The 72,089-nt window shown below is 40.8% G+C and overlaps 2 protein-coding genes across 2 annotated transcripts in view; both read left to right on the forward strand.

The window, feature by feature from the left end:
* The window catches only part of DPPA4 (developmental pluripotency associated 4), a 7,011-nt gene extending 2,687 nt beyond the window's left edge, over window positions 1-4,324 (forward strand). Inside the window, exons 6-7 of the mRNA XM_044382629.1 lie at window positions 1,236-1,431; window positions 4,294-4,324. Coding sequence (XP_044238564.1) covers window positions 1,236-1,431; window positions 4,294-4,324 — 227 coding nt within the window. The remainder of the gene's footprint in view (window positions 1-1,235; window positions 1,432-4,293) is intronic.
* A 19,286-nt stretch (window positions 4,325-23,610) lies between these two features.
* On the forward strand, window positions 23,611-32,722 carry DPPA2 (developmental pluripotency associated 2). The gene is made up of 7 exons (XM_044382598.3): window positions 23,611-23,643; window positions 25,725-25,872; window positions 28,089-28,249; window positions 28,342-28,395; window positions 29,323-29,584; window positions 30,499-30,694; window positions 32,614-32,722. Exons 1-7 carry the CDS (start codon window positions 23,611-23,613, stop codon window positions 32,720-32,722), a joined length of 963 nt encoding a protein of 320 aa, XP_044238533.2.
* The last annotated feature ends 39,367 nt before the right edge of the window (window positions 32,723-72,089 follow it).

Below are 72,089 nucleotides of genomic sequence, written 5' to 3' on the forward strand. Positions count from 1 at the left end.
GAAGCAGGCTTCCCACTGGTCAGGGAGCCTGATGTGGGGCTTAACCTGAGGATCCTGGGGATCATGACCTGAGCTGAAGGCAGACACTTAAACGACTGAGCCACCCAAGTACCCCATGGGGACCGCACTTTGAAAACCACTGCTGCAAATTATTGATGGCATCAGAAGGGAATGACAGTCTGTTTGGCTTTCTCTCTTTCCCCTTCTTTAAGGAATTAAGAGCAGTCTCTGAAATCGACTGCCTCAGCTTAAGCCCCTGGATCTTCTAGCATCTGTTAAGTGAGTGACATTAACAAGTTGTTTAATATAGTTCCCAATTTCCTCTTCATAAAATAGGCTAATAATTATACCTACCTCATAATGTTCTAAGAATTATAGGATGTAAAATTAAGAGAGAGACCATAAACTGGTTAGCTTAGTACAGTGCCTGTTGAGGCCCCTAAACCTATTTCATGAAGGCCTTCCCAGACCACTCTGGTTTAGCGTTTCTGTTGAAGGAAGCCAGAATATGTTGCCCCAAATTATACCTGTCCTAGATTGTTTTAAAATTTATAATAAAAATTGTTTTGAGCTGATAGCAATTAAAGAGCAGCAAACCCAGAAAAGGTCCTCTTTTTACTGCCTCAAGGCAGGTTATAAATTCTCTCTTTGCTAGAGACAGTCCACTGAGAGGTGGCACCAGAGAAGCCTTACTTCTAAGTTCCTTCCCATAGATTGAGTTTTCCTGCTGTCTGCCACCCCCAGGAGCTTAAAACTGCTTCCCTTTTTCCTCTCTGACTCCTTCCTCATTTCTCTACAAATTCATTGTCCTTTGTAAAAGCCAGGATTCTGAGCCGCCATTTTGAGTCCATTTTCGTTGCTGGTTTCTTCCAAGTGATGTGTGCCATGCACATTAATAAACTGATTTTCTCTTTTTGATCTTTTTGTGAAGGAGTCCCTGCTGCAGACCTAGGATGGGCAGAGGTAAAGTTTTGCCTCCTTCACACTCTCATTTACCCTCCTGGAGCTATACCACTTTCACCTACACCTTTTCCTGTTTAAAGTTTTAACAGGAACTGTTCTGTATGGTTTTCTAAAAGGAGCAGACAGAATAGGTTAAGCTAGGATTCCAGGGCTCATATCTTGGAGCTGGCACTTGAGAAAAGTAGTAGAAACAAAGACCATGATATATTCTTGACCAAAAGAACATTAGAATTTGGCCATGCTGTGTTCCTACTTACCTCTCTCTCCTCCAGGTGTCAGGTGGTGTGTGGTCCATGGGAGAAGTCTGCCTGCAGACACAGAAGGTTGGGTTCACCTGCAATTTCATGCAGGACAAGCCTGGGTGCCTGAAAAACGGGGGAGAGTATGTGCTCTGTTCTTGCTACCGGCCTGTAATTTTCCACCCCCACACCTGGAAGACAACATGCTGTGCCCCAAATGTGTTCGGAGGTAACTACCTGGTGCTTTTCTGCAAACTAAAACTGGGCACCTGCTTTTTAGTTAGGGGAGAAAGGAGATGCATGTTAGTCTTAAATAACCCTGTATTTCTTGCACAAGTTGTCAGTAAAGAGTTCCAAGAAAATTACTACTGAGATAAGTGTATTCCTAGGAAAAAGAGCATTTATAGGTCAGGGCTTAATGCTTCTACCTAGAGACCCACCCATAATCACAGAGAAACAATACTGATTAATTACTATATTATAGGTATAAGCACTTCACAGAAATAATGACTAGCAAAACAACAGCAACGAAACACTTTAAGTAGACTACAGTCTAATGGGGATACTGGTATGTAAACAGCTGTAATATCACGTGATGACTAACATCAAAGAAGGGGTTTTTTAACTTCAAGGAAGAATTGTCTAGATGGGAAGAAGGAGAAAGCTCCTTTTTCAGTATAGGGATGAACGCCTAAGCTGAGAGAACTTAGGACAAAGTAGAACTTTTAAGTATTTTAGTGTGCAAGAATATGGTTTAAAAAAAACGAGTCTGCTTCCTCCTTACAAAATGGGCATAAAAATGCCTATCTGAAGTATTGTAAAGATTAGATGAGTTAATAAATGTAAAGTTCTTAGCGCCGTGTCAGACATAGGCAAGCATTCAAAAAAAATGTGGGTATTAACTACTCCAGCAAGTGGGATTCCTTTCAGCGAAGTCATAAAGACGGAAATATACAACGTATGCAAAAAAACAGTTTTGGCCCAGATTGAGCATTATAGATTTTAAGTAATATCATTAGTTTGGGGTCTGATTATCATAAGCTTTGAAGGTTTAGAATTTACCCAGTAACGCATGGTGTTCTTTCAAAAGACGTCATTAGTTCTATGAGGTGATCAATGCAATATCTCTGTAATCACCAAACAACCCACTCTAGAAGCACAATTATGAAGAGAAACAAAAGATTTTTCTCTATAATTTAAATTCTAAGCCAATTGAAATCAACATATTAAATGACTGGCTGGTGCAGAATAGGCCTGGGGGGAAGGGACCTGAAAAATTCGTTGTTCTCTGTGTAAACTAGACTGGCCAATTCATTAAGATTTCTGATTCGAAATAGGATGGGAAGTATTTTTATTAAAATAAGCTACTACTATTAACAAACAGGGGTGAAGCGGGGTGAGTAGTGTTCTTTTTCACAGCCACAGCATTGGCTCAGGGAAGGAGACAGTCCTCCACCAAAGTCCCGCTTCTACCAGCAACCATTTCCATAACTTTACACCTGCCACTTCACTTTTCTGGGCCTCAGTTTCCACATCTCTAATGTGAGGAGCCACTTGGATAGGGAGGTGTACAGAAGTCGCCAAAGTATTAAAATTAAGCCACCAAGAAGTTTATATGCCTGTAAAGAAACTTTTATTCCAAAAGGCTGTTGTATTTAGGGGTTTTGTTTGTTTCCATTGTATTTACTTTTATAGAGAATCTACTAAGGAGACTTAAGTGCAGGGTTTTTTTTTCCCCAAAATCACATTTTATTGATCATATTATAGGACTATAATACAGTGAAAAATATAAACAACAAAAATTATTCTTAAAATTTATTTTTATTAAGTTCAACTAACATATAATGTATTGCTGGTTTTAGAGGTAGAGGTCAGTGATTCATCAGTCTTACATAATACCCAGTGCTCATTACATCACGTGCCCTCCTTAATGCCCATCACCCAGTTTTAAAGAGAAGGATAGGTATGCAGAATTTTGCCATTTCAGAGATTAGAGTGAAGGACGAGGAATCTGGTCAGGCAGCTCTCCTGTGTGATGGGCTCTGAAGGGTTGGAAGCAAGTAATTGTGCTGAGGCTTCCACTGCTGAAGAGGGAAGGGTGTGAGATCTGTTAGAAAAATGTTGTGGGAAAGTTGTTTTTAATAGGTTTTAAGGGCCTAGCGTCTTCTAAAGGTGCCAAGATAGACTCTAGCTTTAAGTAATAGCAAATGAAGCTGAAGAAGGTACGAATGATATACCTGCTTGGATAATGTGAGATTCAAAGCCGTAAAGGATACAGGTGACTTTGAGGCTTGAATACGGGGAGCAGACAAGTAGGAAGGGTGACTGGAGGTGTTTTCCAAAAGCACAAATGGAGAAGTTCAGCAACAGGGATGCTCAAAGGAAATTTCCGTTTGCGTTGTATTGGAGAGGGTGAGCGCAGATATGCGTCTGGGCTTAGTTTGTGAGGGGGGGCCTACAGGGAGGGAGGATGGAAAGAGGACTGTCCCTCTGCGTGGAGGGGCACAGTGCAGCCCAGACTTGCCGCCCAAGGATCCCTCTCCCCAGCTCTCAGTTGTGCTGGAACCATCCTCCCTTGACCTGCAGGGGGGCCCGGTCTTAGTGTGCAGGTTACTGAACACCCAAGCCTGAAGTGGGTGGGACCCTCAGGCTAGACTACCCCCCACCCCAGAGGAGTGGCAGTCCCTGGGCCCTGGCACAGTTACTGTCTGCCGCAGGAGAAAGTATGTGAGTGTGCACTTGTTTTTCCCCCTTCTGTCCTACTTCTGCCAACAATTGTCACTGCCAAGCAAGTTGAATAAATTTGAGGTCACTCTGGAGAGTCCTTTAATGACCTACGGAGGCCACTGAGCAAATGGTAAAAGATCCACTCGAGGGCCTCTCCTGCCCATGGGCTGCACAGGACAGGAACATAGTACACAGACGTAACGTGGCTAATAGTCACTCCTTGATGACATGGTTACATGCTTTCCACCCACTATCCTAAAGTTAAGGACAGTTCCACCAGTGGGTTTCCTGGCTGTTTCAAGGATGTAGCTTCATGTTTCTTTTTGAATCTCATCTTTTTAAAACCGTTTTATTTGCTTTATAGGAATAAGGTGTTAATGAAAAGCCTCCAGTGAGCTTCAGTACCAGGAAAAGGGGTACAGCTGTGATTATAATTAATGGTAGAAAGGGAGCTACAATCCACTCAGCGCCGCTGAGGGCAGGACTGTGGGCTGCTCCACACCCTCCCTCTGCCGGCCTCCAGGGCACATGGGCTGCTGCGTTGCAGATGTTACCCTCCGACCCCCACCCTGGCCTGCCTGCGGCGCTGTGGGCTGGGATACACAGGCTCCTATGGGTTACATTGGAAAATCATTTCAAAATATTATTTGCTTCTACTTAATAAGATGAAAACGTCATTCGTACTACCAAACGTTGACTCTTCTGAAGTGGAAGAGACCTTAACAGTTCTTTTAAAGTAGGAGCCTGAGCCGAGCCTCGCCTGCCCTGGCCAAGGGGTGGAGTCGAAAACAAAGGTGTGCTTCTGTGCTGGATTTCTCTTCTCGCAAGAGTCTAACTCCCCCAGATCCTGACACCCTCTCAGGGGCATGACTTTGGACTTGTTGAATATTTTAAACCAAACGGAAAGCTGTTACTCTTTCCCACTTGCCAAAACATACTCTTAATGTAACAAAACGTTTTTTGACATTTTCTTAATAACCTGAGACCTCTGTGGTGTGTGTCCAGGATAAAAACAGAGAACACTTCGCCGGTATTACTTCCCCGTGTAACTATTATGTATGTTTCTACTGCTTAAAAATATTTAAGGGGACTTCTGAATCATAAATTCATAATGTATTGGATTTCAAATGTGTATATAAAATCATCTATTGTATATATGAAACCATATGCATTGCAGGCAAATTATTAATATTCTTAACTTGGTATGAAGCCAAAAATCACGATTTTCTATTTGGCATGATTTTTTTTTTTTAAGCCACTCGAATGAGGTAGGATTAACATTTTTTTAAAAAGCACTGTACATTTAATGTATATAATTTGATAAGTTTGGTTCATTTAAAATTTTTTTGCATCCTTCCTGTCCTGTGTTCTTAAAAAAGATGTTTTTTTCATTTGTGTTTTATGGCAGTTTCCTAATTGTTTTATTGTTGTGGATTTTTGGATTATGAGATTTTCCCCCCTCCAAAATGTACTGGAAGTAGTAGAGTTGGAAAGTTTGTAACCATCATGATGCGGACAGATTTGGGCAAGAATCCTTAATAAATGTTAAAAACTAGAGAGCAGTGTTCATTGATGAGCAGGATACTTCTGGGTCTTGCAGTGTCTCCACACGGATTGCTCACTAATGGTCAGAATTTACTTACTATTAAATAAATAATACATTTTATTCCCTATATCTTAATATTTTTAGTTTTTTAAAGATTTTATTTATTTGAGAGAGAGAGCGACAGCACAAGCAGGGAGGAGAGGGAGAAGCAGTCTCTCTCTGCTCAGCAGGGAGCCCAGCCAGCGTGGGGCTTGATCCCAGGACCCCAGGATCATGATCTGAGCCAAAGGCAGACGCTTAACTGACTGAGCCACCCAGGTATCCACACATATTATTAATTTTAATTTTGTTTCCTTTTCAAACTTTTTCCTTATTTTCAGTGGATTACCCAAGTTTCTGTTCTTTTGCATTCCCAGTCTGCTTATAGATAGCTTCCCGTTCCTAACACACAAAAGTAAACTTAGTTATCTATAAAAATCAGTTTTATTTCCAATACTCCATTCCTCGGACAAATTCTGTGGCAAAGGGTCCTTGAAGTATGGTATTGATGTTCGGGAGGTGATGGGGAGAGAAAATTTCATTTCCCACCTGGAAGCTAAAGTCACGGTCATGCAGATGTCTGCCCAAAAGCCTGCTGTGAGCAAGGTATGTGGTAACCATCTGGAGCTAGCTCTCCAAAGGGACGTGTAAGGCTCCCAAGACTTGGTGCTGAAGTAACTGAGCTTCCGAGTCAGGTTCTGCCAAGACATGGCTGGCTAAGGCAAATGGATCTGCGTGAGGAAAGCCTGTGAACTCCCTGCCAGGAAGGACAATTAGGAATGGTTACATCTCCAAGTATCCCAGCCCCAAGGAGCAGATGTGGCAGGAGAATGATGGGGAAATTTTTAAAATACTAATTCACTGAATTGGAATTAACTTACCTGAAAGTGCCTCAAGTAAATCTACCTTTTGCAAGATAGGGCTTATAGAAGAAATGGGTCATGTCCACCTTGATCAAGTATTCAGACTTACCGCCAGGAATGACACAAACAGAAATGCGGTTTCTGATGGGAAATATCACTGATGATATTCTTGCCAGAAAGATTTAATGTGAATCTACTCAGAGGAGCAGGCAATCCTGATGATACCTATTGTCTCGGCATAAAGCGAGCCTACCTTGTCTGGGCGGCAGTTACTAAGGCTAATCCATATGTAAAAATCCACAGAACCATGTGCTTAATACGTGTATTTTTTACCATATGTAAACTATCTTAAATTTTTTCTTTAAAGATTTTATTTACTTATTTGAGAGAGAGCAGAAGCATGGGGAGCAGCAGAGGGAGAGGGAGAAGCAGACTCCCCGCTAAGCAGGGAGCCCGATACAGGGCTCAATCCCATGGACCCTGGATCATGACCCCAGCCGAAGGCAGCTGCTGAACCAACAACTACCCAGGTGCCCCTATATATCATTTTTAAAAACTGCCCTGGTTTGAATAAGTTACAGTTCTGCTACATAAAAGCATGTTAGGTGGAATAATGGGAAATCTGAATATAGAGTGGAGATCAGATGATACTACAGCCATGTTAATGTCTTGCTTGTGAAACTACAGAATTTGCATTTAACAATTGGTTAATGAGGGACAAACAGGTGTTGTACCAACTTTTATATCTGGAATTTTTAAATAACATTTCAAAATACTCAGTCGTATATAGGAAAAGATCCTTTTGAAATACAAGTCAAATCATGACACTCCTTTGCTCAAAACCCTCCTATGGGTCCTGTTTCATTCAGAGTTAAAACCAAAGTCCTTGTAACCTCCAAAGCCTTACCTTAATATCTCCTACCCCACGCCTTTCACCTTCAACCTCATCTCCAGGACCCTGCCTTTGTTCCCTGACCTTGTCACTGGCTGGAATGACCTTTCCCCAGAAGCTAGTATGGTAAACCTTTTAAGTCACTTGGTCAAAAAAGCATACCCTGAACCCCTCTTTAAAATCACAAGCTGGGGGTGCCTGGGTGGCTCAGTCGTTTAAGTGTCTGCCTTTGGCTCAGGTCATGATCCCAGGGTCCTGGGATAGAGTCCCACATCAGGCTCCCTGCTCGGCTAGGAGCCCACGTCTCTCCCTGTGCCTGCGGCTCCTCCTGCTTATGCTCTCTCTGTCAAATAAGTAAATAAAATCTTAAAAAAAATAAAATCACAAGCTGTTTTTCAATCCCTACAAGTACCATTTCTCCCTCCTCACCCTGCTCTAGTTCTCTATTTTTCTGTAACATGTGTCTCCTCTAACATAATATGTAAATTGTTAATTATTGTCTCCTACTAATAGTATAAAGGGATTTCTGTTAGGTTTGGGCACTTAGGTATCACAACTTCCTAGAACAGAGTCTCACACATGGTTGGTGCTCGATAAACGTTCAGTGAATGATAAATGGAAAGGTTTGAAGTGAACCGTAAAAGGAAATGGACTGCAGGTTACTTAGGAATCAATATAAAAAAACTGGTCTCTGTCCTCTAATGTATTACTACATACTCGCTATCTAATTTTACTCAGTGTTCTCTGGGACAATAATTTGAGTCCCCTCTTGGAAAGAAAAATGTTCTCTGTTGTGTTTAACACCAAAATTCTGTTTTCTATTCCCACTATGTCATTCCCTCTAAAGTAATATTTTAGAAGGTCTCTAGCAAATTCTAAACTTCTTAGCAGGAAGTTGTCTTTTTTTCCAAAACCCCATCTTCTTGTTTTAGAATGTGAAGTCCAACAGTATTAAAAACAGCAGTCATCAGGGGCGCCTGGGTGGCACAGCGGTTAAGCGTCTGCCTTCGGCTCTGGGCGTGATCCCGGCGTTCTGGGATCAAGCCCCACATCAGGCTCCTCCACTGGGAGCCTGCTTCTTCCTCTCCCACTCCCCCTGCTTGTGTTCCCTCTCTTGCTGGCTCTCTCTCTCTGTCAAATAAATAAAATATTTTAAAAATATATAAAATAAAATTCAAAAATAAAAACAGCAGTCATCACCCAATATTTCAATCATTACCTGAAGGATAAGAACATAATTGAAATTGCAATATGTTTTGAAGGATAAGAAAGCAGAAAGAACTTCAGTCCTGGGAGGGAACAGGGAGTAGGGGGAGATACTAGCTTACAAAAATGACATAACTGGGTCCTGAAGGCACTTTTCATTAGAAGGATTAACCTTGGTTATCTTGTTTCTGGCTATGGCGTCGCTATATTGGAAGTTTTGGGAGGAAGTAAATTATTCCAAAAGTGTTATTAATCTCTTCTGAGTCCATTACTTAAGGGAATATTTCTTTAAGAAAGAGTTTTGAGTTGACATCAAATTGAAGGGCAAATAAGCATTAAATTGAAAATGAGAAGAAAGGAATCCAGCCAGTGAGAAGGGCCTGTGAGGATCCTGAGGTGAGGAGCAAAGAAACTGGAGGGCCATTATGTTGGGAGTTCAGAGCTGGGAGCATACATACCAGTTGAAACGGGAAAGGAATGGAGGCCCAGGCAACATAAGATCTTTGTTTTGTCTTTATCTTAAAAAACACAAGCCTTGGGACCCCTCGCTGGCTCAGTCAGTGGAGCATGTGACTCTTGATCTTAGGGTTGTGAGTTTGAGCCCCACATTGGGTGTAGAGATTACTTAAAAATAAAATCTTAAAAAAAAAAGAACCAAAAGACCCAAGGGCCTTTAGAAGTTCAAGGGGCTGGGCTGAAATGTCATATTTGCATTTTGAAAAGATTATTTGCCTCTAATGTAGAGAAAGGACCAGAAGGCAGAGGATGTGTTACAGAGGAGACCAGTTAAGTCTTTCTAACAAGAGATTTTGGCAGATTTGACTCTGGTGGGTGGTAGAGATAGATGGAGGTAAGCTTGACAGGACTCATTATTGACTGGGTATTGAAAGTAGGCTAATGCAGAAAGAACAGAAAAGTGATTCTAAAACTGGTGTCTATCAACAAATTACCACATTCTTTGTTCATTTTTTTATTCCATTCCTCCATCATCTCTTGTATTAAAAGCCATTTGGAAAGCAAGAGTACCAGAAGACAATCCATGTATCCTAAGTAAGATGACCCCCCTTATCCAACCTGACCAAAGGGTGGGAAGGGTAGGAACTGACTGGAAGGGGCACAAAGAACTTTTCTATGATGATGGATTTTCTGTCTGGATTGAGGAATCAGCTATCATTCTTCAAACTTACCAGACTGTACACTTAAGGTCTGTACATTTCACTATAAATTCAACCTGAGTTTATTTTTTTAAAAGATTGTATTTATTCAGATGCCTGAGTGGTAGTTGGTTAAGCGTCTGCCTTTGGCTCAGGTCATGATCCTAGGACCCTGGAATGGAGTCCCGCATTGGGCTCCTTGCTCAGCAGGGAGCCTGCTTCTCCTTCTGCCTGCTGCTCCCCCTGCTTCTGCTCACTCTCTCTGACAAATAAATAAAATCTTAAAAGATTTGAGATAGAGAGAGCAAAAGCAGTGGGGAGGGGCAGAGGGAGAGTTCGGAGAAGCAGACTCCCCACTGAGCAGGGACAATGGGGCTCAATCCCAGGATGCCAGAGATCATGACCTGAGCCAAAGGCAGACTTTAACTGACTGAGCCATTCAGGTGCCCCAATTCTGCCTGAATTAAAAAAAAAAAAAAAAGTTTACTTTGGAGATCAAAAAGGAAATGGTGTCTGTCATATGACTCTACTCCTAGGATTCTGTACAGAGACCTCAGAGCCATGATAGATGACAAAGAGGAGGACCCCAATATATCAAGGGGATTTATAACACTGAGGGGTGTTATAAAGGAGGTTCATAGAGACTGGATAAGAGTTCCTAGGTATTGAACACACGCAGCTCTTAATGCTGGAAAACAAAGGTCAGAACTTTCCACATTCTGCTCTTTCCTCAAAGCCCTTCTTAAATCTTACTTCTTTGATAACCTCCTTTGATATGTTCCAACTCTAAAAACTACCTTTTTTTATCCATACTGGGTTGGAAATTGCTACATTTCTTATTGTTAAGAACACAAGAACCCCAGACATTTGGGGTAGTTAGATATAAGTTCAACTTCCCATCTTTTTTTTTTTTTTTTTAACTTTTTTTGGTGGGCAGCAAAGCAAAGTTTATTGGTGGTAGTACTAAGCTCCCAAAGAGGGAGGGGACCCGAGATGGTTGCCCTCAACTTCCCATCCTTGAAGCTCAGTTTTGCAGGGTTGCTAGATTAAAAAAAATCATGCATGTAAAACAATTACAGTATAAGGCAAGTGATAGATATTCAGCCAAGAGTAATTGCTGTAATTCCTATTATGTTTTGTCTCTATCTTTGTTTCCTGAGCTGAGGTGATCTGTAATTACCAGACACTTATTAGCCATTTCAATAGCTGTGTGGCTTAGGGAATTTATTTAATCTCTTTAGCTTTCTCAGGTTTATTGAAGCATAATTTACATACTGTGAAATTCATCCATTTTAATGTATAGTCTTAGAAGTTTTGGCAAACGCATGTAGTCATGTAACTACCAACACAAGATACAGAGCTTTAATCACTCCAGAAAATTCCTTCTGGTCTCTATGTAGTCAACTTCTACCCCCTCCCAGCTCCTGAAAATCAATGATCTATTTTCTGTTCTTATTATTTTGTCTTTTCTAGGATGTCTTGTAAATAGAATGAGTCTGGGTTCTTTAATTTAGTATAGTACATTTGAGAAGACTCATGCTTTTGTATGTATCATTAGTTTGTTTCTTCCTATGATGAACAGTAGTATTCCATTATACAGACACACCACAGTTCGTTTATCCATTCACCAATTAAAAGATATTTGGTTATTTCTAGGTTTTGGCAATTACAAATGAAGTCCGCTATTAACTTTCCTATGTAGCTTTCATGGGAACACTCAAGTTTCACTCATTTGGGGTAAATATCCAAGCAGGGGGCTTAGTCATATGCTAAGTGTATGTTTAGCTTTATCAGAAACTGCCAGGGGTTCCTGGATGACACTATTGGTTGGGTGGTTGGGTGTCTGATTCTTGATTTGGCTCAGATCATGATCTCTGAGTCGTGAAATTGAGCCCTGAGACAGACTCCATGCAAAACGAGGAGTCTGCTGGAGATTCTCCCTCCTTCTACCCATCACCACCCCCCCCATTCTCTAAGACAAATAAATAAATCTATACAAAAAAAAAAAAAAGTTCCACAGTTTTCCAGAATGGTTGTAACATACTGTATTCTCACCAGAAATGTATGATACCCAGTTGCCTTCTTTCCTCATTGACACTTGGTATGATCAGTCTTTTAAATTTTCGCCATTATAATAGGGGAATATTGACCTTACTGTGGTATTAATTTACCCTCCACATAGCTCCTCGGTGGAGTGGTTGTTAAAGTACTTTGCCCACTTTTTATTGAATCATTTGTTTTCTTATTATTCAGGTTGAGGAATTCATAATACATAAATTAAGAATCAGCATGTCACCTTTCACAACAAAAATTCAACAAGGATTTTTTTTTCCCCACAGGGATTTTTTTTTTTTTATGATTTTATTTATTTATTTGACAGAGCAAGAGAGCACAAGCAGGGGGAGCAGTAGAAGGAGAGGGAAAAGCAGCTCCCTTCCCAGCAGGGAGCCCAATGCAGGGCTCGATCCCAGGACCCTGGGCTCATGACCCAAGCCGAAGGCAGATGCTTAACCATCTGAGCCACCCAGGTGTCCCCTACAGGGATTTTTGATGGGTTTTCTGGGCCAGTGAATAATGGCAAGAGTGGCATATTGTAGGCTCAACAGAACAGAAGAACTCTAGGAAAATGATATTTGGTATTATGTTTCAATGTGTCAGGGATAGTTGTTTTTCTTACATTTAGATATGTTCCTCTGTAAGAAAATACCTAGATTTGTGGCACCTGGCTGGCTCAGCCGGTAGAGACTGTGACTCTTGATCTCGGGTTTGTGAGTTCACATGCCATGTTGAGTGTGGACCCTACTTTGAAGAGAAAAGAAAAAGTCTAAACTTAAGTAGAATGCCACAGTGTGTTAGGGGTTCTGCAAAGTGAAGGAAGGCGGTAATGCAGCTGGGTTGTATGTAGTGTGGTGGGCGTTGGGATGGGTTGTATGCAGTGTGGTGGGCGTTGGGATGGGTTGTATGCAGTGTGGTGGGCGTTGGGATGGGTTGTATGCGGTGTGGTGGGCGTTGGGATGGGTTGTATGCGGTGTGGTGGGCGTTGGGATGGGTTGTATGCGGTGTGGTGGGCGTTGGGATGGGTTGTATGCGGTGTGGTGGGCGTTGGGATGGGTTGTATGCGGTGTGGTGGGCGTTGGGATGGGTTGTATGCGGTGTGGTGGGTGTTGGGATGGGTTGTATGTGGTGTGGTGGGTGTTGGGAAATGAAGGCAATTGTAAACTGAGTATTTCTGTGCTAAATTCTAAGCCTCCATTGTCTTAGATAGTTCATATAACATGGCTACAATCCGATGTAATGAGCTGACCTGTGGGTAGAGGCTGCAAAAACAAAAAAGATGGCAGATATGTATGTTGGGTAAAGTGTTAATGCTCTGCAAAGATTAAGGGAATGGGGAGTGTAAGATCTAGGTTTGACTTCTGGCTGTGCTATTTTAGTTGCTAGCTGATTTTGAGTATCTGTTACCTACATGACAAAAATCATAATATTTATCTCAAAGGATTGTAAAGATTTAATGAGAAATTACATGTAATACATTTCATAAACTGTGGTCTATGCAAGCATGATGTATGACTAGTTCATTAAAATTTTTCTTAGCTTCTGTCCTTTAATATCAAGTTGCCCCAAATGGAATACTTCCCTGGCTAACCAGTGAGCCTCCCATGGATGGGCTCTCTTGGGGTACTTTATGTAGCTGGTGCCAAAAAAGAACTTGAGTACTGATAGCAGGCTTAGTAAATTGGGAATTTGTGCTGCTCGGAACAAAGATGGGAATGTGAGTCCTTTTATTAACTTAGACTGTTTATACATGCATATTAAAGAAAAAGTCATTTGTTGGGAAGGCAGTAATAGCATAAAGTCATAATTCTTTTTGTTTTTTTAAAGATTTTATTTATTTATTAGACAGAGAGAGAGAGCACAGCAGGGGGAGTAGCAGGCAGAGGGAGAGGGAGAAGCAGGCTCCCCACTGAGCAGGGAGCCCCACACAGGGCTCCATCCCAGAATGCTGGGATCATGACCTGAGCCAAAGGCAGATACTTACATGACTAAGCCACCCAGGCGCCCCAAGTCATAATTCTTATAATGAATTATTTTGCCTAATTTTGTATAAAGCAAGGCCAGAGAATGCAGAAGGATAGAGAGCGGGAGGACATTATTCTTGGTCTCAACTCCCACACATGACTCTCTCCATGGTTCACCCTGCTTCCACCTGTTTTGAACTATGGAGATAAATAACATTCATTTTTTTTTTAATGGAATAGCACCACATTTTGGGACACTGATCACAAGACCTGCTTGCAGAATATGTTCACCTCGGCAGAAGTAGTCCAGAAATTGTCATATTCGAGAAGAGGCTTGATATTGCCCAGTTCAGCAATGCCTCAGCATAGACCCAATGGAAGGAAGAAGGCTCAAGTGACCACAACTGTTGACATGGCTAAAAGGATTGTGATAAATAACCCAGACCAAGAGGCTGCACGATTACTATGTTCAAGGAAGAGAGTAAGATCAGAGAACCCTATAGCAGTAGTCCTCACTACTGTTACTACCACTTCCCAGTCCTGGACCCAAAAAGTCTCTGGTAAGACTGACGATAATAGTTCGTGCTTGGGGCACCTGGCTGGCTCAGTCAGTAGAGCACACAACTCTTACTCTCAGGGTTGTAAGTTTGAGCCCCACGTGGGGTGTAGCTATTACTTAAAAATAAAATCTTAAAAAAAAAAGTTAGTGCTGATCAGGAAGAGGGAAGTAGCTCAAGTTTAAGCTTCAAATAGAAAGGAAGTGGTGGATTAAGCCACTCACCATTTAACAGTCCATAGTTTGGAAACCAATTTCCCATAAGGCACGTCTCCTTTTGCCATAGCTCACTTGTTACTGGCAAATGTCAACATTTTTCCTAAATTGATTTCTAAGCCAAGTAATTTGGCTCTGTTCTTTACCCATCTTTGAGTGTAATTATAATTTCAGAGGGAAATATAAAGTGTTGATGTGCTCAGCAGAGGAGTGCCACAACCTGAGTAAACCCAATTTCTCTTCCCTTTCTTCAAGACATTCAGGCAAAGAAAGTATCCCATTATGATGTGATCATGCAAAGTGCCTTTCAGCTCTGTACTTCAGGGAGAATAATTGGCTAGTGGACCCAACTTTAGTTTCACCACCATGGAATTCATGCCTACGCTCAAACTCCTACCTGCTATTCCTAGCCACCAAGTGTAGCAAAAACTCTAAGGCGGGCTCAGTCTTGTGGCTTAGACTTAAGGACTCCTTGTCAGCCTTGAGAAAACTTTCTTGCAACTGCACTACAGTTCACAACTTTTCCTCCCAAACTCCCTTCCCTCTTCTTCACAGGGGTCAACGTCATCATGCTCTGACAGCTCTCCTAGCCTCCTGGCTCCCTTCTCCTTTTCCCCACAGTTGTTTCCTGCAGCAAGCCTCTTGCCTACCTAATCTTATCTTGGCATCTGCTTCTTGGAGGACATGAACAAAAACATATGGTGCCGAGTGAAAATTGATAAGCTGGATGCTGGAACTGGCTCATTCACTGCTGGTGAACATAAAAGGACCAATTCTGAGTGCTGTGTAAGGGATGGTTAGTCCCTCACACACAGCGGTAGTTCAATTGCTGGAGATTTTAGTGGAGGTGACCTGGAAAGAATGTTCTGGTAGAGGAGAATGCCCTTGCAAATGCAATAATTCAGTCATTTGGCAAATACAGATGTTAGGGGGTCTACAAATACAGTGGAGTTGGCTGGTTATTGGTAAGTTGTATTATGCTCATCAATGGGATAATGAAGAACTGAGGGCCAGTAACAAGCATTGAAAGACTAAGCATGAGATGTAAAAGCCAAAGAGGTTCTTGTAGTTACAGAGTTCCATAGCTCATGTTGTTAGTTAGAAGAATGGACAGAGCTGAGCAGCAAACAGAAGCTCTAATAGCTAAAATTGCAGGACTACAGAGACTTAATATTTTAGCAAAGGGAGTTCTGTTGTGCTAAAGTCAGCAAACTGGTTGAGAAAATCTTGGACCCTGACACATTGGGTGGAGACACTGAAATGAATGCCACTGAGTGTCAACCCTGCAGACCCCTAAGAATTCTCAGAACTGCAGAAGTGGTCCACGATTCCCCGGTAACCAGGAGCACCATGTCTGTGCTGGAGGATGGCTCACAGATTTCCTTCCTCTCAAAGGTAACAGGTTAACAGGTGTCCCCCACCCCTCAAAAATTCCTCCAAACCCTGCTCCCAGCTACAGACCAGTAATTGAGAGTTAAATTCTAGCACAACCCAGCTAAGGAAGTGATGGGCCTTGCAAGGGAGGGAAGAGAATATACACCAAAGGATCTGCAGACATTAGCCAGCATGTACTGGCAGAAGTTAGAGGACTAATTCTTGGATTCAATTTTGAGAGCAATCAATCCAAAGGACTGGAACACAGCACTACATAAGCAAAAATTCATTGTCATGGGGAACACCTTCTTGCACAGGATTTAACATCCTAGCAAGGACCCCAGAAGATGGGACAAATTCATTGCTAGATAATTCTTAGAGGCCCGGAGACAGTGACAGCCAGCACTGAGCAAAGTATGAATGCCCACACTGCCCTGGTAGAGGGTAGAGGAGGGAATAAAGGGGAATACAGACGTACAGAGATGGATATGTTACTTGAGGCCAGACACTCACCAGAGGATGTTCCTCAGGAGGACCCAGAGGACGTAGCATTCACCAAGGCAATAAGAAACATGCTGGAGAGGGGGCAAGAGCATTGCCGAGAAGATCAGTGGGCCTCTGCAGAGATGGCTGATAGTAGGTGAGGCAGCTATAGATCTGGGCTTGCTGATGTCATTCTGGGGATGGTGGGCTCTGAAATAAATGAGCTAGATGGTGTCACTTAACCAGCAGAAACCAGGAGGCCACAGTAACCAGGAAGCTTGGAGGGCAGCTCAGGGGACCTGGCTCTTAGGTGGCTGTGGAGATGGTTAACCGAGCCTGGAGCAAAGGAGGTGGGCAGCCAACAAGGATGCTGCTGCTTCTCCTTCTTCTTCTCCTCCTTCTCCTCCTTTATTTTTCTTTCTTCTTCTTCTTCTTTTTTTTTTAAATTTTATTTATTTATTTGGCAGAGATAGAGACAGCCAGCAAGAGAGGGAACACAAGCAGGGGGAGTGGGAGAGGAAGAAGCAGGCTCATAGCAGAGGAGTCTGATGTGGGGCTCGATCCCATAACGCCGGGATCACGCCCTGAGCCGAAGGCAGACACCCAACCGCTGTGCCACCCAGGCGCCCCTCTTTCTTCTTCTTTAATATGGAAGTATATAATTACTTGTATTTTTATTTTCCCAGTTTTACTGAGATATAATTGACATATAACATTCTACAAGTTTAGAGTGTACAATATATTAATTTGATATAGGTATATATTGTAAAAAAAGATGCTTCCTAACATCTATAATCAAAAGTCAAGAATAGGGGAGCCAAAAGGTGAGGGCAATCATGCTAGTAAAAAGTCACCATGTCTTGCTCGGCTACCAGACCTGAACTGATTTTCAGATCCAGAACCTAGTAGGTGAGGAGATGGCTGGTTTCCTGGGAGGAACGACCCTATACCACTATGACAAGTATTTCTTATAATGATTCCCCAGGTTTCCCCCCCAAAGGGATCTACAGCTATTTAACCATGTTACACTGGAAAAGAGATATGAGACATTTTGAGAATTATTGGACACAGGATCTAAATCAATATTGATACTCAAATCATCATCATGACCCCCTTCCCCCCCTTTGTTATATTGTAGGTTTAAAGGAAGCAGGTTACAACTGGAGTCCTGGCTAAAGACTAACTCAAGGAGACTCACTGATTTTGTGAACACACCCAGGGATCATTTCTCCAAGTCTCTGAATGTGTGATTGGAACTGATACACTTGACATTTGAATTAACCCTCACGGGATGCCTGGGTGGCTCAGCTGATCAGGCGCCTGCCTTTGGCTCAGGTCATGATCCCGGGGTCCTGGGATGGAGCCCCACATTGGACTCCCTGCTCAGCAGGGAGCCTGCTTCCCCCTCTCCCTCTGCCTCTCTCTCTTTCTCAAATATGTAAATAAAATCTTAAAAAAAAAAAAATGAAGTAACTCTCACACTGGGTCCTTGGCTTATGGGGTAAGAGCTATTATAGTGGGAAGGCCAAGTCACAACTTCTGGAACTGCTTCCTATCACACCCCGATACGCATAAATCCCAAATTCTCTAGTTATGAAACTTACCTTGAGGTAGCATATGTAGGGGCTCAGGGCAAGCTGCCTGAAAATGTACCCCAATGGCATATTGATTATTTTGGATTGAAGGTACTCAGGAAACAACCAGGGCAAGGGCGCTCAGACCCTCCCTTCTTCCCACAAAAGCAGGGAATAAATCTCCCGTATGGGAAATACTCTCCCTTTACTGAGTAAAAAGACATTGTTACCACCAGACATGGAAACTTTAAAGTCAAGAAAGCTATAGAAGTAATCCTTCTTGCTTTTTTACTAATCTCCTACCTCAGCCGGAATTCCAATTAGAATTCCTTACTAATTAAAGGTCTCAAACACTTGTTTTCTTTATCCTGTCGATTCCTCACAGATTTATTGTCCCTTTCCTAAAATGTATAAAAACTGCCTACCTTGGTCATTTCTTTGGGTCTCTGTGTACACATAATCACATTTTGTTTTTTTTTTCTCCTGTTAACCTGTCTCATGGAAATTTGATCCTAGTCCAGCTGGAAGACATCGAGGAAGAATTTCTGCCTCCCCTACACATATAATCAGTATTTTATAGCCTCAAGAATGCGTAGGCCAGGGGTGCCTGGGTGGTGCAGCTGGTTAAGTGTCAGACTTCGGTTTCAGCTCAGGTCATGATCTCCCCATTGTGGAATCAAGCCCCGCGTTGGCCTTTGTGCTCCATGCTCTATACTCAGTGAGGAGTCTGCTCGAGTTTCTCTCTCCCTCTCCCCACTGTGTAAACATACACACTCTCTCTCTCTAAAGTAAATAAGTAAGTAAATAAATAAATAAATCTTAAAAAAAAAAGAATGGGTTGGCTAAGTGATAATATGACCAATTAGAGATTTCAATAACTAGTTAGAGAGGCTTTAGACAAAAATGGCAACGGCAGTAGAGTTACAAGAGAAACAAAATTAAGCAAGAAGTGTATGTGACTGACTCCATAGGACTTTGATGATTTGGAGTTTAAGGAGAATTGTTATTTTTCTGCCTTTAAATCACTTGGGGGGGGGTGATAATATATCTCAAAGGAGAAGAAATACAGTTGACCCTTGAACAACATAAGGTTGGGGGCACTGCCCCCTGCACTGTCAAAAATCCGTGTATAAATTTTGACTCCCCCCAAACTTGACTACTAATAGCCTACTATTGACTGGAAGCCTTACTGGTGACATAAACAGCCAACTAACATATTTTTTTGTGTTATATGTTTTATATACTATATTATTACAATACAGGAAGCTAGGGAAAAGAAAACGATATTAAGAAAATCATAAGGAAGAGGGGGTGCCGGGGTGGCTTAGTCGGTTGAGCATCTGATTCTTGATCTCAACTCAGGTTTTGACCTCAGGGTCATGAGTTCAAGCTCCACATTGGGCTCCAGGATGGGTAGGGAGCCTACAGAAAGAAAGAAAGAAAGAAAGAAAGAAAGAAAGAAAGAAAGAAAGAAAGATCATAAGAAAGAGAAAATATATTTACAGTACTGTACTGTCTTAAAAAAGATCCCTGTATAAGTGGATCCATGCAGTTCAAACCCACGATGTTCAAGGGCCTACGGAAGGAGGTTGAAAGCTGGTGGAGAAGACAATGAGTTTATTTTTTTAATATGTTTGCAGTGCATAATAGGATACGCCAAGACTTGGGTCAGTAACAGGCAAAAAGGCTGAGTTAGAAATACATATGTAGGAGTCATCAGCACGTAGGTGGTAGTTGAAATTAAAGAAATAGACACGGCTGCTCTAGGAAAGCATAAGCCATGGTCAGGAGTATGAACCCTATGGGACACCAACATTTTAGGAGTTAAATAGTGACAAGAAAGGGAGAAACCATTAGATGAATGGAAAGGAACTTGAGTAAGAAGATATTCAGAAAGTTGAATTGTGAAAGGGGGCAATAATAGTAGTTAAAAAGAATGTGTCAAAGGAGATGGGTATAAACATACATGCATGTTTCATTTAAGTGGGGGCACATTTAAAACATTTGTGTGCTGGAAGGAAAGAACCTGCAAAGAGGGAAAGGTAGAAAACTCTGGAAAGAATAAGTACCTGATGAAGACATAGGAGCGGGGAGCCTGGGCTTACTTTACTTAAGTCTCCATCCTTCCTCATCCACCATCGTCGGAGAGTAGGGCAATTGCTTAGTTCCTACACTTGCTATACCCAAATCTGCAACTATAGCTAGAGAACCTACAGCCAAATCAGTTCTCTGTCCAATCATTGAAAGTTGCCCTAAAAGAAGAAAGAAAGAAAGAAAGAAAGAAAGAAAGAAAGAAAGAAAGAAAGAAAGAAAGAAAGAAAGAAAAGAAAAAGAAAGTTGCTCCCCACCTCATTTCCCCAAGACTGTCGAGCTCTGTTCAACCACATCCTCTGAATTATATAGTATTGTAGAGGACAGATGACAGGTCTAGATTCTGAATTTAGATTCTCCTAATAGTGATTGTTATCCATGATCCCAAAGAGATGTTAAAAAAAAAAAAAAAGGCAAAAATGCCCGTTCATTCTCAGTTAGAAGGTGAGGATTGTAACTATGGATCTAAAGTAGAAATGTAAGGGCAACTGGGTGGCTCAATGGGTTAAGTGTCCAACTCTTGATTTCAGCTCAGGTCATAATCTCAGGGTCGTGGGATTAATCCCTGCATCGGCCTAGTGCAGAATCTGCTTGTCCCACTCCCTCTACTCCTCCTCCTCCCTCTCTCTCTCTAAAATAAATAAATAAAATCTTAAAAAAATAAAGTAGAAATGTATTAATAATCCTTTTAGGTGGGGATTTCTTGAAATGAAGGATGTTGCTAAGGTGGGATCATCTTTTAGTGCTCGGTCCCAGAACCCCAGAATCATGACCCGAGCCGAAGGCAGACGCTTAATGACTGAGCCACCCAGACGCCCCAACAATTTTTTTCTTAAAAAAAAAAAAAAAAAAAATCTATCCTATAGCCTATGTTGTATTTTGTAGATTAGCATTCTTTCAGTGGCTGCTTTTGAGCTTTTAGGTATGTACTGAGCCCCAAATTTAAGTTGGTACCATATGAGAGTCACTTGTTGCACGTAATTAAGAGCTTTCTTTGAACCAGGCACTGTGCTGAGCACCAAGAGAAAGATGAGTCTGAGAACTTCAGAGTGTCACAGTCTGGGAGGACAGAGTCACATCAGTCTGCGATCAGCGTTCACATCGTATCTGTTAGGAGCAGCACAGAGAGGGACTTCACTCAAAAGGGAATCACAGGGATAAGGGGGAAGGTGGAAACTAAGGCAATCTGTACAGCTAGCGCTGATTGAGCCCCTATTCCCAGCCAGACACAGGGCAAGGTTCTGTGTAGACCAAGACCTACACATATCTGGCCATTGTTCTCTGGAGCCTGCTGTCTAAGGGAGGAGATGAAATTAAACAAGTAAAATCCTAACTATATACAGAATAACTCATTCAAATGTACTCTATGAAGGAAAAGAGTGAGGAAATAACAGGAACAAAATTTTAAGCGTGACTCCAAGAAATTGGCATTTAAGCTTAAAGAACCTGATAGAGGTGCTAATGATCCCTACAATGCAATAGCATTACAATATGAAAACGTATCAAATTAAACGTGGTACACTTTAAATTTATACTATGGTGTATATCAAAAACACTTCAATGAAAAAAAATAAGTTTAAAGAGTGAGGAGCCAGATGAGTGAAGAGGGAGGGAAAAGTGTTTCAAAAAAACAAACACCAAACGCCATCCCTGAATCTCTCCAAACCAATTTATAATAAATGCAGAGGATAGGGATGCCTGGGTGACTCAATTGGTTAAGCGTCTGCCTTCGGCTCAGGTCCGTGATCCCAGACCATGTCGGGCTCCTTGCTCAGCTGGAAGCCTGCTTCTCCCTCTCCTTCTGCCTGCTGCTCCCCACGCTTGTGCTCTCTCTCTCTCACACTGACAAATACATAAATAAAATCTTTAAAACAAAAATGCAGAGGACAGAAGAACAGGCTGAATGGAGCAACAAATGAAATTAACAAAATCCAGACAGAAGACTACAGGAAATTCATACAATTCTTTAAACAATAGCAAGAACAGTAACAAAAATTCTGAGAAAAATAAAAGATGGAAGGAGAATTTACAATTAGTATTTCCTTCAAAATAACCCAGGGGAGAGGGACTAGGGGGTGGTTTTGATGAAATCAGATTGGCTGGATGTCAACAGTTGTTGAAACTGGATGATGAATACATGAGGTTTCATGATATTGTCTGCTTTTGCACGTGTTTGAATTTTCCCATAATATAACATTTTCGAAGAGGAGGGAGGAAAATGCAAGAAAATAGATAAAATAAAATGTTAAGAGAAAAAAGTGGTAATAAAATGCTCTTTCCACTGGAAGTCCTGCCCTAGCCAGACACTGGTATCAGCTCAGACTACCAGGTCGGCTACCATCTAAAACAGCCGGAAAAAGCCCACTGGGTGGGGTCACACCCAAGTGGGTATAGACAGTACTTTCTCGGCTGAATCCCCATGGGCTGATTTAGTTTCCATGCTGGAAGGGAGGAGCCAGGATTCCAACCATTATCTACCTAATCCAAATGCATTTGGTCACACCCTGATCTAGTCAAGGTTTCTAGATTTTAGGTGCAAAAGAATTACCCTAAGGGCTTGTTGAATTCTGAGTCCTGCCCTCAGGGATCCAATTCTGGAGGTCTAGGGTAAAGCCAGTTTTTCAGTAAACTGAAGCTGAGCACTTGCAGACCACATGTTGAATATAGTATATACTAAATTAAACAGATCTGGGGTCCCTGGGTCCTGAGACGGAGGGGCCAGACCATTTTCCTAGAGACAGAGAAAGCCTGCAGTGAGACCAATGGATGCTGGTGCTGCCATACTCTTTGTATTTTCCTTTAGTAGCCCTGGCTCTTTAGAGGGACCTATGAAAACATCTGTGACTTCTCTAGCCTCATCTTTCCAGCAGTTCCCAAGTGCCTGCCTCTCTGTATTCATTAGTCCACAGTCTGCCTTAGTGTTCTGGCTTTTGCTGCTCCTATCCTGAACAGCCAAACCCTTCCCTTTATAGCCAGCTCACCCTTAAGGCAGATTTAGTATTTGTGTTTGGAACTAAATCCAGGAATTCAAACCTAATACCCCAGTGAATGACACGCCCATGAGCATAAATCAGTTATGAAATACCTCTGATTCTTTTTTTAAAATTCCCTCCTTAGTAACATCATTCAATCCATCACCAATATTGTCCTAGAAATGTTTAAAAAATATATTTTTATTCCGTTGCAACGTGTTAGCAGGAATTCATCACTTCAGGTTTCTCGCGTCTCACCTTAAAGAAATAAAGACAAAAATCTTTTGTTGTTGTTATTATTATTATTATTTTAAGTAAACTCTACGTCCAGCATGGGCTCAAACTCAGAGACCACGAGATGAAGAGTCTCAGGCTCTATCCACAGGACCAGCCAGGCACCCCTAAAAATCTTTATTTTAAAATCTATTAAAATGTATTAGGAGTGATATTAATTACGCAATAACTCCACTGTCACGTAATAGACAAGACGGGGTGTGAAGCTGATGACATTATCACACCGCCAGGTAGTGTGGGAGGGGAAGAAGAGGAGGAAGGAAAACGGCTCTTCGGCTCTTCGGCAACCGGAAGTAGACAGAGACATTTGCTTATAAAAGGAGAAATCAGGCTGGAAGCCCGCCGGTGAAAAGAAGCGAAGGGCCGATGGCGTAGTTTGCCTTCCTCTGAAAGTTCCTGGAAATGGCGTACTCAGCTTACGAGAACAATGAGCAGGTAAGTTTAGTTCCGACGGAATGCATTTTCCCCAGACTTACTTTTCGAAGTCTTTCCAGTGCTTGCTTCTGTTCCTTCGTGTCACGAATCTTAAGTTTCTGGGTGTGAGAAATCTTAGGTCTTGGAGTCTCTCGTCTTTGCGAGCGGATTATTCCTTTTCTGGCACGGATTGTGGCTCTGAGAAAATTTGGGTGAGAGTGAAAAGGACCAAGTAAAGATTGCCGTTCGCAGGCCGCAGTAGGAGATGGATTCCGCAGAAAGATGTAGCTGGGCGAGAGGAAAGCGTAAGCAAGCGGAGCGCGGCAGTAAAAAGAGGAGGTAATGGGGATAAAAGGTCAGAGAGTGAAGTGACCAGTTCGGTTCTTTGCTCTGGGAGTGTCTCCTCCGCCTAGACATTAACTATATGATGACGGGCGAGTCACAGCGCTGCCCTGAGCCCCCACCTGTCTCCAGAGCGGAGTAACAGTCCCCGGGTAACTGGGAATGTGTGCGGGAGTGCTTTGGAAGAGAGTTACACCGGGGCGCCTGGCTCGCTCCGGCGGTGGAGCGCGTGACCCTCAATCTGGGGGTTCTAAGTTTGAGCCCCACGCTGGGCGTAGAGATTACTTAAAAATCCAATCTTAAAGGGAAAAGTTACGCATATGCAGGATGGGAGTGTGAGCAATGGGAAGCCATTGAAGGGACGGAAGTGGGAAGGGCATGGCCCCATCAGCTCCACTTGGCTGTTCTGGAAGAAAGTACTGCAGTAGGGCTGGGATGGAATTTATTCACCTTCGGATTTGGGAAGAAACTTGAGCATAGTATACTCTATGACATGGCTCATTTAATTTTTGAGACTCGGTTACCTAATTTGGAAAATAGGAAAACTGGTAAGTAACTATGAAGGTGCTAGGAAGATGAAATGAGAGAAATAGAGAAAGCACCTAGCACGGTGTGTGTGTGTGTGTGTGTGTGTGCTGTACAAAACCAGTAAATGTTAGTTCCTTCCTACCTATCCATTGTCTGTCTTTCGTTAGATCATTAAAAGAGCTTTGACTGCCCGCTCGGTGCTGGGCACTGTGTGTGCTGCTGCGACTGCAACGGAGTGAAATATACATTAATTTCCCTCAGGTCATGGAGCTGAAATAAGGCCATCGTGGCTGAGGTCAGAAAGCTCGGGGGTCTTGAGCTGAGTGACAGGCAGAGGTCAGACTCCAGAAATTTGAGGTCACACAAGGGGTTTTGTCTTTAACCTGAATAGCAATGATAAGCCATTGAAGTAGTTTTTTTTTTTTTTTTTTTTCTAAAGCAGGAGAGCAGTCTGCAGAAAGAATGGTGTCAGAATAGAGTTTGGAATGATAGGAAATTATTGCATCTACCAGTGAGAGTTGATGATAGCCCGAATTGGGAATCATTGGGAATCAGGATGGAAAGTAGGAAGGCAGGAACACATTCCATACAGATTTAGCAGGTAAAATGCTAGTATTTGTTTTAGCTGAGGGAGAGGAAGGCCTAGAAGGAGGTGATTTTCCCAAACTCAAGACATATCCTTTCATTTACATCTACCTGAAAGTCTGCTTTTGTCCATTTCCTCAGTGTTTCTCTTACCATTTTTAATTTTTATTTATTTTTTAAAAGGATTTATTTATTTGAGAGAGAGAGAGAGCACAAGCAGGGGGAGCAGCAGAGGGAGAGGGAGAGGGAGAAGCAGGCTCTCTGCTGAGCAGGGAGCCTGACACGGGGCTGAGTCCCAGGACCTGAGCCGAAGGCAGATGCTTAACCGAGTGAGCCACCCAGGCACCCCTCTTACCTTTTTTTTTAAAGAAAATTTTAAATCACTAAAATGATCTCTAAACCCAATGTGGTGCTTGAACTCACAACCCTGAGATCAAGAGTCTCACACCCCATGGACTGAGCTAGCCAGGCAGCGCTATTTCTCGTATCTAATAAAGGGTCTGCTAATCAACATTAAATTCGAGGAATCACCGTATCTCTCCAGCCACCTCTTGGTTTCTGAGTTTCTTATTAATTGTGCTTTGAAAGTAAGCAGTTTAGTTGTATGGCATCAAATGAGAATCCTCCTTTGACACTTACCTTTCCAGAATTTCTCTGAGGAGGCGTTAGAGGAAGAAAGTGTGATTCTCACATTGGTTCCAGTTAATGAGGAACCTAATGAAGAACATCCAATGGAACCAAGTGTTTCTTCAACTTCAGAAGTCAGCTTGAAGATGCCTGGGTCAAGCAGTAAAGGTATGACGACAAGGATTGCTCAGTTTGCGCTCCCCCAGCTCTGGGAGGCCCAGGGAAAAGATTTCTCTTTCTTATCTTTTGACTGTACAACACCTATCTTAAATTTCACCTTGATTACCTGTGGTAAGAGTTCTCAGACTCCCACTTCTCAATTGCTAAGCACCATGCCTTGCTTTTAAGACACAAAAAATAGGCGTGTGGAGTGCCTTGGACAGAACATGGTTCTTACAGTCAGCTAGAAAGGAACTCACATTCCCAGCCATGAAGCTCAATCTTGTCCTCGTTTTGGTTAATACATACTTTACATACCTCTTGTAAACACAAGTGATTTTTTTCTAGCTTTGAAATATAATCCGCATATAACCTTATGTAATTGCAAGGTGTACAATGTGATGACTGATACACACTTATATTGCAAAATGATTACCAAAATGAGGTTAAGTAGCGTACCCATCACCTCACACAGTTCCCTACTCCCACCGCATCCCATGGTGATAACATTTAAAGATTTGCTCTCGGCTACTTTATTTATATATTTATTTAGTATTTTTTTGAGGGAGAGAACTCGCGTGAGTGAGCAAGTGCGTGTGGGCCGTAGGGAGGGGTGGGGAGAAGCAGAGGAAGAGGGAGAGAGAATCTTTTTGTTATTTGGTTGGTTTTTTGTTTTGTTTTGTTTTTTTAAGATTTTATGTATGTATTTGAGAGAGAGAAGGAGAGTGAGCATTAGAGACTCTGAGCAAGTGAAGGAGCAAGCCACCAGTGGGAGAAGAGGGAGAGGAAGAAGCCGACTCCCCACTGAGCAGAGAGCCAGACTTGGGACTCAATCCCAGGACCCCGGGATCATGACCTGAGCCTAAGACAGATGCTCAACAGACTGAGCCACCCAGGCGCCCCTGTTTTGTTTTGTTTTTTTAAGATGTTATTTATTTATTTGTCAGAGAGCTAGTGAGCCCACAAGCAGGAGGTGCAGCAGGCAGAGGGCGAAGCAGGGTCCCCGCTGAGCAAGGAGCCCGATGTGGGACTTGATCCCAGGACCCTGGGATCATGACCTGAGCCAAACGCAGACGCTTAACCAACTAAGCCACCCAGGTGTCATGAGAGAGAGGATCTTAAGTAGGCTTCATGCTCAGTGCAGAGTCTCATGTGAGCCTAATCTCAAGACCCTGAGATCATGACCTGAACCAAAATTAAAAGGGTTGAACACTTAACTGATTGAGCCACCCAGGTGCTCCTGCTCTTAGCAGCTTTGAAACATACAGCATAACATCGTTAACAATAGTCACGACGCCATACATTAGATCCCCATAACTTACTCATCATATAGCTGAAAATTTGTACTTTGATCTCAACATCTCCTCAGATTAGTATTTTGCTTGGTGAGTAGTTCCTGATAAATATCTAGCAGTTCTTAATGTCATGACCCTTTGAGTCTGTTCTTAGTGCTTCACATAAGGGCATCAAATAAGTATTTTGAGAATGATTTTCTTTTCTTTTTTTTTTTTTTAAGATTTTATTTATTTATTCGACAGAGAGAGAGAGACAGCCAGCAAGAGAGGGAACACAAGCAGGGGGAGTGGGAGAGGAAGAAGCAGGCTCATAGCGGAGGAGCCTGATGTGGGGCTCGATCCCATAATGCTGGGATCATGCCCTGAGCCAGAGGCAGACGCTTGACCGCTGTGCCACCCAGGCGCCCCGAGAATGATTTTATTTTCTTGATGAATAAAGAGACTTCAGTGCAAGAACGAGGACTTCAGTGCAAAGTAAACAGTGACAGGTTACACTAAGCAGAGTGAGGTGAGATGGGGTGCTGCCGAGGAACATGAGGCAGGCTGATGGAATGCAGGATCATTGGTGGTGGGTGGTTTCTTTGATTTCTCTTGGGACAACTAGTATTTTTGGTCCAAATTCTAGACATTTTGGAGTAGCAATCCAATATAGTGTTCTATCCGGGCGGCTGTTGGTGGCTGTAAAAAAACATAGGCTTTAGAATTTCAAAATGTAGGTTTGATTTCCAGGTCTGCCATTTTAATGGAAATGTGATCTTGGGTAAGTCCTTTAATTACAGAACCTATTACTTGTAATACAGGAAAAATATTTGATGTGTGTATGTTTGTGTGTGTGTGTAAATTGGGTTGTAAGAAATTAGCAAGAACTTTGTTAAATTGTAATCTTAAAAATACTAAATTATTACTACTTTGATTTCCTTCTTTTCTCAGTTTGTCATCCACAAATAAGTGAACAATTCAAGTTTTGCCCAAAACATAGCTGTAATACACCAATCCTTCCCTTGCCAAGAAATTTGCCTCCATTTAATAAAGTACGTTGGGACACTTTGAGGACCTGGTGCCAACAATTGAATTTGAGTACTGATGGCCGGGTGAGTACACTGGTGGGAAACTCTGCTGCACAGAGCAAGTGTGGAAAGCTTGGCCAATTTGTAATTTTCATTTCCCCTCTTAATGTCCTTAGAAAATAGAGGTTTATCTGAGGCTCCAGAAACATGCTTACCCGGAAAAAAACCAGGTGAGTAAGGAATGTGGTGACAATGTGAAGGTGAGCTCTGATTGTGACTTGTTCCTTTTATCCCACTGTCTCTATATATGTTGTGTCTCTTAAAGCAAGATTTCTCAACCAGGGCTATTGACATTTGGGATAAAGAAGATGATGTGTGTATATAATACAAAGGAATATTACTCAGCCATAAAAAAGAATGAAATCTTTTGCCATTTATGACAATATGGATGGACCTAGAGGGTATTAAGTCAAATAAGACAGACAGAAAAACAAATATCATATGATTTCACATATATGTGGAATCTAAAAAAACCAACCAAAGCAGAAGCAGACTCAGAAACAGGGAATGATCTGGAGGTTGTCTGAGGGGAGAGGTGTGGGGGATGGACAGAATAGGGGATAGGAATCAAAAGGTACTGACTTCCAGTTATAAAGTAAATAAGACATGGGGATGCAGTGTACAGCCTAGGGAATGTAGTCATAACAACTTTGTATGGTGACAGGTGGTAGCTAGACTTATGGTGATCACTTGGTAACGTATGTAAATGTTGAATCACTATGTTTTATACCTTAAACTAATATAATATTGTATGGAACTACATTACAATTGGAAAAAAAAAAGACTATTGACATTTTGGGCCAAATAACTCGTTTTGGTTGGGGGGGGGGTGTCTGGTGCATTTTAGGCCTAAACATCCCTGGCCTCTACGCACTAAGTGTCAATGGCAGTGCCTTCTGCTTTTCCCACTCCCTTGTCCCCAGTTTTAACAATCAAAAATTTCTCCTAGTTTCTCTAAGGGAACTAATAATCCTAAATATTTCCTACACTTAACACACATGGGTCGGCGTATAAAAAATGATAAAATTGACACAAAACACAAAAGTCTTTAGGGCAGTAGCACTTCACTGAAAACTCACCATGAATTCCATTTGCAGAACATTCCTGAAACATCACTAGAAGCTAAATTGCAGTCATGTTCGAGGAAAGGCACAATGGTGGCCAAGAAAGCAGAGCTTTGGAAAAGTTGCAAGAAGAGTGAGAGAGAGGAAGAGAGTAATGCAGTCGAGGTGGTAACTTCAGCACAGGAAGGCATGTTGGCAGCATGGTCAAGAATTGCTGCAAGAGCCAATCAGTCCAAGTCTGTGAATTCACGTTCCATTCCTGCTTCTGTTGAGACCTTTCTGCTGCAAGCCTCTGGTAAGATCAACCTTAAAAGAGCACTGGGGCGGCTGGTTGGCTCAGTCCGTAGAGCATGCAAACTCTTGATCTCGTGTGGATCGTGAGTTCAAGCCCCCCATTGGGTGTGGAGCCTACTTAAAAAAAAAGAATAGACTGAGTACTATTCCAGAGAAAGGTTAAATTTTATTAGTCCCATACTGAAAGGCAGTAAAAGGGAGAGAGCTAAAATGTTGTAGATCGGATATTAGATTTACATAGGAATTATCTTTTCGTTGACAGGTAGTCCAATTTTGCGTGGACCACGTGCTTGAGAGTCGGGGGCAGGGTTTGGGAGGGGGAGGAAAGAGGAGAGGCAGAGGGAGAGAGAGAAGCAGCCTCCCCCACTGAGCAGATGCAGGGCTCCATCCCAGGACCCAGAGATCATGACCTGAGCTGAAGTCCGAGGCTTAACAGGCTGAGCCACCCAGGCGCCCTGTTCCTTAGATTTTTAAAGAACGATCCTTTTGCCTGTTTTGTGTAGTTGAGGCAGTGTAATGTAATGGTTGGGCAAATGGGCTGTGAATCAGAATATCTAGATCCATGTCTTGGTTCTGGGAAAATTATATTTAACATGATAAGCTACAGTTATCTCACCTGCAAATAAAAGTAAATAGAAGGTAAATATTAATGTTCTTAAGGATAAATGTAGTCATACATGTAAACCACTCAGCAAAATCTTCAGCGCAGAGCAACTATTCCAAAAAGTTAATTGGTGTCCCTTGTGCTATATAATTTGTGAAGTCAGATTATAGTTATAGTGTCTTTGGTGTATGTTTTTCTTTTCGTTCAGTATAGAATATAAGAGCAAAACCGAGAGTGACTTGCTGAGAGGTTGGATTAGGGCGCTGTTACTCGATTTTTGCTGTTTATCTTCGCTCCTCTTTCCTCCTCAGGTGCCCGGTGGTGTGTGGTGCACGGCAGACCTCTCTTGGCCGACGCACAAGGTTGGGTTCGCCTGCAGTTTCATGCAGGTCAGGCCTGGGTGCCTGACACTCCGAAGAGGATGATCTCTCTCTTCCTGTTACCCGCCTGCACTTTCCCATCCCCAGGCCTAGAAGATAATATGTTATGCCCTGAATGTGCTAAGAGGTAACCCTTACTTCTCAGTATGGCGCACAGCAAAGGAGATGTCTGCATAGGATTCTGAATAATCTAGTAGGAGAAGATAGAGGGCAATATGCTGTCTTCTTAATTTGCCATATAGATCAGGCACAAAGAGGAAGCAAAAAACTTAGTAGTGAATTAGAACTCAGATAAATGTGGCTTCTTAGAAACCTTAACAAAGTATCCAAGTTAGGACCTTAACTGCCTCCATTTTAGAGAAATGTTTTAAGAAAAAAAAAAGACTTAAGAGTTCACATGGCAAATACTTTCCTGGGGATACGCAATTTAGTTAGACAAAAATCCATGTAGCACTCTGGAATGAAAAAGTAAGAGATGCTATGAAAATAATGGGTAGTACCTATATTGGAGTAGCTTAGAGAAACTTCCCAAGGGATGACATGTAATGAGGAAGAGCTTACCATTTGGAAAGTAAATAGGTGAATATGTTTGAAGCTTATACTGACAAATAAGTGGGAAAGAGAGGAGCAGACCACTGCAAGTTTTTTTTTTTTCTTCCCCAAGTTTTATATTTATATAAAAGTCTCATATTATCCTTTGGCCCTGAATTACTTAGTCACTTCTGGGACTTGGACTCCTTTGAGAATCTGGTAACTACATACTCACCATCCAGGGCAATACACATTGGGCATACACATGAGCCCTGCTTTAGATTTTATACAGACCATAGCACTCCTAATGTTTGAGTACAAAATTCAACTTTTGACAATGGAATTGGGTGGAGGTGATATGAGATGAATGTGGAGGAAAACTAAGACTTTTATAAGGAAGTGGTTTGAAATCTTGCAACAGAAACTAAATTTGAAGGTAAGAGATTACTATAATAATTCTGGAGAGATATAATCTATGGACTTGGCAAAGAATTTAAAGAGGAATGGAAAAATTTAAGAGATGTAGGAGTACAGGGAACAGTTGTCGTCTTATTACATGGAAAGGTAGAAGTCCAGTTCAGTGGCCCGGAATGTGATACATGGGACATGCTGGCCAGTGGTCTAGAGTTCTGGGAGAAGTTTTACCATATAAATTGCACATAGGAGTATGTACAGGAAAGAATCCAAAAGAGAATCAACATATCAGTGGCAGGTGAGCAATGGAGACCAAAAAGGTACAGGTAGAGGCTGAAAGATAGTGGAAAAAGGAAGCCGTGGGCAGAGAGTTTTGGAAGGAGATGGTTGGCAGTGAGATGGCCATGTGAGACTGGTGAATGCAGTGCTGTTGGGAATGTCAGTTTAGGACACCATTGGTGGCCCTTTGAGTATGTTGAGAGGAGCAGCAGAAACAGAATGGGGTAGTTTTAAGTTGGAGTAGAACATGTGAAGAACTAGGAACAGAACATATTAATAATCTGTTCTACCTGAGTGGAGAATGAGGTAATAGTTGAGGCAGTAATATTACGGGAGCTTTTTGCTTCCATCCTTCCTTCCTTTTCTTTTGTTTCTTTTTATTTATAAATGAGAAAACCATGATCGAATATGAAGAGAGAAGGGGATGTGGGAAGAAGCTGCAGGAAGAAAATGGAAAGTGTAAATATAACGGAAGTGGAACTGGGGCACCTAGCTGGCTCAGTTGGTAGAGTGTGTGACTCTTGATCTTGGGGGTCATGAGTTTGAGCCCCATGTCGGGTGTAGAGATTACTTACGAATAAATAAACAAATGTTAAAAATAAGGAAGTGGACCCAGTTGTAGTATATAGAATATGAGCCATGATATTAAATGGACAATCCTGTTCCTTTACCACGTAAAACCTTTTTCCCACCATTCCTTGGTCATGGGGCAAACTACTAAGGAACTCCAGAAGTGGATTCCTTATTTATTGCAGTTGGTATGGAATGATCTATCTTACTCTTAAGAATTTTTCAAAAATTCTTTTCTAAATTTCTTTATAGAAATAAGAAGATGATGAAAAGATTAATTGCACTGGGGAAGGAAAAGCGACCTCGTTTGAACAGACCAACATCATTCCCTTTGGATGGACCGTATCGTAATAAAGAATAAATGGTGCAGAGCCCACAGCTACCATTGATTGCATCCCAGTGATGGATTGCTGTGCTCTGTCTAGCCAGCCTCAGTGTTGCTTGATACCTTGAGTACAGATGCGAATGTCTGGATCCTGTACTTGAATTTGCCAAGAAGCGACTGCTACTCCTGCTTCAAGGATTTGGTTCTATAGAATATAATTTAGTTCTGCTTTAATTAATAGATTTTTTAAAGTTTCAGGTTCTCAGAAAAATCAAGTAGAAAGTAACAGAGTTCTGAAATACTGCTCCAGCCCCTTCCCCAACTACCAGCAGCCTGCTCCGGAGTGGTGCAGTTGCTCCTACGTCACCACCCAAAGCCCATGGTTCACAGCAGGGTTCACTTTGTGTGTCGTATAGTCAGTGGGCCTTGACAAGTATATAATGACCACCTACGTCCACCATTATAGTGTCTTCAAAATAGCTTCCCTGCTGTAAAATGTTCATGTCGCATCTGTTCAACACTTTCTTCCCTCTGACTCCTGAACACTCCGCAGCTTTGCCTTTCTAGAATGTCATACATTTGGAATCATACAGTAGCCTTTTCAGACTGACTAATTTCACAATACGCATTTCAGATTCCACCTTTTCATGGCTTAAACTCCCACTTCTTAGCGCTAAATAGTCCATTGCCTGCATGTACCTGTTTATTCATTCACGTATTAAGTCATCCAGGCTGCTTCCGACTTGGAGCAGTCATGAGGAAAGCTGCTATAAACATTTGTGTGCAGGTTGTGCGGGCATACGTTTTCAGCTTAGTTGGGTGAATACCAAGGAGCGTGGTTGCGGGATCATGGGGTAAAAGTATGTTTAGTTTTACAAGAAACTGCCAAACTGTCTCCGCAAGTGGCTGGTACCATTTTGCATTCCCACCAGCAGTGAGCGAGGGTTCTCCTTGCTCCACATGCTTACCAGTGTTTGCTGGTGTCAGTGCTTTGGATCATGGCCGTACTAATGGGTGTGTAGAAATATCTCATTATTTTAATTTGCAATTCCCCAATGACCTGAAATGTGCAGTTTCATTTCATAGGCTTATGTGTCATCTGTATATCTTTGGTGAGCTAGTTGTTCAGGTTTTTTGCCCATTTTTTCATCTGGTTCACTTTCTTGTTGTGGGTTCTTTTATATTTTGAGTGATTGTCTTTTATTGGGTAAGTCTTGAAGATATTTTTCCTAGTCAGTGGCTTGTCTTATTCTCCTGATTAATTTGTGTATTTAGATCATTGATGTTGGTATAAATGGCTTAAGGTCTGTATTTGTTTTTATTGCCCTTCTTTATGTGTTATAAGTTTTTAATGATCAATAAGCTATTAAGGCTATATTGCTACTATTGCAATCTTTTTAAAAATTGAAGTATAGTTGACAAAATAATTAGTTTCAGGTGTACCACATAGTGGTTTGACATTTACATACATTACAAAATGCTCACTAGGATAAGTGTAGTCACCGTTTGTCACCATATAAAGTTATTTAATGTTACTGATTACATTCCCTATGCTGTACTTGTTATTCCCATTACTTTTTTAATAACTGAAAGTCTATATTTCTTAATCCCCCCAAATCCTTTTATTTTGCTCATCCTCCCACCCCCCTCCCCTCTGGCAACCACCAGTTTGTTCTCTGTTTATTTTTTGTTTTTTAGATTCTATATATAAGTGAAATTATATAGTATTTGTCCTTCTCTGACTTATTTTACTTAGCATAATATCATCTAGGTCCATACATCTTGCAAATGGCAAGATATTTTTTTATGGCTGAGTAATATTCCGTTGTATAAATACACACCACATCTTTACCCTTTCACTTACCAGTGGACACTTGGGCTGCTTCCATATCTTGGCTATTATACAATGAACATAAGGGTACATATATCTTTTTGAATTACTGTTACCGTTTTCTTTGGGTAAATACCCAGAAGTGGAATTGCCAGATTAGTTTTTTTGTGGAACCTTCCTACTGTTTTCCATAGCGGCTGCAACAATTCACGTTCTTAGCAATGGCACGCACCTATTAGAATAACCAAAATCCAAAGCACTACATAATCAGTATATCCTCAACAAAATACAAGCTGAATTCAATAGCTTATTAAAAGGATTGTATACGACTACCAAGTGGGATTTATCCCTGCAATATAAGGGTGGTTCAACTTATGAAAAGCAATGTAATATGCCTATCAATAGAATGAAGAAGAAAAATACCTTGATGAAAAGGGCATTTATCAAAAGCCTAAACCCCTTTCTGTTGAAAACATTAAGTAAGCAAGGAATAGAAGGAAACTTCCTCAACTTAATAGGGCCCATATAGGAAAAGCCCACAAGTAATAAACTCCGTGGTAAAAGGCTGAACGTTTTTCACCTAAAGTTAGGAACAAGAAGAGAATGCCTGTTTTCACCACTTCAGTTCAGTATGGTACTGGAATTTCTAGCCAGAGAAATTAGATAAGAGAGAGAGTCATCTAAATAAATGACTTAGAATAAAGTCATCTACATTGGAAAGGCAGTAAAACTACACACAGATGACATTACATATGGAAAAATCATCCCTCAAAAAACTGTTAAAGCTAATTAACAACAGCAAATTTTCAGAATATAAAAAGCATAAAATATCAGTTGTGTTTTTTAAAATACTTTATTTATTGTATATACATAGCAGGAGCAGAGGGAAAGGAAGGGAGAATTCCAAGCAGACTCCATGCAGAGCACAGAGCTAGAGGTGGGGTTGGATCCCAGGGCTCTGAGATCATGACCTGAGCTGAAATCAAGAGTCAGACGCCTATCCAACTGAGCCACCCAGGTGCCCCAGTATCAGCTGTACTCCTATACTAACAGTGATGATCTGAAAAGTAAATTAAGAAAACGATTCCATTTACAATAGCATCAAAAATAGTATAAACGAAGGGATAAACTTGAGGTGCAGGACTTAAACACTGAAGACCACAAAACATTGCTGAAATTACTTTCCCTTTTTAGTTCATTAGTATGGTAAAATACACTGACCTATTTCAAGTGTAGGAACATGCTTGTACTTTTTATATTGCTAACTTACAATGATGCATTTTTTATTACATTTTATGTATTTGAAAAATTTTGCTCCAAAGAAAAGTTGAAAGGACAGAAACAATTCGCTATTTGTTAATATTTGCCAGATTTGATGAAACATTTTCCATTTGTTTTCAACTGATACCCTGCCAGGTAAAGCAAGCAGACACATTCTTTGCCCCTCAGTACTTCAGCATACACCTTCTAAAAATAAGGACATTCTTTTACATAATCACAGTATCATTATCAAAACCTGAGAAACAGTCATTGCATAATATAATATCTAGTTCATATTCAAATATGCTTAATTGTCCCCAGAATACTTTTTGTACTTTTAAAACTCCAGGATTCAATAGAGTTTCAGGCGTTCTATTTGATTCTATTTCCTTCTAATCAAGATCTTTCTCTTTTTAATGATAATTAACTTTTTGAAGAGAAAAGGTCAGTTTTCTTGTACAATATACCACATTCTGGGTTGTTTCCTCAAGGTGTTCTTTGACCGATTCTCTGTATTTCCTATAAACTCAAAATTAAAGCCAGAGGTTTGATTAGTTTCAGATAAAACACTTTTGGTGGGAATCCTTCATGCATAAGATTGAGGACTTCATACTGCATTGCGTGAGAAGGTACGTAATTCAGATTATCTCGTCATTATATTAAAAATGTTATCGCCTTATTAAAGTGATGACCGCTAGATTTCTCTAAGGTCTACCGGCAGTTTCACTTTGGAATTTGTAACTATTCTGTAGGGTGATACCTTGACACAATGTGACTATTTGTCCCTTGGCAACTCTTCACTAGCATCCAGTCGTCATCACTGGCACTTCCCTGCCCCTGTGCTGACCTGGGTTCTTGAGTTAAGCCAAGAAAGAATTTGGAGCCACCCCCCCCCCCCAAGTAATTAAGAATTTAGTAGCAGTTAAAGGGAAAGTACACTCTCAAGATGGCAGAGCAGGCTGGTCCAGAGGTGGCAACCGCACCGGCGTTGGGGTGCCTTTTCTTTTTACGTCTGCATAGGTTATGGGCCATAACTACCGCAGTCTCTGACTGAGGTCGCTTCCAGTCGTCTAAGGGACTCCTCCTACCGGTGAGGAGGGGGTTTTTGGCTCTATGTAGGCGTCACCTTCAGGGGGTGTGGAAAGCACGACGCAATGTAGTATGATGCTGCTGTAGGTTACCATCGGGCAGTAGTTAAGGGAAGGGCACATGCGTGCTCCCAGGTGCTTTTTCTAGCTGTTAGTGTACTAGGGGATGATTGGCAGTTTCTTGATTTTTATCTTTTAATGGTGGGAAGGTCTCCTTCCCTGCTCATATCTAGCTAACTGCCTACTCTATAGCAATGGTCATTCATAGCTGAATCAATGATTACCTTGATGGTTGTAAAATCTTTTCGGCCTTTATTCATTTTTTTTTTTTTTAGCTGGCATTCTTTTGTAAAGAAAACTCCCTCTCTCTTCTCTTTGAGTACCATTTAAATTATTTTTTAATTTTAAAAATTGCTTTTATTTTTTTAAATTATTTTTTTAAAGATTCTATTTATTTATTTGTGAGAGAGCACAAGCAAGGGGAGTGGCAGGCAGAGATAAGCAGGCTTCCCTCTGAGCAGGGAGCCCAATGCAGGACTCAATCCCAGGACTCCAGGATCATGACCTGAGCGGAAGACAGATGCTTAACCGACTGAGCCACCCAGGTGTCCCTTAAAAATTGTTTTTAAATTTAACTTTTAGTTACATGCTATGACCAGTTAATATAGATATGTGTGTGTGTGTGTCTATTTTTAAATTTTTTTTTTTAAGTTTCTTTCTGTACTTATTTTTTAGTAATCTCTACCCCCAACGTGGGCCTGGAACTCAGGACTCCAAGATCAAGAGTCACGTGCTCTTCTGGCTGAGCCAGCCAGGTGCCCCACAATTATTATTATGATGCATTAAGATACTCTTGGATTCAATTAGTTTGTATTTTATTTAAAATAGTTGCATTACATGAGTGACTTTTCACATACTGACTTGTTTCTATAGATTATACTGGTTTTGTTAACAGTTTGAAAATGTTATCTCTTTTCTATTTTTCGGAACAAGTTGTGTAATAAGGGAATTATTTAGTACTTGAAAGTTTGTGGTATTCACACGTAAAAACATCTAGGCAAGGATTTTTATCGAGATGACAGAATATGTGATTATCATTTCAGTTTCTTTAATTGTTGGTTTATTCAACTTTTCTATATTTTTATGCTACTTGTTTCATCTTAATTTTTTTTCTTGAGCTTTGTTTCTTCCAAGTTTTCAAAGTTAACACCATATTTTTTTGTTGTTGTTCACTGTCAGAGTCTTTCAGATTCTATACTTACTTGATTTCTCTCATTTTCTTATTCAGTCTTGTTAGAGATTCATTCCTATTAATCTTTCCAAAGAACAGTGTCTAAGTGGGATTCTTCAGGAGGCAGGCTGAGACAGAGTACAGTATACAGAATGTTGGGGGGCACTTTTGAGATCAACACCCATGGAAGGGAAAGGGAGAACGCAGGACTGGGAAGAGAGAATCAGACTGCGATGGAAGCCAGGATCAAAGCCTTGGCCAACCTCTGGGGGAAGTTCTGGAGCGAAAATATCAGGGTTGTCTTACTGTGGATCAACTGTGCACTACACCCCAGCCAAGTTAGTCACTGGTTGTGCGCTCCTTGGGGAAGGCTATGACCTTGGGCAAGGGCATTCATCTGCCTGTGAGAGGCTCTCCCAGGGGCTGACAGCTGGAAGCTGTCTTCACAACACTCTTCCTTCACTGAAGGGGAACCTGCACAACTCATGTCCAAGTTCACTACAGTTGGTGTCTGATGTTGATCAGTCTCTGCCTTGTTGTTTTTTTATGGGGTTGTCCTTCTACCTTGCTGTTTTGTTTTCCATTTCCTTAATTTTTTGACATTATCTTAATATTTTTTTCCTTCCTCCATGGTTCTTCAAATTGATTCATTTGTTTTCCTAGCTTGAGTTGTAATTTTCTTTGAGTTAAAGTATTGGCTCATTTATATTCAGTCCTTTTGTTCTGATCAATATTTTTGAAGCTAGAAGTTTCCTCACAAGAACTGCTCCTCTAATTCTGGAAGTTCTCGATCATTATTTCTTCAAAACATTCCCTGTCTGTGTTTATTCTTATCTTCTCCTCCAGGGGTCTTATTAAATATTGTTAACTTTTTTCCTTCATAGCTCTTAATTTCTCTTTCGTAACTTTGTCTTGGGTTTCTGTCTGCAAGACCAGGACTGGTACGCATTTGTCAGACAGAAAGAGTCCTGAGCAAGGAGTTCCTAGATTCTTCTCTCTCTTCTGATACATAAGACATGTAAATGCCCAGAATAAATTTGTGCTACATGAAAGGCACTGGCTCCTCCTCAGCAAGCCGGTGGGATTCCTGCCACCTCCAGGATCACCCAAAGGCAGAGAAAAGATAGTATGTGCCATTGTGAACTTCCCACTCGGCTGGGTTCCCAGACTGCTTTGCTCTTCTTTTTCATTAACATTTATATCCAATCAGCCAGGAGAACAAATGGCTTCTAGCTCTTTCCAAATGCTTCTATTTCAGAGCTGTGTTTTGAAACTTAGCTGTCTGCAATTTCTCATACTTCTTTTTAGTTCTGGTGGGGGTGGGGAGGAGGGCAGAGAAGGGAGATGTTAAGGTCCCAAGTAAGCACTTAATCTCACCCTTTACCCTTCTATTGCTTGTGTTTAGAACTCCATAAGCTGGAGAATACGAGTGTTTTGTGACCTACCATATATTTTGTAGAATTAAACTTCAGAAGGTCCTCTGAACTCAGGCTATTGATGGTTAATGGCACCATTGTTCAATAGTCAGTCTACTTTAGAGAGAGCCCAAATAGAAAGATCAAATGTCACAGCCTTCCCAGTAGAGCGCATAGTTGAGCTCTCAGGGTAAAATAGACCTAGGGCAAAGTGCTAGGAGGGCAAAGTGCTAGGAGGTCTGTCTTCCAAAAATGTCACAAATGAATTGTCTTCTAGTATAAACATTTCTTGCCTTAAAAAAAACCCCACAAAAAGCCACGATATCATCATTCTTTGAAATAACTAGGAAGGAGTCTAACTCAGTAACCCAGAGAACACCAACTCTGGCTATATGTTATTTATTGTTTACTATTTCAGTCTGTTATTCTTCCTTCATTAAAAGTTCTATTTTTTCTTTTTTTTCTTATTGTTGTTCACCAAAGACTCCATCTTTCTTGACCTCAAAATCAATTTGTGTAGCTAGAAGCTACTCTTGATTTGTATTTACAATTCCAGGTTTGCCTCTAGGTACTACAGAAAGAGGGATGTACTTTCAGACCTTATAACCTAAGATGAAGGAATAGAAGAGGAGATCATTTTAATGAATCTTTGTGATTTATAACACGTGATCATAGTGATTAGGATTCCATACTGAAGATGGCTGCTTGAGTGCAACAACCCCATCCAAAAGATCTTTTTTAAGGACTGAAAAACCACTAACATAAAGTTGCTGCAATGAGACTTTTATTTGTCCATTCATTGTGTCTTAATGATCCTTCAGGGTGCACACTGAGTAGAAATACTCATGCTGACATTGTGGTTGGGGCACAGACAAATGAAAGACAGGATTGCAGATGGGACAGATAAGAAGAGGTGCCTGACTCAAGTAAGGAGGGGATAGAGTGAATGGGTCTGCTCATGCTTAATCCTGGAGACCAGAGTAAAGAGAATAAGAATGGCTTATACCTATTAGTGACCTCTGTGCCAGTGGTTGAGTTAGGAGCTGGGTGGACCCTGTGAAAAAATAGGCATGGCCCCTGACCATTGTATAATATATCTTCCCTACAGGGAAGATATATTATACAATGTACAAATGGAGATCCAACTTTTATTAAGAAAGAGAACAGGAGCTAAGAAGAGTCAGTACTAAACGGGACCTTCTATCATTATGTAGTTAGGGAAAGACTTTTTAATAAGTCACATCTGGACTCAAAGAAGGAAAAGGAGCCATTCAAACAGCTGAGGCCTAGGATGGTTAATAATTTGCCTAAAAAACAGAGCCAATGCTTTTAAAATCCAGAATTCAAATTAAGTTGGCCTAATGCCAAAGCCGTAATTGCTATTTAATGATTCAATGTTTTCTCAGAAAGTAAACTTTTCAAGGTCAAAGGATGTATTTTTATTACCCTATCTTAAATCTAGCACATAGTAGATACTTAATGAATTATTGAATAAATGCATTTGAAATATTGAGACTTTCATAGGTAGAAGAATAGAACATTATTACATTGTAGTTCAAAATTTGTAAGTTTCCGAAAAGGTATATGGTCTCTCTCTGTCCTTCCTTTTTTAGTTCTTTTGTGTATCCCTCCAAAATATTAAATGTGCATTCAGGTAAACTTATCATTTATAATCTTTCATTCTTACAAAAATGATAAAATAATTAATTTTGTGTATATGTTATTTTGTACCATCATGAGTCTATTTTTATGATAAACTTCTAGAAGTGGAATTGCTAAGTAAAAGTATGGATATTAGTAATTGAAAATTTATTGCCAAATTGTCCTCCATCGAGATTAGCCCAGTGTATACTTCTCATTTCACAATGTATGAGAAGGCTTGTTTCTTCACTCCTTCACCAATTGAGTGTAAAATCAAATTTTAAGCATTGTCAGTCTGATAACTGAAAATGGCCTATCTGTAGAGGATTGTTTTGTCTAAAGCTAAATTTTTTATTAGTTTCAGATTTATGGAAAGATTGTGAAAATAAACAGTATTTCTGTATACTCCAGACCAATTTCCCTTACTATTAACATTTTACATTCGTATGGTACATTTATTATGATTAATGAACTAATATTGGTATATTATTAACTAAATTCCATACTTTATTCAGATACTCTTAGTTTTTACTAAAGTCCTTTTTCTGTTTCTGGATCACATCCACAGAGGCATCTTGCATTTAGTTGTCAAGTCTCAGACTTCTCTTGACTATGACAGTTTCTCAGACTTTCCTTATTTTTGATAACCTTGACAGTTTTGAAGAGTACTAGTCATTTTGTAGAATGTCCCTCTATTCAGATTGGTTTGATATTTTTCTCATGAATAGATTGGGGTTACAAATTTTGGGGAAGAAGACCACAGAGGTAAGTTGCCATTCTCATCGTGTCAGATCAAGAGTACATACTATCCAGGAGCGCCTGGGTGGCTCAGTTGGTTAAGCATCAGACTCTTGATTTCTGCTCAGGTCATGGTCCCAGGGTCATGAGAGTGAGCCCTGAGTCAGGCTGCATGGTTAGCCTGGAGTCTTCTTTTGGAGATTCTCTCTCTCCCTCTCCCTCTCCCCAACCCCTGCATGCACATGCTCTCTCTCTAAAAAAGTAAAATAAATAAATCTTTTAAAAAAACGAAAAAGGGTACATGCTATCCCAGCACCTGGCTGGCTCGGTCAATAGAGCATGTGACACTTGATCTCAGGCTCGTGAGTTTGAATCCCACATTAGGTGGAGTGGTTACTTAAAAATAAAACCTTAAAAAAAAAGAAAAGAAAAGTATATACTATCAACGTGATATCCCTGTTGATGTTGACCTTGATTGCCTGACTGAGCTAGCATTTGTAAGCTTTCTCCACCGTAAGGTTACTTTTCCCTTGCCTTCTTTCCAAGCTTTACTCTTTGGAAGGAAGTCAGTATATGTGGCCATCTTTTCAAATGTTTTTTTTTTTTTTTTTAATTTATTTGAAAGAAAGAGCGTGAGTGGGGGGAGGAGCCGAGGGAGAGGGAGGAGCAGACTCCCCGCTGAGCAGGGAGCCCCAACCAAGGACTTGATCCTGGCACTCCAGGATCATGACCTGAGCCAAAGGCAGATGCTTAATTGACTGAGCCACCCAGGCAAACTGCCTTGTCATATTTATATAGTTGAATTTATCAATCTTCTTTTCTTAGTGATTTCTGGATTTTGTGTCATACTTAGAAAACCTTTCCTCATTCCTAGATTTTATATATACACAGATATACAAATATTTGTGATTTGTTCTGCTTATGTTTAGAGGTTTATTATATGAATTTCCTTATTTATTTTTGAGGTTCATTTTAAATATTTAAGTCTTTGATCCACTTGGAATGTTGTCTGATGCAAGGTGGGAGCTATGAACTCAACTTTTTAAATGTAATTCCTTTATTTTTTTGATGTATTTCACCAGTGGGCAGGGGAAGGTCGGTTTTATATAGTTTTGCACCCCCCCTTTTTGCAGTTGATATTTATACTCACTACTGTTTATTATGTTGGATTCAACTATTTTTTAAAATTCTAAGATGGCTTCCCAGTTGTACCAATACAGTTTTAAATAATCCACCTTTTTTTTTTTTTTTTAAGATTTTATTTATTTATTTGACAGAGATAGAGACAGCCAGCGAGAGAGGGAACACAAGCAGGGGGAGTGGGAGAGGAAGAAGCAGACTCATAGCGGAGGAGCCTGATGTGGGGCTCGATCCCATAACGCCGGGATCACGCCCTGAGCCGAAGGCAGATGCTTAACCGCTGTGCCACCCAGGCGCCCCTAAATAATCCACCTTTTGCACTCTAAATTGAAATACTACCTTTAGCTTTTTTCTTTTTCTTTTACTCTTCTTCTTTTTCTCCTCCTCCTCCTCCTTTTTCTTCCTCTTCTTCTCCTTCTTCTTCTTCTTCTTCTTCTTCTTCTTCTTCTTCTTCTTCTTCTTCTTCTTCTTCTTAAGATTTCCTTTTTGTAAGTAATCTCCATGCCCAATGTGGGGCTCAGACTCTCAACCCTGAGATCAAGAGTCACATGCTCTACCAACTGAGCCAGCCAGATGTCCCAAAATGCTAATTTTATCATATCCTAAGCGCACCTATGTATTTTGGTCTATATTTGAGCTTTCAATTCTATTTTATGGATTTATATGGATATTCTTAGGTTACATTTTATTATTACTATTTTTAAAAAGATTTTATTTATTTATTGAGGGAGACAGAGAGAAAGCATTGGAATGGGGAGGAAGAGAGAACCTCAAGCAGACTCACTGCTGAGTGCAGAGCCTGATGCAGGGCCATGCCAAAGAGTCAAAACCAAGAGTCAGATGCTCAACCGATTGAGCCACCCAGGTACCCTGTGTTTATTACTATTATTATTGAAATTATAGTTACTGTAGGTTAACATTCTCTAAATGTAGATTTGTAATTAATTTTAATATTATAGGGAAGGAAAAATTTTCCCTCTACCTTTCTGACTTCTTGGCTGAGGCCCCTATAATAAAAGACAAATACAAGAGAGAAAAAAGCAAGTTTACTACCTGTATACCTCATGTATACATGGGAGTTACCCAGGGAAAAATGAGTAATTTGAAGAAGCAGCTTAGAATTCAGGCTTAAATGTCATCTTAATAGGGAAAGGTGAGGGGAGATGTTGGCTTCTTAGGGGAGAGTAAGTGATTTTTAGGAAAGATGAATGGACCTTTAAAGACTAGATGGGCAGTATGATAGTTTGTGACAAAGTTTGTCTGGGTGTGGTGTTAACCTCTAGTTTCCTCTCCAGTGACAGGTCAGTCCTCCCTGGTTGATGAAGCTCCCTGGGGAGGAGATTTATGACAACTGAGTTTCTTTTGTCTTGAGGCAAATTAGAGGAGTTCATAGAAAGCTGCTTCTTCAATTTGTTGTTTTTCGTCAACAAAGAAAAAACTAAAATTAGGGGCACCTGAGTGGCTCAGTCAGTTAAGTGTCTGCCTTTGGCTCAGGTCGTGATCCTAGAGTTCTGGGGTGGAACCCAATGTTGGGCTCCCTGCTCAGCGGAGAGCCTGTTTCTCCCTCTCCCTCTGCTTGTGCTCTCTCTGTGTCAAATAAATAAATGAAATCTTAAAAAAAAAAAAAAAGCTAAAAATAATCAATATGCCAAAGTAGCATATTTGGGGATAGCATATACTGCTACATTTTTTGAAAAAATTTTTGCCCAGCTATCACTTTATGTTTACATATGAACTTTAAAATTATTTGGCTCCTAGAAGAAAAAAATCTCTTAGTGCTTGTACTGAAACATCAAATTTATAGATAATTCAAAAGAGATTTGACATTTTTAGGTCTTCGAGTTTTCCTTCCAAGAATATGTTATAACTTTACATTTTGTAAAATTTTCATTTATGACTTTCAGCACTGTTCTATAAATTTATGCATATAAATTGTTCACATTTTTATTTTATCAATTTTTAAAGATTTTATTTATTTATTATTCATTCATTCATTCATTCATTTAGAGAACGTGAATGGGGGAAGGGCAAAGGGAGAGGGAAAGAACCAGACTCCCTGCTGAGCGTGGACCTTGTTGCAGGGCTGAATCTCACTACCCTGAGGTAATGACCTCAGCTGAAATCAAGAATCTGAAATCAAGAGCTTAACTAACTGAGCCACACAGGCACCCCACAAATTTGTCACATTTTAAATGAAGTTTCTTTTTCTGTATTTTATAGATACATATATTATGTTCGTAATAATAATTTACATATGTAAATATATATAAACATAATATATGCACACATGTACATAACTTGTTTATTTTTTTCTTCCATTATATCTTATGACTGGTTATTTTATCATGTTTTTGAGCAAAATCCATTTGAAAATAATGGTTAATAGATTTGTAATAAAAAATTTTAAAAATTTTTCTTGGAAAATGTGTAGCAGCTAATTTAAGGAAAATCAGAAAAACAATATATCAATTAATAAACATATTGATTAGAATGTATGGGGTAAGATAATAAATCAGAAAATAAATGACATGTGGATTTATAAAGAATGAGGTGATGAGTGTAAACGTCAAGTTTATTATAACATGTGTTGATTTCTCTTTTTCCCAGCAATAATTTTGTCACTTTATAGGTACACTACTAAAGCCACCATCTGCACTTGCCCTTAGAATTGAATGGATGTAGTCTTTTTCTTTCTTTTTTTTTTTTTTTTTTTAAGATTTTATTTATTTATTTGTCAGAGAGAGAGCACAAGCAGTGGGGAGTGGCAGGCGGAGGGAGAAGCAGTCTCCCTGCTGAGCAAGAAGCTGGATGTGGGACTCAGTCCCAGGACCCTGGGATCATGACCTGAGCTGAAGGCAGACACTTAACTGACTGAGCCACCCAGGCATCCCTGGATGTGGTCTTCAGTATAAACATCTTTTGTCTTTAGAGAATGCTAATGAAATGGTTTTAGGTGTTCACTGATAGGAATTCACGGGTATGGTGAGGGAGACTTTGTGTTATTACTATTTTTACTGAGCTCATCTATTCAATTAAAACAAGTTGTGTGGAAAACAAAGCAAGCCCTCTTATCTTCTCCCTTCAATAGGCATCTGCCCTAATCCAGTACCTAAGTACCCAAAACCGGATAGCTCTTCTCAAAAACCAAATCTAGTTTGTGATTCTCTGTGCCCACCCACCCCTTGCTCCTCTTTCAATGGTTTTCCATAGCTCTTAGCCCAGGGGGACACCCTTCTCTGCAGGATTTTCTTCTGTGTCTTCCACATCTCACACCCTTTCTTGCTCTCTGGCCTTCAGCTAAACTGATTTTCTTTTCATTCTTCCATACTTACCAGCCTTTTCCTCACCTCCAATGGCCAAATACTCTTACTAAACTTTTGCCTGGTTTAAAGCTGCTTAGAATTCCGGTCTTCAATCAAACTTTATTTTCTCAGAGAAAGGGCCACAGCCTACCACTTTTCTTAGTTAATTCATCCTTCATGTTGTTGTACCTCCTGCAAGAGGGTCAATAGGGTTAAAACAATTGTTCTTAATTAAGCAAAAGTAGACAAGAAAAAATGTGTAATATTAATCAGTTAAGTGGCTAATTAGTTTAGGCCCAAAGTGAGTAACCAAGATGGTCAGGACTTTAGACATGCTCAGTGTCAGTGAGATACTCTTCCAGGAAAAATTTGTACACTTACTCTAAACTCAGTACTCTACTAGGATCTAGAATACCAGGGTAACCAAGTGCATTAGTTTCTTTTTGCTTCTGTAATGAATTAGTACAAATTTAGCAGCTTAAAAAAATTATCTTACAGTTCTAGAACTTTAAAGTCCTAAAATCAAGGTGTCAGAAGGACTGCATTCCTCTTGAGGCTCTAAGGGACTGTCTGCTCCCTTGCCTTGTCAAGTTTTGAGACACTCTTTTGCATTCTGTGACTTGTGGCCCTTCCTCTCATCACTTCAACCTCTGCCACCATTATCACACCTTTTCTGACCCTCCCCCATTACTCTTATAAGGGCCCCATGAATACATTGGGCCCACTAGGACAATGCAGGATAACTTTTTCATGTTAAAGTCCTCAACTTAATCACATTTGTAAAGTCCCTTTTGCCATGTAAGGTGACATATTCACAGGTTCCAGGGAATAGGACATGGGGCGTCTTTGGGAGGCTATTCTATGTATTGGCCAAGAAAAAATCCTTTGCACAAGTGGTGGGAGGGGCAGAAGGAGAGAAAGAACCTTAAGCAGGTTCCATGCCCATCATGGATTGCAGGACCCTGAGATCATGACGTGAGCTGAAACCAAGAGTTGGATGTTTAACTGATTAAGCCACTCAGGTGCCCCCAAATCCTTGTTTTCAAGCAACTCACAGTCTTAAAAATAAACATATATAAATGTAAAATATGGGGGCACCTGGGTGGGTCAGTCAGTTAAGTGTCTGCCTGTGGCTCGGGTGGGATCGAGCCCCACGTTAGGCTCCCTGCTCAGGGGAGAGCCTGCCCCCCCCTTGCCCCTTACCTCACTCATGCTCTGCCTCTGCTCGAATAAATAAGTAAAAATCTTTTAAAAAATTTTAAATATGTACATATAAATATATATGTAAATATAAAGTAGGATAGCTGCAGGTACTACGAGTATCCGCAGAAAGTATCCACCTGTTCTTCAAATACCAGAGTAAGGAAGGAAATCTTGCAGAGGGAAGGTCCTGGAACCAAGTAGCATTTTGGATGCAAAGAGCAATGGAGGGTATTTTGATACAGGGAGCAGTGAACACAAAGCATGAAAGTGAGAGAAATGTGACTCATTTTTACCAACTCTGAAGACTAGACCTGATATATAGTGATAGTGGAGGAACTAAGAAAATCATCAGTTTGTCCTGTGGGCCAATTTTTAAATCATTTCTGGGACCTAAACCTCTTTTGATCTTGTGATGGAATTCATACACCCTCTTGCCAGAAAAATGTGAATACACACTTTTGCATACAACTTCAGCCCCTAAAGAACTTCTAAGCAGCCCTGGTTAGATGCTCAGCTACAGGTGCTGAAGGGTTGGGATCACAAGGGAGTGAACTGATTTGACTTGCATTCTAGAGAAAACTGGAAGAGGATAAAAGAAAAACGTGAGGAGGAATCTATTGTTGAGGAATTGGTCAGGAATCCAAGTGAGGAATAATTTAGGGCCTAAACTGAAGATGTGGTAGAGGGGATAAAAATGTGACAAACTCCATGGGGGGGGGGGGTGTGGGCTAGATGGGGGATGGGTATTCAGGAAGGCATTTGCGATGAGCACTGCGTGTTGTATGTAAGTGAGAAATTAACTAAATTCGACACCCGAAGCTAATATTACACTCTATGTTAACTAACTGGAACCTTCTGGGAAACACTGACAAGTTTTGGTAGCTGACACCTGTGGATGAGGTTGCTTAGAAGATGCACAGAGAGACGATTTGGTCTTAAGGGAAAAGTCCTAAAGATACCCGTAATTTAGCACAGGGAAGAATGGAGACTGAAAGTGGTCAGTTAGGGATCAGACAAGAACTTGACATTGTGATCAGTCTGAGAATGGGTTTCAGTTTATTCAGGCAGCTATACCTAAGCACCAGAGAATGGGTCGCTCATGAACAGATGGAAAATTACTTCACACACTTCTGGAGGCTGGAAGTCCAGATCAGGATGTCAGCATTGTCAGGTTCTGATGTGAACTCTCTGGCAGGTGACAGACCGCTGACTCTCCCTTGTATCTTCACATGGTGGAAAGAGAGTGATCTAGTTCTCCGGACTTTTATAAAGGGCACTAATCCCATTTATGAAGACTCCACTCTTATGACCTAACTACCTCCTAAAGGCCCCACTTCCAAATACGTCACATTGGGGGTTAGATTTCAACGTATGGATTTTAGTGGAACACAAATATTCAGTCTGAGAGTTGATGAAGATACAGGAAAGGACATCAGTAGAGTGGGATAGCATGAGAAGCCAAAGTGAAGAAAAAGGAATTCCTTCTTGTTTTCCATTCACCTCTTCCTTCACCCAACACTCTCAGTTGTGTCGCAGCTGCTCAGGGCTCTCAGGGTTGTGTTCTTTATTTAGCTGGCCACTTTCAAGAAAGAAGCCTGCGTAAAATGGTCTGACTCTACTCTTGCTCAGCAAACTTACATCATTTACGTCATAGGCCTCTGAGGTTAATGAAAAGCCCACGTTCAATAAAGATGAGCAAGAGTATAAACAGCCAAAAGCAGTTCCTGGTGTAGAACCTTTGACTAAATAAACTCTAGGTCTGTTGACCACAACTGGGCCCCAATCACAGCTGTGTCTTGTTTTCACATGCTCATATAAATTTAAAGAAAAACTCTAAAATAGCTCCGAGATTTATTTAACTGTATTTTCTAAATGAATCTTAATGCATATTGTAGACTTTATCTGTTAGCTTTTGCTACTTAATAAACTACCCTAAAAACATAGCAATGGAAAATGATCCCTGGGAGTTCTTCTGGTCTGGGCTGTGTGGGCTGAGCTGGGTGGTCCAGGATGCCTTACTCATATGCTGGAGAGGACAGGCTAGTTGGTCTAGGGGGACCTTTGTTCATCAATCTGGAGGTTGGCTCCTTGTCAGCTGGACAATGGCAACCTAAGTCTCATCATTTTGTAGTCTTGGCTGAGCTCCCTCCCATAGTGGCTGAGGGTTCCCTGCAGCAAGGGAAGGCAAGTCTCAACGTACAAACACCTTGCAACTGTCTGTGTAAGTCATGTTTTCCATCATCCAAAGGGCCAAAGCTAGTCACACAGCCAAGCACAAAGTTAGAGAGGGAGGGGATTAACCAAGGGAGGGATGTAGAGATGTGAACAAATTAGGGCCATTATCACTATAATACACCACAAAGAACTCCTGTGCATTAATACCTACTACAGAGTTGAAATACCCATTTCTTTGTTTTCACGGGTTAGACTTGAGACATTTTTGAGACTTCAGTTTTGTGAATTTCTGCAATTCTTCATTTGTATAAGTAAAATAAGACTTTAAATCTAGAGAAACGGAGTTCAGTGCTACCATAGTCCAAAGTCAAAGGCTATTTTAGCGGGATACTAATCTGGCAGTGAGAATAGGTGGAACAAATGTGATTGGTTTATCATTTTTTTGAATAGAGAATTCACTCACACAGTTCAAAATTCAAGTACCAAAGACTGAAAAGCCTCTGTTCTCTTTCCGCCAGGTCTTCTCCCCAGAGAGAAACGTTAGGAATTTCAAAGGGCCTTCTAGGGACGTTTTGTGCATATGCATGCGAATATTTACATGCATTCTCCTTCTGATATGATTTAGAAATCTTCTCAGTTTAGTTCCCAGTAAGGCTCTCAGGAAATCAGGAGAAAGAAGGCAAAGTGCCAAGTGATCTGCCTTTTAAAAAGTGTTACATATGAATTAACAGGTAATTGAAAATGAGTGTGGCATCAGAGTGGCGGTATTATTAATCTATAATACTAAACATGCACTAGTCAGGGAAGGAGATTAACAACTCAATGAAAACACACCTGACCCTCTGCGATTTATCATCTATTTCATGAAAGCAAATTAGTGGATATACGGCCAAAATGATAAATTAGCTAACATTACCTGAAAGTGATTTTAGATTTAAAAAAGAAAAGAAGGCTTTCTAAAAAGCCTGAGACATTTTCCTATTAGCAAAACGTATTTTCTGAAACTCTAAAAAGTAAATGTTCCATAGACTTAAGGTTTATATCCATTTTTTAAAATTAAACTTGTCCTTCAGGTTAGACAATGGTATATGAGGTAATGATATGTACAGCTGCCTACTGTTTGCATATAAATGTGTCTTACTGGCACATCTCAAGAACCTTTTCCATCTTCCCTACTGGATTAAGATCCCCTATGTCTAGCATATAGTAGCTAGCTCTTCAGTAAGTATTTCTTTCATGAGTGAATGAATAGCTAATACATAAAAGATCAAAGGAGATGATCAATGTGGTGACCCAGAGTTCTCTCCTCCCCAAGGGTTGGCAGTGCGGGCAGGAAGGGGGATGCAGACCCTGGCCCGACCTTGCCCTCCTGCCCCCTGCCCCGCCTGGCAGAGGCCTGGTGCTCTGTGCTCTGATGCAGCGGACACTGGCGCTGGCCTCTTATCTGCGTCTCCCTAGCGGCCCTCCCGGTAGCGGGGAGGATTGTCCTGCCGGCGGGCTCATGGCCTGGACTCTAGCACTGTGGTCCCAGGCAGCGCTCCACGTGGGCCTCCGGTGCAGGAGCGCAGCGCTGGCGTCATTTCCGCTCCCGAAGCCCCACCCCCACCCCCAAGCCGGGTCACCGCCGATGCTGCGGCGCCGAGGAGTCGGGTGTACAGTCGGTAAGGGAAGCACACCCGGCCCCTTGCTTGGGGGTGCCTCGTGGTCCTACTGTGTGTGGGGGGAGGGGCGCGGGGGACGGTGCTGACTTGGGGGCGCACGCCCTGTGCCACTTTTGCAGGGTTGCATGCGGGCGTGTGAGCGCTGGTAGCCACCATGGGCGCTTGGGCATCTGAAAGCCACCATTTTGCCCAGCGTGTGTGTGCCTTGATTCCCTTACTTGCTCTTATCGGAAACGTGAGCTCTTCCAAGCAACACAAGTGTGCTTTGTAAGACGCTGACGAGCCCAGCGAGGCATCACAGGACCGTGGCCCCTACCATCCATGCCCTGTGCTTGCCCACGTGACAGGCCCTCCCAAAGCCCTGGCATCTCTGAACGCCTTTGCAGGCAAGTGGGGGATGACTGGTGGGGGAAAAAAGAAAAAAAAATCAAAGGAGATGTTTAAGGATGCTTTATTTCTCAGTCTTAGACCAGTGAAAGGAGGTATCCTGAAGATATTAGCTATGAAATGTAGCCATCCATAGAATCCCCACGGTTGCTAAATTTCAGAAAGACAGAGTGCTATCCCTTGTCTTCTTCAACCTCCCTGAATTTTAAAGGCATAGTGAAAACAATGTTAATGTTGGTATTAAGCAGAGCAGTGGTTGAATTCTGGTTTTACCACTTAACAGCCTTTAGAAAGTAGAGTGCTCCTTACCCTTCCTCATTAAGAAAAGGACAGTGATGTTTCTTATTAATGCTAGGTTGTTATTTTTGGGGAGAATGGCTATAAAACTCCTTGCAGAGGGGCGCCTGGGTGGCTCATTTGGTTGAACATCTGACTCTTGGTTTCACCTCAGGTCCTGATCTCAGGGTGGTGGGATTGATCCCCCATGAGGGGCTCCGTGCTCAGTGGGGAGTCTGCTTGAGTATCTCTCTCTCCCTCTCCCCTCCCCCCTGCTCACACACACTCTCTCTCTAAATAAATAAGTAAATCTAGAAAAAAAACCTCCTTGCAGAAACAGATCCTTAATAAATGGTAATTATTATTGTTACTCTTAGTAGACAGAAGAAAGTGTGGAAAAGGAAGAACATACAGCAGTGTCAGGCAGGAACCTTGGAAAATTGTAAAGGGCTTAGAGCAGGAACTGAGGTAGCACTTTGTCTCCTACCTCCAATAGCAATTTCCTCCAAAGTGTCCTGACCATCAGGTAAATAATCTTCATCTTTCCCCCTCGTTTAACACTCCTGCTTGAAATCTTTTTATCTCCCTCAGTTGATGTCTGAATAGGAAGTTCATGTCTGTTCATAAGTTGTTATTTTATTTTTTTCAAGTTTCACAGTATAAAATCTCTACTCCTGCTGACTGGCTTGTAGAAACTCTTTTTCTTGGGGCACCTGGCTGGCTCAGTCGGTGGAGCCTGTGGCTCTTGTTCTCGGGATTGTGAGTTTGAGCCCCACACTGGGTGTAAAGATTACTTAGAAATAAAATCTTAAACAGAAACAAAACTCTTTTTCTTGTCTACTTCTAGGCTTTTGTTCCAGCTGTTATCCCACCTTGCCCTGTGACCTCCAATAAAAAGACCAAACAGCAGTGCCCTCCCCACATAAGAGTTGAGAACTGTTTCTTGTTTTCTTTTTTTTTTTATTAATTGAGTTTTTTTTGTTGTTGTTGTTAACATACAGTGCAGTATTGGTTTCTGGAGAAGAATTTGTCTCTTGGTTTCGGACTTTTTATTGACATACTGCCTTTTGTTGTAATTTAACTTTGCATTAGGAGTATCACTTGTCTTTTCAATAAGTTTTTCCTCAAGGCAGTGATTGTATTGTTACACTTCTTGGTGTCCAACCAAGATGCTAATATCTGTAATTTATGTTCCTTAGAGAATTCTACAAAAGGAGTCTGCACGTCCAATTACCCCTTCACTGATAATTTTGATAATGCATCTAAGGAATTAGGACTTTCTTATCTAAAAACCGCAGGGGTCTATGGTTCCCTCAGCTCTTTCTGCCAACAGTACTGTTTCCCCCAAGTGATTATTCCACTGTAAATCATTCTATTTCTGGAGCGCCCCCTATTGGGTAAGCGGCTGTGCTATCTGAAATTTAGGGATAGCCTAATTTTTCCACACCAGAGTTTCAGTCTACAAGCAAATGCAGGATGCTTAAAGCACTGATGCAGCCCCAATATAAGTTATAGGGCTTTGTTTCCCCCTCCTAATCCCACTATGCCCCGGGGGCTCTTGATGACTTTTTAAAAAGAACCCTATTCAAATAATGTCCTTGAAACACATGATTTCCTATCCTTGTTTAATTTTCTTGACTTCAAAAGTTGACTCAAGTAAAGCCAGGATTCCATTCTTACATTGCACTTTTAGTCCCCTAGGACTAGGTAGTCAATTAAGCTATCCTTTCAAGAATGCTAAACACTCATTAACATTATTAATCATTTTTAAAGTACCGGTGGTCTGATTTCCTCTGGGAAATACTGTGTACTGCTTTCACATGATTCTCTTATCAGGTCTCCTAAGAAACCTTAACCAACTGAGCCACCGAGGTGCTCCCAATATGGTTCTTTTTAAAACAAAATTATTTTAATCATAACTGAGCAAAGAAAGATTCACTAACTAGAACTACATTAAATCAGAAAATAAGATACACCATTACTAATAACAGCAGTCATATAGTTCTTCACATCCCCTCATTTTACTGATAGGAAGAAACTGAAACTCAGAGAAGTTAAGTAATTTACCCTAGGTCGCTCAGCTATAAATATCAGAGCTACAAATCGAACCCCAAGGTGGGCCCTTGGCTGACTTAATTGGTACTGCATGTGACTCTTAATCTTGGGGTTGTGAGTTCAAACCCCACATTGGGCATAGAGATTATTTAAAAAAAAACAGAACAAAAGAAAAAAACCAAACACTGAGGCACTGTAGATCCAGAGTTATTTCTCTTAAGAAACAGTGCTGGAAAAGGGTGTATCTGTGAGATAAATGACCAAAATTTAGATGCCTCTGCAATTTCGTGTGTACCAGATACAAAGGTAATATTGATGCCACCATCTTAACCGACTGAGCCACCTAGGCGTCCTAGAATTTGTTTTCTGACACATCTAATTTCTGTATTTGTTTACTTTATTAGTTTAGGAGATTATAATAACTTTTTGTTATTTGTTGTGCCCTCTATAAGGAGAATGTTTAAAAAATTATATTACACACTGTGAAATTATAGTACCATGCAGCCATTGAAAAAGAGTAAGGGAGACAGAAATGCACCGTGCTACTGCTATTACCTACTACCTACCCTACTGCCACTTCCACCTCCACTACTATTATTGTGACTATTAGCAAAAACTTATATGGCATTTGGTGAGTTAGGCAATGTTCTAAGCGCCTCACATGTGTTAACTCATTTAATCAAAGGCTAGCTCTCAAAGTATATGTAAGAAACCGGGACTTGTGGTTCCTGCAGCAAGGGAGTCTAGAGTAACTAGAATCTGGCCTAGGGACTTAGTTTTCACTTTATCCCATTGTATTGGTTTGAAATTACATACACATATTGTATTTAATATCAAAATAATTTTAATGTAATAATAATTTCATTAATATTAAATAAGATGGAACTATGAAATAGAAAAAAGTGGGAAAGTGTCAGCAAGCAGTGCCTGTGTGCTATGGCTACAACTCTGTTTTATAAAGAAATAGATGGCCAACACTGAGAGGTACAGCTCAAGTCTTCTTTCCAGAAAGGACACACTGTCCAGCTACAAGGAGAGAGGTTAGCCGACTGCCTCTGCTAGGTGTCCAAGCTGAGGTCATTCTCTTTTCCAGTGCCCCCGTTAACGATGAGGCGGTGGGACAAGGGCCAGGCCATGTGCCCCAGTGTCAGACTCCTCTTGATCCTAGCTCTAGATTCCCCGCACTTGGCTGAGGGGAGATTTGTCAGGTCTTTGTGGTAGATTCCCTCTGCCCAGTCCTGTATTCTCCACTCTTTTCACAGGTTTTCCTCCTGATAACCATTTGTGCTCCTAACTCAGTCTCAGTTTCTGTGTCCCAGACAACTGAACCAGCACATACATTCATGAGGATGTAGAGGCGGAAAAATTCTCCTCTTAGGGTCTTAGGCTGGGCCCAATAATTAGGCTGACGTAAGATTAACAGGAGAAAAGCATATAATTTATTACATTCTTACATGTCCATGGGGGTCTTTGTAAGGGAATGAAGACCTGAGGACTAGACTAGAGCAGGAAGCTTTCATACCTTTTAGACAAAGAGATACATTTGTGAGGAAATGCCAGGACAAGGGAGTTTGGGCTGGGGACAGTAAACTGGGAGAAGAGATTATGAGATAATATGGGAGAAGCAAACCTCGTGGAAGATGAGGGTTATTTTTGTAAGCTTGTTTGTAAGACCCCTGAGTTCCCAGGCTCTGGTGATAAGAACCTCCTGGTACAGGGAGGAGGACACCTTTCCTGTAGGAAATTTTATGGTCTGTTTTTAGGTAGAAAAGGGTAGGTCACGAGCCCTTTTCTGCATCTGTGGTTTCTCAGATGCCTTCGGCTCACAATAATCAGTATGCCAAAGTGGCATATTTTGAGGTAGCATGTCCTAAACTACTTCAAGGACAAGGACAGAACTGGAAGAAAATGTAAAGGATTCCCCTCTTTCCTTAAAGTGTGTTACTTCGGGGCTCCTGGGTGGCGTAGTTGGTTAAGTGTCTGCCTGCGGCTCAGGTCATGATCCTGGGGTCCTGGGATCAAGCTCCCCATTGGGCTCTCTGCTCAGCAGCAAGTCTGCTTCTCCCTCTGTGATTTCTCTTGCTTTCGTTCTCTCTCAAATAAATAAATAAAATCTTTTAAAAAAATATGGGGATGCCTGGGTGACTCAGTCAGTTAAGTGTATGCTTTCGGCTCTCAGGGTCCTGGAATCGAGTGCCGCATCAGGCTCCTTGCTCAGTGGGGAGTCTGCTTCTTCCTCTGCCTACTGCTCGCTCTGCTTATGCTCTCTCTCTCTGACAAATACATAAAATCTTTAAAAAAAAGTGTGTTACTTCATGTCTTCTGCATTTTTAATTTGTAGGTTATTTTTATTTTTTTAAAGATTTTTTTATTTATTTGAGAGAGAGAGAGAGAGAGAGCGGGAGGCAGAGGGAGAGGGAGAGTCTTTTTAAGCAGACTCCATGCTGAGCATGGTGCCCTTCTCAGGGCTCGATCCTACAACGCTGATGAGATCATGACCTGAGCTGGAACCAAGAGCTGGTCGCCCAATCGCCTGTGCCATCCCAGCACCACCATTTATATAGTTTAAATGTACACACATAGTTTAATTTCATAGAGTAAAGAATCAACCAGTTCCAAAAAATCTTGCTGAGGTAAGCTGATGTCTCTAGTCCTTTTACTCCATTTTCCTTTCCCTAGAGGCCAACACTTTCAAATACCTTGACTCTTGATTTTAGCCTCCATATTGCTAATTAATATGCTTGTATTTTTCACATTAGACTTATTGGCTTTCTACTATGAAAGATAAAGTTTTAGCTCCCCTCTCTCTCTTTTTCTCTGTCTCCACTAGGCATGAGCACCCCCTAAATCTCCCAATATTTTAAATATCACTATCATGTTTAGATTAATATTTAATATTCATATCATTGTGACTATAAAAATGCCATTCACAGCACAGTCGTATAGAAAACTATAATTATTTTTCCTTTTTTAATGCCGTTTTCTATTTTTCCTGAAGTTGATTTTTCTTGTTTTTCTTAATTGGTGTCATTTCTGTGCCCTTCGGGAGACAGTATGAAAATTAGGTTGAAGGAAGTCTCTACAATCAGATAGCCTAGGTTTCAGTTCCAGTGCTGCTTCTTACTAGCTGTGTGACCTTGAGCTAGCTAATTAGCTTTGCATTTTTCTTATCTTTGAAATAGGGGCAATAGATACATTTGTTGCATAAAGTTCATGTACAAAGTGTTAGAGGTGGGGCGCCTGGGTGGCACAGCGGTTAAGCATCTGCCTTCGGCTCAGGGCGTGATCCCAGCATTCTGGGATCGAGCCCCGCATCAGGCTCCTCCTCTATGAGCCTGCTTCTTCCTCTCCCACTCCCCCTGCTTGTGTTCCCTCTCTCGCTGGCTGTCTCTATCTCTGTCAAATAAATAAATAAAATATTTTAAAAAAAAAGTGTTAGAGGAGTGTCTGCCTATATAGTAAACACACCATAAGTATTATCTGTTATTAATCACTAACCCCAACCACTGTCAATCTGCTGCAGTCTGTCTGTCTCTCTCTCTCTTTTTTTTTTTTTTTGAAGATTTTGTTTATTTTTTTGAGAGAGAGAGTGAGCAAGAGCACAAGCCAAAGGAGAGGCAGAGGGTGAGAGAGAAGCAGACTCCCACTGAACAGAGAGCCTGATGTGGGGCTTGATCCCAGGACCCTGGGATGATGACCTGAGCCAGAGGCAGACGCTTAACCAACTGAGCCCCCCAGACACCCCTCTGCTAGTGTCTCTTAACCCGATCTCTCATATCAGGATGGTGGTCCGTCCGATCTTTGTGGAAGTGTCTCCCAGACTCTTTCCGCCTGCCCCGCACAGGAGCGTTCTCCCTCCCCACCTAGGATGGACAGGGCAGACTTTCAGAGTTTCCTTTGATCCTCATCTTCCCTTGCTCCTAGTTTTGATCTTTATCTTCTGGACTCTGTATCTTCTTCGTTTTTTGGTTTATGCCTCTATTAATTAAGCTTACCTATTGCTTCCTGAGAAAGAGCTTTTTGGGAAGTATCTTTGTTTTCAATTTCATGTCTGAAAATGTCTGTATTTTTTCCTTATGCTAATTAATAGCTGGGTTGGATATAGAATTCTAAAATAAAAGTAACGTGCCTTCAGAATGGGGAAGTCCTTTCTTCATTGTCTCCTTGCTTCCGGTGTTGCTGTTGAGAGGTCTAAAACTACTATAATTCCTGATCCTTAAATATGACATGTGTTTTCCCCTTCTCTAGAATATTGTAGGTCCTTCTCTTTGACTCCAGTATTGTGAAATTTCATGGTGATATGTTTAAATTGGAAAAAAAAATTGTGGTTTTCTTTCTTCTATAAAATCGAACTCATGTACTGTTCTTGTGTTTTGTGTGTGTGTGTGTGTTTTACTGAGTATATCCTTGGATTTCAGCATATCAGCTGTCCTTGCTGGAAGGCCTGTCTCACAAAGCATGGTATGCAGAGCTTTCCCATGAGTGATAGTGGAATTTTGGGGGGAACTTTATTTTTATTTATTTGTTTTTCAGAAGATTTTATTTATTTGACAGAGAGAGAGAGCACAAGCAGGGAGAGCAACAGGCAGAGGGAGAGGGTAAGGGAGAAGCAGGCTCCCTGATGAGCAGGGAGCCCGATGTGGGGCTCGATCCCAGAACCTTGAGATCATGACCTGAGCTAAAGGCAGACGCTTAACTGACTAAGCCAGCCCACACCCAGGTGCCCCGGGGGGAACTCCAAATAATAAAAATTATTTTGAAATATATTTACATTGGGCTTCTTGCTCAGCAGGGAGCCTCCTTCTCCCTTTACCTGCTTCTCCCTCTGCCTGGGTCTCCTCCTGCTTGTGCTCGCTTGCTCTCTCTCTCTGACAAATAAATAAATAAATAAAATCTTAAATATATATATATATTAAGTAAACAGGAATGATAAATAAATTGTACACACCAAATATGTGCAGTTCTTTGTATATTAATTATACTGCAATAAAGCTGTTAAAAAGTTTAAGGATTTTGAGCTGACTTCCGGTCAGACTTGATTTGATTGTCACTGTTTTTGTCTGGAGTGTGACTGACAAAGAGCCTGCAGGACTCCAAGTGCCTCCTCTGCTGTTTTTGTCATCGCTTTCCTTGGATCTGGATTATCTTCCATCTGCAATTCTCTGGAAGGAATCTTCTAGAGTCATTTGGCCATTTAGTTGCAGTCACTTAGCAAGGCACGCATAAGCTGCAGAAGATGTCAGTGAACTAAAAGTACTGCCTCTATGTCATGGACTGTTTGACATGCAGACTGAGTGTAGGTACTGGTGCCAACCTGAATATCAAATATTAGTATAGCTTCTTTAAAACATGTGAATAAAAGTTCTAATACTCTCTCCCTACATACCGTAGGACTATTTTGCAAACATCCAGGGGCAAATACCTCATTTTGAAGACAGGTATACTAGAATATCCCATTTTGGGGGCATATAATTATGGTGGGTTCACAGCAAAGCACAGCATTCTTGGTACGTGCATGTTATTAGAGTGCCTGCTTTTCCTCTTTCTCTCTCGAACCGTTAAATGTTTTGTCTCTCAGACCTATACACCTGATAGAGTTGTAGTTTATCAGTCTTTGTGTTTGAGGTTAATTAACACAGGTACTGAATCTTACTGTGCGTATGGCACTATGCTAGTGCTACGGAGCATGTTTCTTAAACTTTAATGCACGTTGAAAGCACTTGGAAGTCTCTTTAAATGTAGATTCTGATTCAGTATGTCTAGGATGGAGCCTGTGAGTCTGCATTTTTTTCTTTATTAGAGCAAGAGAGTGTGTGTGTGCGCAAGTGTGGGGGGGCAGTTGGAGAGGAAGAAATGGACTCCCTCTCCTGAGGTTGGTGCTCAACAGGGGTCTTGATCCCGGGACTCTGAGATCATTACCTAAACTGAAGTCAGACGCTTACCGACAGAACCAGCCAAGTGCTCCAGATTCTGCATTTCTGATATACTGTCAGATGATGGCGATGGCCTTGGTCTATGAAGCACACATTGAGTTCTGTGGCTGGGGTGCCAAGATGTGTACGTTCTGGTCTCCGCTCTTAAGGGATTTATCCTGTAGTCAGGGATGAGTACAAACATGAATAATTAAACAGCCCAGATTTTTGTAATTGTGATATAGCTCTCTGTTTTTAGTGTCCTTATAGTTCCATGCTCCTCAAGGCCACCAAATTTTACCCACCCTCTTGGACAATAGCAGCATGTGCCACGTGTTTCAAAACTCATCTGCACTCCCTGCCTATACCCTGCCTGAGGTTTTTGCCCTTTGAGAATGAATATATGAATCTATTGCTTTAAAATATGTGAATGTCTATTAATGTCTAACCCCTTTTAGGTATTATATTGAAATTTGTATCACATGAATGAAAGTTGGCTAATTGCTCATAGTGAATTTTTTAAAGGGTTATGTATTATCAGATGACACAAGCCAAAGAATGTCTCCAGTAGGAGAACTTATAAGGACTGGGCTCACGCTGGAAAATAGGTTGAGAGACAGTTCTGGGAGCTGGGACAGATCTTCCATGGAGTCAGTCCCCTGATTAAATGCTTAGGACCAGTATACATAGCGTAGTCCCAGGAAGGAAACATTTCCCGAATAAGCAGGGCTGTGGGCCTGATGCACCAAGACAAAGAATGCAAGAAAAGAGCTCTGTTAACCTCATGAAAGGATTAATCATCAGTGATAAATGTTCATGGTCCCCGAAGAGCTGAATGTGTTGTGCTATTCTGAGCAAATTCCATCCATCACTGTTGACCCATAATAGCTATCCATCTATTACGCTGCCTAGTAAGGATCTGCACCCGACGGAGTCAGCTTTATGACTTGCTTGCCTCCGGATTACCACAGTGGATGTCAACTGTCGCTATCACCAGCATCCTTTTCTTCACCGTAATTGCCAACACACAAACACACACATTCACCTCTTCTCCATTTGAAGCAGAAAAGAGAGACAGAGTTGTGTGGTTCTCTCTCAGTCTGCCTGTCAAATATAACTGAGCAAGTAAAAGAAAGGCTTTCAAGTCTAATCAATTATTGAACATCGATTACTGACTTTGTGAAACAAAAAGCACTCTGTTAGGCTCCTCGGGGAATATAAAGATGCATAATACGTGGTTCACGTCTTCACTGAGCTTATGTGCCAGGTGTTCTGCCAGATAATGCATAATCTTTTGAAAATTCACTGTGAGCAATTGACCAAATTCTGTTCACCTTTGTGTTTTCTCCCTACCTGGGAATAGTGCCTGGCAAATAGCAGGTGACTGAGGTGTGTACTGAGGAAGGGTAATTAAATGATGAAATGAAGCAACAGCTTTAGGCAATAATGAAGAGCTCTCATAGGTCTTGATACAACTAATTTCAAAATGAGCAGTGCAGACAATGCTATAGGAACAGTGTTTTTCCAATTGGGTACATAGATTTGTTTCAAGACTATTTTTTATTTTATAGATAGATGAGAGTCATACACTTGAAGAATTTATATCTGGTTTCATGTATGTGTTTAACCAACAGTATCATTAACATGATTTAAAGTAATATAAGGGATCCTTGGAAATATCTTTTTATTAGAATATTACTCAGTGCAAGCTATGAATCTTGAATTTTCTTTCAAACAAACAAAATCGTGATAGAATAAGGGAAATCTAATTACTGGATAGCTGATGATCTTAAGAGATTATTGCTATTTTTAGGTGTGATTTTTTTTTTTTTTTTTTAAGAATTCTCATGTTTTAAAAATACGTACTGAGGGGTGCCTGGCTGGCTCTGTCAGAAGAGCGTGTGGCTCTTTATCTCTGGGTCATGAGTTCAAGCCTCACATTGGCTGTAGAGAATACTTAAATAAATAAGTTTAAAAAATTAAAAAATACTGAAATAGCTGTGAGTGAGATGATGTGATATGTGGGATTTCTCTGAAATAATCCAGGGGTGGGTCGATAGTCTGTGGAGGTACAGATTGTGGTAGGCAGAATAATGGCTCCCCAAAGATGTCCGTGTCCTAATCCTCAGGAATTAAGGCAGCAGGCTGAACTAAGGTGCTAATCAGTTGCCCTTAAACTAAGGAGATTATCCTGGATTAGCCATCTGTACCCAGTGTAATCACAAGGGTTCCTTATATGTGGAAGAGAGAGTCAGAGTGTTGCAAAGTGAGAAAGACTTGACCGGTCATCGCTAGTTGAGGATGGAAGAGAGCCACAAACCAAGGAATGGAGGCCGACTCTAGAATCTGGCAAAGGCAAATTCAAGGATTCTCCTCTAGAGCTTTAAGGAAGGAAATCAGCCCTTCCGGGACCATGATTTTAGTCCAGTGGGACCCATTTTGGACTTCTTACTTTCAGAACTGTGAGATAATAAATTGGGGTTATTTAAAGGCCAGCGTAACCCTGATACCAAGTTTAGAGTGTTTCCTTCTATTACCACTTTGCTTAGAATTTGTTTTTGCTTTTTAATCATGAATGCTGAATTTTGTCAACTATTTTTTTCTACATCTATTGAGATAATAATTTTATCCTTTTTTTTGTTTTGATTTTTAAGTGTTAAATCTTCCTCGCATTCTTGAGATAACTCCAGTTTGGTCATGATATATTATTCTTTTTATATATTGCTGATCTGAATTTGCTTGTAATTTATGCAGGATTTTTTGTGTCTGTGTCTATGGGAGCATCATATTGGCCTCATAAAATGATTTGGGACAGGTTCCATCTTCTATTTTTCTGAGTCTGGGTAAGAGTAGTATATTTCTTACTATATAGCTGTTTAAATTGATGTTTCTGGGAGGAGACAAGCACTAGAAATTCTTATACTGCCAATTTGCTAACATCACCCTCTTTTCTCTATTGGCTGTTTATTTTTTAAAAAGATTTTATTTATTTATTAGAGAGAGAGAGAGAGAGTGCGTGTGCATGAACAAGAGAGTATGAACAGGGGAGAGGGGCAGAGGGAGAGGAAGAAGCAGACTCCCTGCTGAACGGAAGGCAGATGCTTAACTGACTGCGTCACCCAGGCGCCCCTCTATTGGCTGTTTAAATACTTATTTCTTTTTTTATATTTTTTCTTTTTTATATTTTAATAGTTGTTTAGGGTTTACATTATGTATCTATAACTTGTGATAGTCTGCCTTGAATTAATACACAACTTCTAAGTTATGTAAAAGAACCATGTAACTTACCCTACCAAACTTTGTAGTATTACTGTCATATATTTCAAATCTACATGATCTAATCCATCACATATAGTAGTATAATATTTGCATTAAACAATCTATTGTCTTTTTAAAAAAAGTATTTCCAGTGTTCTTCATTATATCTTGTAGTACTAGGTTTCTATCCAGTGTCATTGCTGTTCGGTCTGAACATTTTTCTTTAGCATTTCTTGCAGGTTAGTTCTGCTTGTAATGAACTCTCCCAGTTTTGTTTTGTTTTTTGCTATTGTTAATTCTCCAAATATATGCTGATCACAAAATACGAGCAAGGCACTAAATAATTGTCTGACGTATTCTTCGTAGAGGAAGTGGTTGTTTTGATACTGTTTTGAAATACTTTCCTTTTAGTATAGACTGAAAAATAAGTACCAACAGCAAGTCAGGATCAATTAAAACTATTTAAAAGCATCTAAGAAACTGAAATTCAAGCAATTTCATGGAAAGGAAAAATGATTCATCCAAAGGAATGTGAATAACAACAACAAAACTTAGTTCATTAACATTATCACTATCTGTACACTTAAACTTAATGATTTAGAATTATAACAGGTGTTTTAACAAAATTCCTTCTTTCCATCCTTCCTTCCTTCCTTCCAACAAAGTTATTTTCAAAAGGAAGCTGTACATAGCTACTGACTTAAGGACACAATGGCAGATGATTGGTTCAATAATTATGCAATTATTGACATTTCCATGTAGATAAGAGATAAGTAGAAATTTCAAAGTGTGTGTATGTGAGAGAGAGAGAGAAAGGGAGAGAGGAGAGAGGGCAAGAGAGACAGAGACTGCTCCTCAGATATGGAAGGGGCAAAAAATATGCCTATAGCACCTTATTTTTAGGTTAGGAAAGTTGTGTTGTTGTTTTTAATGAGTGGATTTTTAAGAATGTTTGGGTTTGTCCCCTCCCACGCTCTGTAGAAAATGGACAAGCATACACGTCATAGCAATCACCACCAATGTTTTTGGCCTAATCAGTTCTTTCTTAAGGCATAAAGCCAAACCTGGCACTGTCTGCTATTTTATCTTGTCAGGTATATTTTAGTTTGAAGTAAAACAGGAAAGGTTTATGATGCAGAAGTTTTATGGTACATCACCCCAAGAATGCTGGCTGCTTGCCACTACAGAGAGTTTTAGGGATTAGAAGTGACTGGCCTAGACACATGTTTATTCATTCATTCATTCATTCATCCATTCATTCATTTATTTACAATCAAGTCTGTCGCTTTAGAAGTATCTTTGCAATTTCTTTTCTCCTTGTTTTTATGATCATCCAGTTATCCATTACATTTTTTTTGGAGCATGTGTGTTGAAATTCTGATTTTAATTTATGTATAAGGACTGATCCTGAGTATTGAAATGGATATGCCTTCTGACACGGGGATAAATTATTCCACATGGTAACTAAAAATAGAACTAACCTAGAAAGTGGTTTTGACATCTCATTTTTTTCTAGAGGTTTCTTTAGTTCTGGGCTTTGGAGATGAGTCAGAACAACTCAGGGCAGATGGTGGATGGGGTGTGTGTGGTAATTTTATATGGAGTAAATTCTGTAGTATCCAGGCCGATCAGTTGTGTGCAGGAACTTCTGAAAAATCGGAGCATGTTCATCAAGCAACAGATATTTAACAAGCTTCCCCTTTTTTGCCTGACACTGTTGCAAATACTGTGGGAAATATAAAACTCTGTAAGACAAATAGAGGACCCACATCCTGCTGGAAAACCAATCAAATGCTAAATTTTGTAGTAATATACTAATCATAGGTTCAATAAAGAGAAACTCTGTGGATTGGAATAATTCATGAGGTTTCACCAAAGGGAATAGGGAATCACCTGAAAGCTTATTAACCTTGGTTCTATTCTAGATGGGACGACTAGGAAGAAAAAACAACCAACCAACCAGATTGCTTGTAGAAATGACTTAGAAAATCTAAGGAATGATCTAAGTGGCGTCAGCCTAAACTGGAAGAAGAGATACCCCGCAGGTTAGATTCTGGTTTGTCCTGGGCTACTGCATCCGTTTTCTATTGCTGCATAACAGATTACTGCAACGTTACCAGCTTCAAACAGCACGTATTTTTAGCCTGTAGTTTCTCTGGGTCAGGAGTCTGGGCACAGTTTAGCTCACGGTCTTTGTTCGGAGTTTCAGAGGGCTGAAATCAAGATGTTGATTAGGCTGCATTCTTGCCTGGGGGCTCAACTAGGGAAGCATTTGCTTCCAGCTTCGTTTAGGCTGTTGGCAGAATTCTAATCCTTGTGGCTCTGTGACTGAGGACCCGGCTTGTTATTGGTTGTTAGGTCCAAGAGGACACCCCGGATTTCCTGCTATTCCACAAGCAGTCACAATATGACTGTTTGCTTCTTCAAGGCCAGCAGGTCTTAGTCCTGTCTGCTAAGAGATCATATGATCTTAGCGATTTATCTCTATATCTATCTATATGCCATAGGTCTCCTAAGATATGGATAGATAATAGACGGATGAGTAACCTAGTCATGGGATAATATCCTGACACCTTTGGCATGTATTTTTTGCTTAAAACCAAGTCACAGTCCTTCCTGCATTCCAAGGGAGAAGATGACAACTTGTAAATTGTCACCTTAGGGTGCATCCACCTAGCTATTAAATATGAAATAATATATTTCTACCATATTTTATTGTACTAATTAAGAACTCAGCACTTTAGCTGGTGATCTTAAGTAATCTCTTTTTCCTCCTTAAGTCTCAGTGTTGAAAGACAGTTCAACATGTGTCTCCTCACATTTCTGCACATCTTCTGAGTAAGAGGCATTTGTTCTGTTTGCGCAGATGTTTGTATAGCTAACGTCTCCCTCCAGGGCACATGACAGATTTGCTTCCTGACCAGGGTGATAAGGTAGTTTTTCCTTCCTGGAAAATATTAGGCAGGTTTGCTGGCATCCTCCCTGTAAGATTGAGGGTTTCCTGAACTCAGGGTTCCTTAGCTGTGACACACTTCCACTGCGTGTGCAGCAACCCCCAGAGTTCTGATCACCCTGATGGGACTGGGAAGCGATGGGAATCAATTCGGGCATGAAACTCCTATTGCCTGCTGTGCCTGGATGCTAAAGTCCTTTGTCTCAGACCCAGGGGTCTTGTATCTTTTGCCAGCATCTATGACACTGTGGGCAGGCTAATGCATTAGCTTGTAAGCAGGGCAAAATCTCAGACCCTTCAAAATTCCTGACACTCACTTTTCCTCTGTGTAATTGAAGAGATTAGGGTGAGGTTATTTCTAAGATTCTTTTCTTTTCTTTCTTTCTTTCTTTCTTTCTTTCTTTCTTTCTTTCTTTCTTTCTTCTTTTCTTTTCTTTTTTTTTTTACAACTTCATACTTCTTCTTTTTTTAATTTATGTATTTTTTAGTAATCTCTACACCCAACATGGGGCTCAAACTTATGATCCTGAGATCAAGAGCCACATGCTCTACCAACTGAGCCAGCCAGGTGCCCTTAAGATTCCTTTCATGTTTAATCTTTGATATTCAGATACTCTGGTTGGCTCTGTCATTTTCATCATTGTCATAAAAGAACTCAACTATTTTTTGTATTTGATGTCCTTAATGGGGTGTTTAATTAAACACTCCACAATAGTCTGGAAATAGGATTATTTAACACCACCTTTTGCAAATAAGGAAATTAAATTTGTTTTGATTTACTGGTACTGCTGATGTGATGCGTTGCCCTTTTGGGAAACAAATCTGTTAGGATACTGTTTGACTGGGAGTCAGGTACTTACTGCTTAGCTCATATCTTTGTTTTAGTTTTTTTGTTTATAGTAGTGTTCCCATATTGCCAGAACAAAATTCCATCCTTTGTGCTTTTTTTAAGTCATGTTTAAATAAAAGTCACTGAAATATCTTACATCCTGTATTTTGTTCAAACTTAATCTTCTCTCACATTTTCAAACATTAAATTGTCTGTTATTGTTAATTAGCGTTTCTTAGTTGATCTTTTTTTGTTTATTATGAAAAAATGAAGTGCTGCGGCAGGAGGTAGAATTGCTGTGAACCATAAGAACAGGGCTGGGAGCCTGAGAAGGCATCCTGAAATAAACTCGTATGGGCAGGCAAGGTACATAGATATGGCAAGTTAAGTGTTCCACCAACTCAGCAAAGGACCCACAACTGCAGGAGAGACCAGCCTGGTGTTGCTATTTTGCCATTTTCTTCAGCTATAATTGAAAATAATAAACTCAAAAGTTAATTTTTATTTTTATTGTATATGCAAAATTTATATAAACTTCAAAAATAGTTAACAAATTTTTTTATAGAAAATTATATTTGGCTTAGTCATGTAAAATGAAAACCCCCATGTAAAAAAAAAAGTAACATTCTAAAAAAAAGTCAAATTTTAACATCAGTTTGTGCCACACATAAACACACTCTGTGTGTGTGTGTGTGTGTGTGTGTGTGTGTGTGTGCATGTGTTTACATGGTAGGTCAACTAATGTGACCATGTGATCCTACCTCCACCTAAGGGGCCAGGTTTCAGGCAAAACAGCATTTATTTGGAGCTATTCTTTCTCCTCTCCTTTCAGCCTCAAATGATGACAAAGATGAAGATAAAGGTGATGATGGCAGCAATAACTGCACATTTATCGAGTCTTCAAAGTGTATCAGACATTATTGTGCTTTACTAGTGTTTTATTTAATACTTAAAACATTTTGTTTAGTGGCTATTACTATTAAACCCATTTTCATGAAGCTGTAGCAAAAAGAGCTTATGTAACTTCCCCAAGTTCAAGCAACTTTTAAGTGGCATCAGAACTTTATCCTAAAGATAAATAACTTCTCAGTGGATTGGAGTTTTTTTTCTCCAGTTCAGAGCCACACAAGAGATAGAAAAAAACAAAAATAAAATCTCGTGTTGAATGTGTAAAAATGAACCTTAGATTTTGAGAAATCCATTACATGTTCCACTCATCATTAATTTGGAACAGTGAGCAAAATAAGAAAAGAAATCATCAAAGAAAGATAGATATGGTTGAGCAGAGAGGGACAGAGACCAAGAGCCAGAAGAGTCTTTGGAGACGCCCCTCTATCCTGCATTACAGCCTCTCCCGTCTGTCAGGTCACTTCCAGCAGCATTCAGCAAGCTGTTGTTCCCTTTAGGATTGAAAGCCCTCTCTCAACTACACATTCCTCTTGAAATACCTCCCTGTCTCTCCACTTCAGTCAGGTTTCCTGCCCTGTATCCACAGAAACTGCCTTTGCCCAGGTCATCAGAGATGCCTGTGTTGTCTTCTTCAACACATATTTCCTGTTCTTATCTTACTATACCTCTCAATGTCATCTAACAAAGGTGATTATCTTTTCCTTCACAAAACACTTCTCTGTCTGTAACATCGTCCCTGACTGATTGGCCTCCTTTGTCATTGCCCTCTGTTTCTCAGTCTCTCTCCTGGCCTCTCCGGGACGTAGCTAGGGGAGAATGACTTATTCCTAAAGGAGAAAATGAGCTGAGGAAGAGGAAGAGATGAGATTCAGGAGATCCAACACACGTGAGAGGGAAGGGAAATCCCCTGGAGGAGGGGTAAGGGAGATGGGATAAATGAGCTGTCTAGATTGGATCAGGAGAGCAGAGCACAGCAAGAAGACGAATGTGGTAGAACGCACTTCTGCCAAGAAGTTGAGTCTGAGAGGCACACGGAAATCCAGGTTAATTAAAAAGAGGTGCTTAGTAAATACAGGTAAAGTGAAAGTTACATAAAAAGAAAAAGAGCATCATAGCTAAGGTGTGGATAGTGTTTATACTCATAATAAGGCAAATACTGAATAGTTATTTGATTGAAATTGTGTTTTATACCTGTAGGAAGGATGAAAGGAAGAGAAAAGTCTGTGTTTGGGGAGGTATAAGCATGAAAGGGAACTAAATTCTCAAGTTCTACAGAGGATTTTCATTAAAAGTGGCTAAAACTGAAAAATTATAAAGTAGCATTATAAATATATTATTTAGCTATAGGAGTTAAATGCTAAAAGAAGAAGCCAAAATATTTGGAAACAGTTGCCTCTGTGGAAGAAAATGGAGGGGTCAAGTGAATACTGCTTTTTGTAATAAACTACATAGAAGTATTTGGCATTAAACACATATGTTAAGAAGAATGAAATTAGGCAGAAGAGAGGTTAAATAAGTCATTAAAATGAACAATCCAGTCTTCAACACTGGTCTCAGTGTTGATGCCAAACCCCTCACTTCAATGTGGGGAAGTTTTAGAAAGAATCGATGGAAAGGTTTGAGAGCTTTGTACTGAATCAATCTTTATAAAAATAATTCTGTCAGTTGGTACAATCTTAGAAGGTGATGATGTGACCATTGGGAGACCAAACTGGAAGCATAGGGTACCTGGGTCATGGTGAATGACGGTGAGTATCCTAGCTTTCAGGGCTATTTGCAGTCATCTCTCGGTGGTAAACTCAGAGCCCACATTCCTAGTCTAATCTGGTTTATAATAAACATGTATTGTGGGTTACGGCCAAGCTTGTAAGAAAATGTTTTATTTTACTAAACGCCTTGGAGGAAAATCATTCTTTCTCTGAAGAACTCTGTATTCATACTTTTTATGTTACAGAATTCATTTTTAATGAGGAAAAAGTCACCAAGCAGAGGTGACCTATTAAATAAAGTTAAAACACACCTAGAAAATTGTGTCTGGTGTTATTATAGAAATGTTGTTCCAGGGGGAGCCTGGGTGGATCAGTCGGTTAAGTGTCTGACTTTGATTTGGGTCAGGATCTCAGGGTCCTGGGACCGAGCCCCACACTGCGTTGGAATCCTTGCTCAGCGGGGAGTCTGCTTCTCCCTCTGCCTCTGTCCCTGCCCCCACTCATGCTCTCTCTCTCTCAAATAAATAAGTAAAATCTTAAAAAAAGAAAGAAAGAAATGTTACAGAGTGATAGTAACACAGACCCAAGACTGTAAGTCCAGAGACTTAGATTTAAACAAAATTCCTCTGTTAAAATTCTGAAATTGTAAGAAAATTCCTCTGTTAAAAAATGAGAGAGTGACATCATATGGTTTGTGCTTGGGAAGAAGATAATTTTCCTATAGCCTGTACCTGTCTGTGGGGTACAGCTATGGATGTGAAATGAATTTAGGTAGAAAAAATTATTCTGTGGAAAGAATCTTGCCTTGTTGAGTTTCTGTAGGAATGTCATCTGATAGGGGCTAGGCACCCATTTCCAAAATGGTTCTATTCCTTTGTTGTATCCTAGAAACCTTCTAACTGCTCCCTTAAGAGACTTAAAACATGATTATTTGAGAACACACCCTTGTGCTCCAGCCAGTTTTGTCAATCCTTCCTTGAGGGAAAGAGAACAGCAACAGAACTTATAGTGGGTTGAGTGGTGTCCCTCCAAAAGATATGTCGACTTGGAACTTGTGAATGTGATTTTATTTGGAAAAAGGGTCTTTGGATTTGTTGCTAAGTTAAGGATCTCCAGAAGAGATCATCCTGGATTCGAGTGGGCCTAAATCCAATGAACACTATTCTTATAGGAGAAGAGAAAGGGAGGAGACGCACAGGGGAGAAGGTCATGTGAAGACGGAGGCAGAGGATGGAGTAATGCGAATCAAGACAAGAACATCAAGGGTTGCCAGAAGCTAGAAGAGAGGCATTGAACAGCTGTTCCCACAGTGCCCCTCCTGGGACCTTAGTTTCAGACTTTGCCCTCCAGAACGGTGAAGGAATAAATTCTTGTTGTTTAAAGGCACCCAGTCTGTGGTAATTTTTAATGGTAGCCACAGGAAACCAACGCACAGCTGCTCCAGTTTGACTGTTCCCAGCAGACTACCCCCCTCCCCCCCCAGCTAGGTCTGCCTCCCCTTGCTACCCGTCCAGCTCTCTTCAGGAGAGAGTACAGTCAGCCAACACGTAATACTTTCCTAAATATTTATGGGCTACAAAAATGCTTTGTATTTTTTTTTAGCGTTTCTCCCAATTTGACGAAGGTTATTAATTTAACAAACATCTGGTGAAGAGATGGCTTCATCCACAGAAAAAGCCAGATCTCGGGGAAGCTGCTGAAAGTGCTGGGTGTCTGAAGTCATAGGAAGATCAGTGATGCCCATTCAACTAATAGCTATTGTGGCTCTAAGAGGTACTAGGTACCAGGGGAGACTGCGAGGCGCAGTCAGATGGCGTTCCTGCCTTCGGGGTTATTAAGTCTTGTAAAGGAGGGAAGGCATGACTTTAAACAACCTTCAGAGCAGAAAAGGATTGATGTTATCAAGGACGAATAAGTTAATGTAGCCATTGCAGGACTGCTTTATGAAAGAAGGTTTTTGTTTTTGTTGTTTTGTGTTTTTTAACATTAAGTTGATTCTTTAAGAGCCGGGTCAATCATCATTTGTACTGGGAAGGCTTCTTTGAACCCCTGGCGCTGGCCATCCGGTTTTCTGTGATCTGAGACTTTTGAGGTTTCTCTATTTTAGCAATTAGCACATTTAATCACAAAGATTTATTTGCGCATCTCACTTCTCTCACTAGACCGTGACCAAACTTTGTGTGTATGTGATTATTTTTAATAGCATAGTGCTTGGCACATAATTGCTACGCTAAAAATACACGAATGCAGGATGGCTGCATTCATTGGTGGGCTCAGTCGGTTAAGCATCTGCCTTTGACTCAGGTCATGATCCCAGGGTCCTGGGATGGAGTCCAGCATCGGGCTCCCTGCTCAGCGGGGAACCTGTTTCTCCCTCGGCCTGCTGCTCCCCCTGCTTGTGCTCCCTCTCTGTCTCTCTCTCTCTCCCTC

The sequence above is a fragment of the Ursus arctos genome, unplaced genomic scaffold (assembly GCF_023065955.2).
Source record: "Ursus arctos isolate Adak ecotype North America unplaced genomic scaffold, UrsArc2.0 scaffold_4, whole genome shotgun sequence".
Classification (NCBI taxonomy): Eukaryota; Metazoa; Chordata; class Mammalia; order Carnivora; family Ursidae; genus Ursus; species Ursus arctos.

What these genes read in the sequence shown, in the direction of transcription:
- DPPA2 (XM_044382598.3), top strand. Translation starts at nt 23,611, where the DNA reads ATGGCGTACTCAGCTTACGAGAACAATGAGCAG. An exon ending in GCCTGGGTCAAGCAGTAAAG is followed by an intron (nt 25,873 to 28,088) that starts GTATGACGACAA and finishes TTCTTTTCTCAG; the next exon opens with TTTGTCATCCACAAATAAGT. An exon ending in CTTTCTGCTGCAAGCCTCTG is followed by an intron (nt 29,585 to 30,498) that starts GTAAGATCAACC and finishes TTTCCTCCTCAG; the next exon opens with GTGCCCGGTGGTGTGTGGTG.